General features: G+C 42.7%; 1 protein-coding gene across 2 annotated transcripts; it reads right to left on the reverse strand.

Annotated features, from left to right (window-relative positions):
- Positions 1–13,428: 13,428 nt before the first annotated feature.
- On the reverse strand, positions 13,429–44,737 carry LOC130355994 (uncharacterized). Of its 2 annotated transcripts, XM_056556964.1 has the most exons (3): positions 44,623–44,737; positions 13,867–14,914; positions 13,429–13,544 (listed from the first exon to the last, which is right to left on the reverse strand). In XM_056556964.1, exons 2-3 carry the CDS (start codon positions 14,885–14,887, stop codon positions 13,495–13,497), a joined length of 1,071 nt encoding a protein of 356 aa, XP_056412939.1. In that variant the 5' UTR covers positions 14,888–14,914; positions 44,623–44,737; the 3' UTR covers positions 13,429–13,494. The 2 variants fall into 2 exon arrangements, with proteins under 2 accessions (XP_056412939.1, XP_056412938.1); XM_056556963.1 differs by lacking the exon at positions 44,623–44,737 and having other exon boundaries at positions 13,867–14,915.
- Between the last annotated feature and the right edge of the window lie 27,352 nt (positions 44,738–72,089).

Below are 72,089 nucleotides of genomic sequence, written 5' to 3' on the forward strand. Positions count from 1 at the left end.
TCATCTTCTGACCTCTATAACTTTTTTATTTTTCCGTGTATGGGGTGGTATGAGGGCTCATTTTTTGCGCCGTGATCTGAAGTTTTTAACGGTACCATTTTTGCATTGATAGGACTTATTGATCACTTTTTATTCATTTTTAAATGATATAAAAAGTGACCAAAAATGCACTATTTTGGACTTTGGAATTTTTTTGCGCGCACGCCATTGACCGAGCGGTTTAATTAATGATATATTTTTATAATTCGGACATTTCCGCACGCGGTGATACCACATATGTTTATTTTTATTTTTATTTACACTGTGTTTTTTTTTTTATTGGAAAAGGGGGGTGATTCAAACTTTTAATAGGGGAGGAGTTAAATGATCTTTATTCACTTTTTTTTTTCACTTTTTTTTTGCAGTGTTATAGGTCCCATAGGGACCTATAACACTGCACACACTGATCTTCTATGTTGATCACTGGTTTCTCATAAGAAACCAGTGATCAACGATTCTGCCGGATGACTGTTCATGCCTGGATCTCAGGCACTGAGCAGTCATTCGGCGATCGGACAGCGAGGAGGCAGGAAGGGGCCCTCCCGCTGTCCTGTCAGCTGTTCGGGATGCCGCGATTAGCCGCGGCTATCCCGAACAGCCCGACTGAGCTAGCCGGGAACTTTCAATTTCACTTTTAGCCGCGCAGCTCAGCTTTGAGCGCGCGGCTAAAGGGTTAATAGCGCGCGGCGCCGCGATCGGCGCTGCCCGCTATTAGAGGCGGGTCCCGGCTTCACTATGATGCCGGGCCCGCCATGATATGACGCGGGGTTACTGTGTAACCCCGCGTTATATCAGAAGAGCAGGACCAAGGACGTACCGGTACGTCCTTGGTCCTTAAGGGGTTAAAAAAAGAGAATGCAGGAACATATCAGGCATGCTGCAGGTCCTTTGATACCTATTATGTCTAATGTCTCAAAACATTTTTTTCTTAAACATAATTCAGACATATCGTCCTTGCGTTTTTATGGCATTGAAAAAATCAAAAGAAGTAAAAGAGGAGGTGATCTTATACGCATTCTTCATAATAGAGATATTATGTGGATTTAATTGTTGAATTGCCCATATCCGCATGGTCTGAATAACAAGACGGACTTAATACTACATTACTAAAAAGTCCATCACTGGTTTTGTTTCTCATAGCTGTTATATAGTCCCATTGGATTGATGCATGTATTTTCCTGGTTTTACTTGTGTTGGATTGCACACTGACATAAGATGCCCCTCCCCTTCCTAATGGAAGGGATGGCCTTGTAGTATATAAGGCATTCTCATTTGAGTATTGGCAAGCTATGATTAAGGGTATAGCAACCTGAAACGCGTCAGCCTTGTTTGGGACTGTTTTTCCACGTGCAATTTTTCTACTTTTGTATATGTCCGTGTCTTTCTGCCACCATGAAGGTTTTTAACGAGGATTCGTGAATAAAGTTTTAAAGATTTCATTCAGCCGTGCTGGCCTTTTTCTACTTTTTTCTGCTTTGGTTGGAGGTAGCCGTGCACGCCCCAGGTGAGCTGAGACTCTTTTTCTCTTTCATTGATATTTGTAAATTACTTCTATTAAAAAATCATAATCCTTCCTGTACTTATTAGCTGCTGAATACTACAGAGTAAAATCTTTGCTTTTTGGAATGCTCTCTGATGACATCATGAGCACAGTTCTCTCTGCTGACGTTATTATAATAATAATAATAACACTTTATTTATTGTTAGCCTTAGTGGGATTTGAACCAAGCAAAGCAGCAGTGCTAACCACTGAGCCACCATGCTGCCCTTACCATACATCTGCTGTGCATGGTTGCTAAAATGGACAGAGCTGTCAGCAGAGAGCACTGTGCTCGTAATGTCATCAGTGTTCCAAAAAGAAAGGAATTTTCTCTGTAGCATTCAGCAGCTAATAAGTACTGGAAGGATTAAGATTTTTTAATAGAAGTAATTTACAAATATGTTTAACTTTCTGCCACCAGTTTATTTAAAAGAAAAAAGGTTTTCACCGCAGTACCCCTTTAAGGTGAAAATGGGCTGGGTCCTTAAGGGGTTAAAGATGAAGCCTGCCGAACAGAAATCTTCTAAAAAAAAAAAAAACACATACAAGTTATATAATGGCTGGAAATAATAATGCTTCTCATGTACACACACAGGGTAGCTTATCCTGAATCACCTAAAATGACAGGTATGCTTTAATGTTTAAAATATTAATATATATGGAGATTAATAGAAGGTAGAAAAACTCCAAACACAACCACTAACTATGATAGCTTCTGATATAGCAAATTGGCCATTGAGCTTCTTGTAAGGCTGTGTGAACATAGCCTCAGAAGGACTGATTTATAGTGTTGGCATAGGCCATATTCGAATTCGCGAATATTCGCGAATATATGGACGAATATTCGTCATATATTCGCGAATATTCGCATATTCGTAATATTCTCGTTTTATTTTCGCATATGCAAATATTCGCGTATACGAAAATAACATATGCGAAAATTTGCATATACAAAATTAGCATAAGAAAAAATTCGCAGATACGAAAATTAGCATATGCTAATTTCCGCATATGCTAATTTTCGCATATGCGAAAATTCGCACACCAGTCTCACACAGTAGTATTAGAGCCTTCTTTACACCACACAAGCTGGAAGCAGAGAAGGGTGATCACTGTGATGTGTACTGTGAAAAAAAACAAAAAAAAAAAACGAATATTCGTAATTACGAACATATAGCGCTATATTTGCGAATATTCGCGAATTCGCAAATATTCGCAAATATGCGATATTCGCGAATAAAATTCGTATTGCGAATATTCGCGAGCAACACTACTGATTTAGAAGAAGAGAAGAGCTTAAATGCTATTTATTAGGGTTTTTTTTCCTATGGAAATGTGTGGAGAATGTAATCTTTTCATTGGATTTGTAATCAACAAGCGTTTTACGGAGTCACACTGCTCACAAAACATTATGTTATAAAGAGTCTTTTAAAGGCCTGAACTCAGAAACTAATAGGTCAGACTAAATATGGGAAATTTTCACTGCAGCTGCGATTTGAGTACATTTGTTAGCGTCACATGCTTTTATTTACCTTTCCGCTTTATTTGGTGACCACCTGGGGTAAATGCGAATGGGAAAGCTTTGCTGAGTATTTTTTTTTCTTTCTGAAAACCACAGTACCAAATCTGCAGCATCCAGATGATCATCCTGAACTTAGGAGCTTGCTTGCTGTTCTCCCTAACAAGTACGACCTGGTAGACTTGGCTACCAATTTAAAGAGATCCTGGAGATCAGAGGTGTCACAGTTGCAAACTAAAGTTTCTGCCCTGGAACTTTCTCAATCTTTTCTGCAGGATTAGAACATATATGATCTGGAAAACAGGTGGTAAAAAATGTCATGCTACTTTCCATGGATGGCGAAAAAGCTTTTAACCAAGTGGATAGGGGATTCATATCTGCAACGGTTGAACAGATTGAGATGGGCCCTTTGATGTCCCATAGGATTGTGGCCTTGTCCTCCAAACCATGGGCCCAATTGTGAATAAATGGGACCCTGTCTAGACCATTCTTCATAAGAAAAGGCATTTGTCAGCAGTGAACCTTGTCCCCCATGTTGTGTATACTCTGCATAGAACATCTTATAATGGGCATTTAAAACAACCCTGAAATCCTGGGTCTCACTTTTCCCTTTGCTTCCCTGAAATGTTTAGCTTTGCTGACAACTTGCTGGCATATGTGTCCTCCGCTAGTGTATCTCTTCCCACTCTATTTTCTTCTTATGCCTGCTACAGCAATTTAAAAATGAATGTTCATAAGAGTGGTGCCCTTAAGGAGGCAGTGTCATTGTAAAAATAAACACTTTATATTGTGCTTGCTAAATGACAACATGACTTTTCTAAATGGTTTTCAAAACTGGTACTCTGTACAAGAGATCTGTGCTGTGCAGGCTCCTCTTTAGGCCCGCTCCTAACAGACTGCTCTTCATTGTGTTATTGTCCCTGATTGGCTGAGACCACACACATCTCCCTCACCTATATTCACTGCTTCCTAACCATGTGACCTGCTAAGCTCCTATGACCTTGCCAAAGGACACAAAAAAGATTTTTATATTTAGATATAGTAAATATTCATAAAATTAATGTCTTTCCTATACTCTTTCTTTCAACTTTGCAGGTCTTTCAGTCCTGCTCTTTTTTTTCCGAACTTTATTCTTTCATCTCATCTTTTGTCTGGCCCAGTAAGCTTCCGAGGGTGGCTAGAGATTACTTTCTTAAGTGGAAAACTCCAGTCTGAGTCTTCTTGATTGTTCCTTCTATTATTTGGCATTTTTCCTGACCTGATTTTTAGAGAGATTTAACTGTTGGGATACCAAGAAATAGCTAATCCTTGAGTCCCACTTGACCAAGACCTCTCAGTCTACCTTGGTTCCCCCAAATTGCCCTTTCTGAGGTTATCCCCATTTCGCCTCCTTTCTCCTCAACCCTACATGTTGTGTCTAGGGCCTATTTGTCTAGCTTTCACTAATTAACTAGTGACAGCCCATTGTCTCCTATATTCTGTAATCAGTCGTTCCCTCTGAGATACTGTGCACTAGAGAAACCGGGAATGGCCCCTTTCACTATTTACCATGTCATGAAATCCTTTTTTTTTTTTTTTTTTTTGCTATATGAGGACCTGGTACCCCAGCCTGTCCAGACTGCCTCTCATTATTTTGCATATGATCAGTTAACACACAGTGAAGACACAGGCATAGTGCATAGTGAGACCTTTAACCTCCTTTAACTTGCTCTGTTTGACGAAGACCCTCCCTTTAAAAAGGTGTCTTTGATTTAGAATCTCTTGCTAGATTTGATATCCATGATAGTACTTCCTTTCCTAGGTAAATGAGAAAAGGAGTTGGGACATACTTATTCTCTGCATGATTGGTCCAAAGTGGTTCCCTGGGAACATTCAAGAGAATAACTATAAAATGCTGTCCTGGAGATACAGGGTCTCGTCTTTTCTACAGGAAATGTTGAAAAAGTGATTGATTTTACCCATTAGGTTACAGGGACTGTGCAATGATCCTGTGCCCTTACTCCCATCCCTCTTTTCAGAGAGTGAATTGGCTGTATCTCAATCACTATATAGATTTTTTGTTTTGGCTGCCAGATTTGTCATTCTATGTAGGTAGAGAAACCCAGGCCCCTCATCGGTGACTGAGTGGCTTACAGAAATACATCAAATCCACTGGATGGAAGAACTTCTTGAGGTGAAAACGCCCCATGCTAGTATACAGGCAATTTTGGTTGCTTTATGGATAGAATTTCTGTCTACTGATGCCTATAAGTGAATGCATATTATTTGATCTCATTATCAGTCCCTTTTATAAGGGGTAGGTTTTCTCTGCTGTTCTTCCCTTTTGGTGCCTGCTTTCACCATGAGTCTCCCGAAGGTTTTGTTTTTCTTGTCCATATAGTTCTCTATGTACCTATTTTGTTGCGGACCATATATAGGGGTTAATTATGACCAGATATAGGGGTTAATAATTAAGTCACAGATATTGCCCTAGATTTCAGTTTTGCAATACATGAAATCAGAAACCAAATTCTACAACAAACATGGGAATGCTGCAGTCTCAGAAGTCTGTAGCATGCCTAGAACTTGCTTCAAATGTTTTACGCCGTATGTTAATGGCTTTGATAACGTTTTTCCCACAGAGCAAAGATAGTAAATTCAGGTGTGTACCAAATACACTTAGAGTGCATTCAAAAATATTTCAGACCTTTTTACTTTTTTGACATTTCACAAAAAAATAAATAAATAAATAAAAAAGAGTACTAAGTACTTAGTACTAAGTCCAAGCTTCTTTGGCAGGGGGTAGAGTTTGGGGGTCATAGTCTTTCTGCTTATAGATAACCATAACACAGGCCTATTTTAGTGTCTTTATTACCTCCAATGGTTTTGCAGAACATGATGTGTTGCTAAAATGTGACAGTATTGGATCCCTTTGTAAACAGTCTTAGTGCCTGATCTATTCTGCAGTTATTACATCACACCTGCAATTGGGACTTTGCAGTTAAGGCAAGGTAGAAATAGAATTATTATTTACTTGGTAAACATGGCATCTTGAAAAGAAAAAAAAAAAAGTTATTCTCCTAGCTTTTTAGAGAGTGATGTAAACCCTCAGTAAATGGTAAATACGTGGGTGATTTGGATAAGACAAAAACAATGCCAGTCCTCCTGTGACTGCTGCATTTAACCAATCTTTCTAACACCTTGAACATTATACCATTTCTCATCTCAATAACAAGTGCATCTGAGCGTGCTCAACTCCTTCCTTAGAAAAAAAAAAGGTTTTCCTCCCAGCAGGATTGAACTCCGTAGGCACTGAATGTTGTGTTATTTGTTACAGAATGAGCTTGAGGCTCCGTGAGTATTAACACAAATAATAGATATATGAGATGAGACTACACATTAGGGAGAGAAAGAGAAAAAGGAAGCAGGCCAGGCTATATACTGGTGTACAAAGGCTGATAATGGTAAAAAGGTAGAAAGTGCACTGTGAGCACAGCTATTTGAAATAAACTAAAAGAAGCATAATAAAAAATAAATAAATCTAAAGATTCAGTAAATATGAAAGATTAAAGTGAATCTGTCAACAGCATCACTCACACTAGCTTACAGGTATATGCTTGCAGTGCAGGTGATGCTCATGACAACAGTACTTACCCTTTCCAGACCCGTGCAGAATCAAGTCACAGCTAAAACTCATAACCAATTGTTGTCTCTACTCCACCACCTAGAGATCAATTCAGTTTTTCTCTAGAGTGAGTTGAAGTCTAGCCCTGGACTTGGTCAGAAGAACATGTCTGGTCCTTTCATACCTCATACTCCTAAGGAAACTGATATATGTGAGCCTAGGTATAGCTAAAGTCAGGCATACCTCCCTCAAATAGATCATAATGTTCACTAGTCCTGTCTACAATAAAAGTTAAGCCTACTTTCTTTTAGTGTTGCTCGCGAATATTCGCAATTCGAATATTATTCGCGAATATCGCATATTCGCGAATTCGCGAATTTCGCGAATATAGCGCTATATATTCGTAATTACGAATATTCGTTTTTTTTTTTTTTTTTTTTTTTTTTTTCTTCACAGTACACATCACAGTGATCTCCCCTCTCTGCTTCCAGCTTGTGTGGTGTAAAGAAGGCTGTAACTGTGTGAGACTGGCGCGTGAAAATTCGCATGTGCGAAAATTAGCATATGCGAATTATCGCGAATGATAATTTTCCCATATGTTGATTTTCGCATACGCGAATTTTCGCATATGTGAATTTTCGCATATGTGAATTTTCGCATATGTGGATTTTCGCATATGCGAAAATAAAACGGCCATATAACAAATATGCGAATATTCGCGAATATATGACGAATATTCGTCCATATATTCGCGAATATTCGCGAATTCGAATATGGCCTATGCCGCTCAACACTACTTTCTTTCCCTCACATCCCATTGCAATTATTAATCTGCTTTTTAGTATCATTTTTCAAGGGTGTTTTAGACAACTTGCACAAGGACTTCACTGGATCTAATTTCCCCTCAGGTCAGACCAGTGCCTCATCTGTTAAGTCAAGGGAACTTTACTTGGATGCGTCTTTTGGAGTAGGAGTGGAGTTCTACAGTTCCTATTGCCTGGATCCCTCAGTGAGAATCCTTGTCCCATTAGCGCAAGTAGTTCTGACATGAAACCAGTGAATCAGAGGGTCACCTACATTTGTCTACATATGTCTTAGAAATTCTCAAGTTCAAGGGAAGAATTACCAAAGTAAAATTCATGCCAAAAAAACATTGTCTGCATAAGTTGCATTTACCTAAAGGGGGAGTGACTACATTCTACACCTTCTGAAACGAAAGTTGTACTCAAAGAGTAGGGTCACCCTGGCTATCAGAGTCTTTTTCTTGGCCTTTGTGTAAGTAAACAGCTTTATTTGAAATAGGACATTGTTGGGTTCACAAAGGAACTCTGGGTTACACCACACAAGCCATAGGACTACTACCTTCATCATACTAACCCACTACATTTTTAAACTATGTCACCGCATATATGTGTTCAATTTAGGATTGGTCATTCATATTGACTGCATCATCATAGCATTTTAAACAATAAAATATGCTAGTGGATATCTGGCTGATATCAAGATAAAGCTTGTACTGTCATAAATATCCAAATTCCAATATGAACATAAGGAGCCATGTAAGGGCCATGTCCTAAAAGGTTAATGCAGTGTCCAATAAGTGTTTCTCCCTAGGGTCCTGCCAAGGCAAGAAGAAAGAGAAATTTCTGAACAAAAGGAGAAGCATATTCAGTCTAAATCTTCAGCACAGAATCTTATTCTTTATGCTGAATCAGCATTTTTTTTAATTTTTTTTATTTGAGCTCCAGGTGAATAAAAGGCAGCAGACCTGGGTTAAGAGCTGTGAGTTAGGAGAGCAAGGGGACGAGGTAGGGCACATTTCTAAATAAGTCAACGAATTCCACATTTGTGAAGAAAGTAATGAATATATTTAGCAGCAGAAGCTGCACACAGTAAGTTTGTACAATAATCAGCACTTTCCATGTGCAGCTGCCTAGCCTGGAAGAGCAGCTGTAAAGCTTTTTCTTATCCGACGCTGATGCTTAGTGTTATCTGCATATTCCTTCTTTCCAGGGTTCAGTGTCCTCCTGCCTGTGAAGGGAAGGATGTCCTGGATGCCATCCAGCAGTATCAGTTTGCCTTTCGATGTGGTAAGTGCTGCTGTTGCTGCCAAATACAGAAGAATGGAGGTGAATAAAAAAAATTCCTAGTATGGCTGCATTTTTAATACTAATAATTTTACTTTAAAACCATACGCAATAGAACATTTAGAAGCCCTGTCAAGGTACTGTATGTGATAGTGATGGAAAGGGTTTCCTGTTTGGGACCCATTTCTATTGGCCAGAGAGGAGAATCACAGGAAAGGGCATTCAGAGTATGATTACATATTGTTTATTCAGTTTCCTAAAGTTTATGGAAAATATCTGCAATATGGAGACAACATTTTTATATTAGAGCGAAATTCAGAAAACAAAAACATAACATTTTTGCTACAAGACATAATGCTCCTTTTTCTTCTGCATTCTGCAGATATTGCGACAGATGTCACAAGAGAACAGAAGTTAGAGAAGAGGTACAGCATGGCACAGATACGTGTGTGTAACACAAAAATGTCTGTTTGGCCAAATGGTAAGAACCTCTACATTTCTCTATAGTAGTATTTCAATGTAAAACATGTTATATTTCACATATTTCTTAGTGCCAGCAGTGTACTGCTGTCATTCTCTGGTTTGCACAGATATGTGTGTGTACATGAATAATGTCATCATATACAGTGGAAACACCAAAAAAGGGGAGGAGATATGCTCATAAATGTATAGGGTCCTGTGGTAAATGCTCTAAATATGAAACCAAAAGAAAAAGAAACCACTTGAGAACGGACCATGTATAAACTAAAATGAGTTTTATTGAGAATAATATCAAGACATATAATGATTACACACACAGCATGGACAAACAAAAAGTGGGAACCAGGGAGCAGGGGGAGATAAAAAGAAAGTAACAATAGTATATATAGTGTCCAAGTGTGCTGAACAATTTAAAGTGCCAGCAACGTGCCATGAGTAAATAGGACCAATATCTTAAAAACGCACACAAAACGGATCACAGAGAAAACCAGATATAATAGTGACATAAAACAGTGAGACTCCCTCTGCTCCCCAGTTACCCACCAGACCTCCAACGCGTTTCACCCAACGGGGCTTTATCCAGGAGTGGTGGGCAACTGGGGTGGGGTACCTTATATATGCACAGCCGACCAATCGCAATGGTTACACAAGAAAAGATAATTACCTAAACGCCAGTATGCACTCCGGCGCCATTACTGTCCTCGACTGCCGCTACACTGCACCACTTCCGGGTATGATGTTTAGAATGTAAAAATGTAAAAAAAGAGCTACGGCAAAATGGCCGTCCCTAGACCCTAGAGGCCAAAAATGCTTGGGACTACTAAAAAATGGCCGCCGCGCATGGGCAGTTTATGAAGTGCTATGTTAGCACAATAGACATCAGAAGTATGGCCACATACATACAAACAGGTAGGCTACATAAAAATGGAGGTCCTGCATGAGAAAAGTGATATACTAGATGTCTGAGTTTTATATATAAATAAATAATTATAGCAGCGGTAATTGTAAGGAGGACATAAAGTGCAGAAGTGCATATAGTAGGCATGGAATACATACAAAGAAATGACTAATATATATATAAAAAACCACATAGGAACAATATAGGAATTTCATGATAACAAATATGTAAGGTAAAATACGGGAATTTATTAACAAAATAAAAAATGTAATAAATAAGATATGAAAATAAGATATAAAATGTGCAACAAGGGATAAAATATACATATATTAAGAAATATATATGCAAAAACTATTTTATATATAATATAATAATGGGCAGTGAAAGTGCTGCAAAATGGATATGCGATACAGTGTAATAAAAAATGGGAAAGAAAAAACATATATATGTACATGTAAGTATGTAGGTGCAAACACATCACCTACATATGTGTAGAAAATCGTTGAAGGTCTTAAAGCGTGAGAACTGTGTGAGCACATATGTGTGAAAGAGTGATAAATTGCGTAGTGCAATTAATAAATATTGTGAAATAATATATAAATAGATGCATACTGCAAAATTACATATAATGAAAAAATGTAATAGGATGACACCAATACTTGCAAAAGTAAAGGGAAGGTATAGACCACATGATAGTGCAAGTAGTAAAAATGAAATGAAGTGAAATACAGTTAAGAATGAGACAAATGTGTGAGTGTGCATAAAAACCAGTGTATCACTGAAAAATATATAAAAGAAACTGTATCAATTCATAACACTAAAAAAAGCCACAGTTTAGCAAAAGGAGGACAAAAAATACATATGAAAAAATATATACAAATAAATATGAATAAATGAATAACATGAAACAGAACGAATAAATAAATAAGGTGCAAGTGCGAGAAAAATGGGGGGCCCCCCAGTGCAGAAGTGAATGAAAAAAGTAAAATGAAGATTAAACATATACTATGTCCACAAATGGACAAAACCAGGTCCATTTAACGTATTATCCCGTATTATAGTTCCTATATAATTACAACTGAACATATATATGTTGAAGTTGTTGTGAAGAAATCCTATAAAGGGGATGCTTAGTAATCAAGAAGGGGTGTGTCGTAGTTGTTGGTCAGACGGCCTGCAAAACAAAGAAGAAGCAAAGAAGAATGGAGAAATAGGAAAAACCAATTCGTACCAAATGGAGAAAACATATAATAGTGAGTATGGCATAAACACACCATATAGCAGTAGGAAGACATGAAAACCACCCAAGTGACCTGTTAAAAAATGAGAATAAAATAAAATGAAGGGCAAGACAGCCCGACCCACCAAATAAGCCAAACTCAGAATGTGTATAATACTGTAAGAAACATGTGTGTACACATATACACACACACATATGTGTATATATATAATAATAGTTAATCAAACCATGACAACAGTCATACATAGACAGAATCCCCAGCAAAATGGAACCGTATAAAAGTGCCAACTAAGGTTCCCAGAGGCTAACATAACAGAAAGAAGCATTGTTAAAGTACTTACCAGGTGGCAAACCAATAAGAAGCCATATCACAGGAAAGGGGCAAAGCTGTTGTACTCATTTAGTCCATATGGGGACCTTGCTCGCAACTTCTCAATCCACATCGTTTCTTTTTTGGCTAGAGCCCTTTTCCAGTGTCCACCCCTTGTGTCAAAATACACACGATCAATGCCGCGTACCTGTAACAAAGAGGAATCACACCCATGAGCAATCTTAAAATGTCTCGGTAGAGTCTTTAGGGTGTCTATGTCATCAACATCTTTGGCCTCAAGTATGTCTAACACATGTTCACGGACCCGTCTGCGGAATTCCCGTGTGGTTAAACCCACATAAATCTTTCCGCACGGGCACGAGGCCAAATAGACAACACCCTTGGTGGCACAATCAATTCGATGTGTAATCCGATATTCTTTACTGTTGTCAGAATTAGCAAAGGTCTCAGATTTCACAATATTTTTACAAGCAACACAATGGCCACATGTGTACGTGCCCCACTTCGGGCCTTTAGACCCAAAGGCATTAGATGGAGTGGTCCCCCTGTGATAACTATGTACCAGCAGATCCTTTAGGTTTTTTGATCGCCGATAAGTCAGCGAAGGTTTGTCCGGGAGATGACTCGCAAGTATTGGATCAGATAATAATATAGGCCAATACTTGCCTAAAATTTGATGTACTTCTGATGTCCTAGAGTGATGGTCCACAATAAGTCTAATCATGTTCTCATTGTCCGGGTGCGCTATGTTCTTCTTTTTGCCCTGTAAGAGAACGTCTCGTGAGGACATTTTTGCACGTTTATACGCACGTTTAAGACACTGGCCACTATACCCCCGTTCTTGAAAACGTACCTGTAGATCTTTGGCTTGTTTTTCAAAGTTAGAATCGTTTGAGCATATTCTCCGAGCCCGTATATACTGTCCCACCGGAATGTTATTTATCAGGTGACGAGGATGTGCTGATGATGCATGAAGGACCATATTTGCCGCAGTTTGCTTCCTAAAAAGGTCAGTCGTAATAAAACCCTGTTCGTCCACATCAATTTTTATGTCCAAAAAATCAATGTAGGGCTTACCAATGGAGTATGTTAATTTGATATTGATGGAATTGCAGTTAAGTCGTGCGATGAATTCTTCCAATTCTATTGACGTACCCTGCCAGATGATAAGAATATCGTCAATATAGCGCCCCCAAAATTGCACCTTCTCGATGCCAAGTACGGGGTTGGTAAGAAAGATACCCCTCTCCCACAGCCCCAGGAAAAGATTGGCATATGAGGGCGCACAAGACGCCCCCATTGCCGTTCCCTGGAGCTGCAGGTAGAGGGTCTCCCTGAAGATAAAGAAATTGTGTGACAGTATGAACAGTAGAGCCTCTTCCAAGAAAGTACATAGATTTTTAGGCAGAGTACTAGAAGCCAAAAAGAAGCTTGCTGCTTCAATTCCATCCAGATGTCTAATGGACGTATAAAGGGACTCCACGTCACACGTAACGAGGAGCATATTTTCATCCAATTGTATATGATTAATTTTCCGTAGGACATCATTGGTATCTTTCAAATAAGACGGCAAGTTCTCAACTAATGGAGAAAGAAAAAAAATCAATATATTTGCACAATGGCTCACTCAGATTATTGCACCCTGACACAATCGGTCGGCCAGGGGGACATTTGGCATTTTTGTGGACCTTGGGCAACAAATAAATTGATGCTACCGTAGGGTCCTTTGGCATCAGAGAATCACGTTGTTTCTCAGTCAGGACACCCGTGTCAACGGCTTGTTGTAGTAGTCTGGACAATTCCTCCCTGAAAGATAAAGTGGGATTGTAGGTAAGTCGCTTGTAGCATTCCTCTTGGCGTAGTTGACGCATCATTTCTCTCTCATACATGGACTTAGGCCACAAAACCACATTTCCCCCTTTATCTGAGGGATTTATGACATCCTCTTTGAGCCCTTGTAGCTCCTTCAACGCTAATCTCTGTGGCCTAGTCAGGTTGTCATAATGCCTGGTCTCTGGGATATCCGCAATATGCTTAGAGACCAATTTCACAAAGAGGTCAATTTCTGGGAACATAGATAATGATGGAAACTTCTGAGATTTAGGTAGGAGACTTGTAGGAAACCTACCTTCCTGTGATGTGGCAGTCTCCATCTCCTGTTCCTGGAGTAAATCCATTAGGGTCTGAGTAACTTGCTGATCAGCAGTACAGGTCAAGTCAAATGATGTTGAAGCGGTGGTCTGTGGGCGTGCATTGTCAAAGATTTTCTTGAAAGTGAGTTTGCGTGCAAAGAGGTGCAAATCTTTTACTGTCGAGAAATTGTCAAACTTACTAGTGGGGCAAAATGATAGGCCCAAATTCAACACTTCACATTGTGCTTCAGTAAGTATATGGGTTGACAAATTTATAATTTTATTTGGACTCACCTGGTTGTCATTCTTGTTGGTATTTCCACGTTTTTTTGTCGGAGCCCTCCGGTTGCTGTCATACTCCATTTTTCGCTTCCTGTCCCGAGCCTCACGGGGGTAATAATATCTCTGAGAGGTTGAGACGGATGAACCTGCACTTGTGGAAGCAACTGATGACATGGAAGCCGTGCGAATTAATGTAGGTAACGGTTGTTGACGCCATCTATAAATCCTACTGGATAACGCATCCTGTTGATCTCGATGATATTTTCTAGATTTAATCGTTTGAATTTCGTTCTCCCAAGTTGTGAAGTTGCCATCCAATTCCTTGTTGAATGAGTCAATCTCATTCTGGGGCCAATCTCTAATCAGGGTAGACTGCAAAACGCCAATTTCCTCCTCAATTTTTTCTAGAGTCTGTGTGTTAAGTCCCACTAAAAGTTCAAGGAACTTTCTAGAGCAAATATTGCAAGCGTCCTCCCATTGTTCCTTAAATCCACTGTCATCAATGGGATAGGACGGAAAAACCTGGACTCGTAGGCCCCTGGGGATAAGGTTGCCAGCAAGGTATTTCTGCAAAAACATACGGTTCCACCATACCTTGGTCCGTCTATGTAATAAGTTACGTAAGTTTCTTTTTTGATCACTTCTGAGAATGGAGTCCACGCCGGTTGTAGACTGAGTGCCAAATAAGTCTTGGGCCTTGGCTAGCCATGTTGCATCTCGACTTTTATAGTCCATGTGGAAGAGCACTATCCCCTTAAGAATCTGTTTGAACACAGAAAAAAACTAAATAAGTCAAAACACCAAAAAAGGGGGAGGAGATATGCTCATAAATGTATAGGGTCCTGTGGTAAATGCTCTAAATATGAAACCAAAAGAAAAAGAAACCACTTGAGAACGGACCATGTATAAACTAAAATGAGTTTTATTGAGAATAATATCAAGACATATAATGATTACACACACAGCATGGACAAACAAAAAGTGGGAACCAGGGAGCAGGGGGAGATAAAAAGAAAGTAACAATAGTATATATAGTGTCCAAGTGTGCTGAACAATTTAAAGTGCCAGCAACGTGGATTTCTTCACAACAACTTCAACATATATATGTTCAGTTGTAATTATATAGGAATTATAATACGGGATAATACGTTAAATGGACCTGGTTATGTCCATTTGTGGACATAGTATATGTTTAATCTTCATTTTACTTTTTTCATTCACTTCTGCACTGGGGGGCCCCCCATTTTTCTCGCACTTGCACCTTATTTATTTATTCGTTCTGTTTCATGTTATTCATTTATTCATATTTATTTGTATATATTTTTTCATATGTATTTTTTGTCCTCCTTTTGCTAAACTGTGGCTTTTTTTAGTGTTATGAATTGATACAGTTTCTTTTATATATTTTTCAGTGATACACTGGTTTTTATGCACACTCACACATTTGTCTCATTCTTAACTGTATTTCACTTCATTTCATTTTTACTACTTGCACTATCATGTGGTCTATACCTTCCCTTTACTTTTGCAAGTATTGGTGTCATCCTATTACATTTTTTCATTATATGTAATTTTGCAGTATGCATCCATTTATATATTATTTCACAATATTTATTAATTGCACTACGCAATTTATCACTCTTTCACACATATGTGCTCACACAGTTCTCACGCTTTAAGACCTTCAACGATTTTCTACACATATGTAGGTGATGTGTTTGCACCTTCATACTTACATGTACATATATGTGTTTTTTCTTTCCCATTTTTTATTACACTGTATCGCATATCCATTTTGCAGCACTTTCACTGCCCATTATTATATTATATATAAAATAGTTTTTGCATATATATTTCTTAATATATGTATATTTTATCCCTTGTTGCACATTTTATATCTTATTTTCATATCTTATTTATTACATTTTTTATTTTGTTAATAAATTCCCGTATTTTACCTTACATATTTGTTATCATGAAATTCCTATATTGTTCCTATGTGGTTTTTTATATATATATTAGTCATTTCTTTGTATGTATTCCATGCCTACTATATGCACTTCTGCACTTTATGTCCTCCTTACAATTACCGCTGCTATAATTATTTATTTATATATAAAACTCAGACATCTAGTATATCACTTTTCTCATGCAGGACCTCCATTTTTATGTAGCCTACCTGTTTGTATGTATGTGGCCATACTTCTGATGTCTATTGTGCTAACATAGCACTTCATAAACTGCCCATGCGCGGCGGCCATTTTTTAGTAGTCCCAAGCATTTTTGGCCTCTAGGGTCTAGGGACGGCCATTTTGCCGTAGCTCTTTTTTTACATTTTTACATTCTAAACATCATACCCGGAAGTGGTGCAGTGTAGCGGCAGTCGAGGACAGTAATGGTGCCGGAGTGCATACTGGCGTTTAGGTAATTATCTTTTCTTGTGTAACCATTGCGATTGGTCGGCTGTGCATATATAAGGTACCCCACCCCAGTTGCCCACCACTCCTGGATAAAGCCCCGTTGGGTGAAACGCGTTGGAGGTCTGGTGGGTAACTGGGGAGCGGAGGGAGTCTCACTGTTTTATGTCACTATTATATCTGGTTTTCTCTGTGATCCGTTTTGTGTGCGTTTTTAAGATATTGGTCCTATTTACTCATGGCACGTTGCTGGCACTTTAAATTGTTCAGCACACTTGGACACTATATATACTATTGTTACTTTCTTTTTATCTCCCCCTGCTCCCTGGTTCCCACTTTTTGTTTGTCCATGCTGTGTGTGTAATCATTATATGTCTTGATATTATTCTCAATAAAACTCATTTTAGTTTATACATGGTCCATTCTCAAGTGGTTTCTTTTTCTTTTGGTTTCATCATATACAGTGGGTAAAATAAGTATTGAACATATCACCATTTTCTCACTAAATATATTTCCAAAAGTGCTATTGACATAAAATGTGTACTGGATATTGGTAACAACCCAAAACATTTTGGTTTGTTTAACAATGTGAAATGACACAGGGTAAAATTATTGAACACGCTTACTGATATTTATTTAATACTTTGTAAAAATGTCTTTGTTGTGTCATACTTATTGTAGGCCCCAAAAATGAATCACTATGTTTAATAGAATAATAACATGATGTGTCCACCATGTTGCATGTTCTAAATAGACCACAGTTTATACTAAAGTTTCATCTCTACAAAAGTGCCAGTCTGGGAGATGAATACTTCTTTTCTCCTTAGATATTTATAGCTGTTGAGATAAGACAGATAAGAGGGCTAGTTAGCCAGTTTTGTGAATGTTATTCTGACTAACAATGAATTACCCATTTAACTAGACACACAGAAAGATTCACACATCTGTGTGAAAGAGACCTCCATGGTATTCTTATCTCTCCATTAAATTTGGATGTCTAGGTAGGCTCCAAGATGTCTATGAGAATCCAGGTTTTAATTACTTATATATGTCAAATATAAACCCTGAATTTATAATTATGGCTCCAATACGTCAAGTGTGGAATGTGGGTTTGAGACCAGTTATTGACAGTTAACCCTTAATGGTAATGATGCTAATTGCTTATGCAATAGCACCCCCTAGGGTATGGGTAGTTAACATTACACCGATAGGAAAGGCATTATGGGTATTATAGGGATATCATAGTCATTACTAGTGTTGAGCGGCATAGGCCATATTCGAATTCGCGAATATTTGCGAATATATGGACGAATATTCGTCATATTCGCGAATATTCGCATATTCGTAATGTTCTCGTTTTATTTTCGCATATGCGAATATTCGCGTGTGCGAAAATTAACATATGCGAAAATTTGCATATACAAAAATTAATATAAGCTAAAATTCGCATATGCGAAAATTATCATATGCGAAAATTCGCACACCAGTCTCACACAGTAGTATTAGAGCCTTCTTACACCACATAAGCTGGAAGCAGAGAGGGATGATCACTGTGATGTGTACTGTGAAAAAAAAAAAAAAAAAAACGAATATTCGTAATTACGAATATATAGCGCTATAGTCGCGAATATTTGCGAATTCGCGAATATGCGATATTCGCGAATAAAATTCGAATTGCGAATATTCGCGAGCAACACTAGTCATTACCATATGTACATGCCCACGTGTTTCTAAGAGCCGAAGCAAGGTTCTTACATAGACTTGGTAAGAGACATAAAATTGGAATTCCATCTAATTAAGACCAATTTGGATAATGTGGATGGAATTATTTCATTTAGATTGGCGAATAAACTAATTAAATAAAATAATTAGTTATCTTGAGATTATAGTTTTAGGATATTGTGAGACTTCATTCTAACTGCAGAAGAATCGAGGCTCATAATCTATCAAAGCATTAAAGCACTGCTTATACATATTGATATAATTCCTACTGCCCCCACAGGAAACTTGTTTCAAGTTCTTCCTCCTAAAATATAGTCTATATCATAGACTGTATCATTTAATTGTCTTAATAATCTTACACAAGTCATGTTTAGAAAATAGTCCACAATGGGTTGGAAGTATATCAAAGTTCTTCCATGTTTATATCCTTAGATGGATTTGCCCATTCATAGAATCATGTGATTTGCAGTTGGTTAGTAGGGGGCGGGGAGTGTATTTAGCATTCCATATTGATGTATCTATGATTAGATATTGCTTATCTTGATATCATAAGGTTTCCTCTGAACACAGTGATATGTAACCTTTTTCATATATCATATTTCTAACCAAGTAGCCTTTGTTTTATTGTAACAAGTAACTTACTACTCACATGTATTGTTCAACTATATGTAGTCAATTAACAAGCTTATAATGTTTACTAATATGTCTAATTGATATTCATTTGCATATATCATTGTGTTTATTACTCATTTATGTTTCTAATTAGAGATGAGCGAATCGAAGTTGACGAACCCGAATTCGTTACGAATTTCATGAAAAATTTGATTCGCAATGAATACGAATATCGCCGCGATTCTATTGCGCGAATCGCTTCATTAAACTCCATTTTACAGCGTTCCAGGCTATTGGGGACCTAAAATGGCGGATCCACATGTGAGTACATGGGGCAGGGGATTATGGGATGGCGGGAAACAGCGGCGGGAATGAAGGTAGGCGGGCTGACCCTGAATCACATGTGAGGTGCAGTCTATCAGTGTTCACTGACCCCTGTGATGTCACAGCCCCTATATAATTGGCGGCCATCTTGCCTCTCTTCATTTAATCTATGCACTCAGATGGAGAGGACGGGACTGCGTGTGTGTGTGAATAGCTCATACCACAGCGTTAAACTGCAACTGCTAGTCACATCAGCATTAGGGAAAGGCAGGAGTGCAGAGTGCTGTGCTGTTACACTGAGAAGGATAATTGATTGCTAAACCTCCTATTCACGTTATTGAGCATTGCAGCAGAGAGGGGCAGATAGCTGTCAGCTGCCTCATACAGATCTCCAAGCTGCCTGAACTTTCTGAAGCATCTTATCTCCTCATTGTTCAGTCCAATTGAGTTTATTTTTGTTTGCTCCACAAAACTTCTGCTGCTCAGAATTGTGTGACAGAGTGCAATTTAGGATTTAATCCCTGGATTTTTTTTTTGTGGTGCTGCACTGTTGGGTCCTGCTGCTGTTCAGAAATATGTGATTGTTCAGTGGATTGTAGTGCATTTGCACCATTTTGTACCTGTTAATCTGTCAAGGGGCTGGCTACATACTGTGCAAGTCCAAACAATACTATTCACCGGCTGTTTTTTTTTTAACAGTTTTTTCTGCATATAGTTACGCATATATAACTGGCCACATCAGTGCATACCGGATAGGTACATGCAAGTATTGTACCATTTAGTACCTGTTAAGGTGTCAAGGTGCTCCATACCGTCAAAGTCCAAACAATAGTATCCACCGGCTGGTGTTTTACAAAAATACAGAGTTTTTTCTGCTAATAGGCCCTCATCAGTGCATACCACATACGTACATCCAAGTATTGTACCATTTAGTACCTGTTAAGCTGTCAAGGTGCTCCATTCCGTCAAAGTCCAAACAATAGTATCCACTGGCTGGTGTTTTACAAAAATACAGAGTTTTTTTCTGCTAATAGTTAGGCATATTACTGCCCTCATCAGTGCATACCGCATATGTACATCCAAGTATTGTACCATCTAGTACCTGTTAATCTGTCAAGAGCCTACATACTGTTCAAGGTGCTGTTCTAGACAAATACTGTTTAAAGAGTAGTGTAGCGTATTGTAATACCCTCATAAACGCACTAAGTATGTCAGGCAGAGAAGTGCCAGGATGTGCACAGAGGAGTGGCAGAGGCCTAAATACTTCAGGCAGAGTTGGCAGCAGACTTGGAGCGAGTGGCAGCAGGAGTCGCAGTGAGATGCCTGAGCTCCCGTTATCAGCCAGCGGTCGTGTCTCCACCAGCAACCCATCTGCCGTCGTCGATTGGTTAACACGCTCATCCACATCATCACAATTGACATCTGACAGCCCCAGTCAACAGTCGGTGGGTTCCTCAGACACAACCCTCAGTTGGCATGGCCCGGGAGCAGTCCGTGTCCTCCCATTGCCTTTGTCCTATGCTGTTCCCTCTCCTAAAAAAGTATCTTATGCTGTGGGTTCAGCTCCACTATTTACTGAGGACGATCCAATAGAGGACAGTCAGCAGCTACTGGACAGCCAAGAAGGGGAGGAGACATGCGACGCTTGCTCCGCTAGGCGGCCAAGTAGTGATGCAGAGAGTGACGTGGGAGGCGGTGTTGCAAGTGTTCAGGGTCCTGAAGCAGACACTGTTGGGGAACATGAGGAGGACATCAGTGACGTGCACACACCTGTTGATGATGATTAAGCCGATCGCAATTGGGAGCCGGGTGCAGAAGGGGCTTCATCATCATCAGGACAAGAGAGTTGCAGGTTGCCCTTGAGGCAGCAAGGCGGTAGCACGGTTGGCAGTCAGCGTGGTGGCAGGAGCGGAAATTCAGGAGCCAAACGTGCTTGGGGGAGACCACCTGCTTCGCAGCAGCCTACCTTTCCATTAGGTAGTGGAACAGGGGTTCCTGGAGACGGCGCCAGTAGCATTAAATTAGTGCGGACTACGGGTGGGAAAATCAGCTACTTGGCGGTGTGGAAGTTTTTCATAAGGCATCCGGAGGAGGTTCACGTAGCCACGTGCAAGATCTGTCGGCAGAAGGTGAAGCGTGGCCAGGGTCCCAATGTTGGCACCATGGCCCTGCGTCAACACATGCTTCGCCACCATAAAGCGGCCTGGGAGAACCGTGGCTCCGATATAGTGGTCCAGCCTGCTGCATCACCTAGTGACCATCCGCTCCCTCCTACATCCAGCCAAGGCTCCACCACCTCAGCCGAAGGGAGCTGTGTTTCAAACCCTCCTTCTGTCGCTCCTGCTTCTCCCACTTTTAGCCATCGGCAAAGCCATGTCCAAGAGACAACAGTATGCGCCCATTCATCCAACGGCGCAGAAGTTGAATGTTCTCCTGTCCAAGTTGCTGGTGTTGCAGTCCCTCCCTTTTCAAGTGGTGGACTCTGCGCCTTTCAGATAATTGATGGCTTGTGCCATCAGGTGGAGAGTCCCAAGCCGTCATTTCTTTGCGAAGAAGGCAGTACCAGCCCTGCATAAGTTTGTACAAGAGAATGTGGGCCAGTCCTTGAGCCTGTCGGTGTGTTCAAAAGTGCACCGCAGCGCCGACGTGTGGAGCTGTAACTACGGTCAGGGACAATACTTGTCTTTTATGGCTCACTGGGTAAATGTTGTTCCTGCACAGCCACAACAGCAACTTGGACAGGTCACACCGCTTTCTCCTCCACGCTCTCGCTCCCAGGCAGTTGGTCCTTTTACAGTGTGTGACACTGCCTCCTCATGCTCCACCGTGTCCTCGGTCTCCACTGCACGTCCAAATCTCGGTGGCCATTCATCGTACCATGTGTGTAGGGTACGGCGGTGTCAAGCTGTTCTTCACATGGTTTGCCTTGGCGAACGGAGTCACACAGGGGAGGAACTGCTAAAGTTAATTCGTAAAGAAACCCGAGTATGGCTAACACCACGAAATCTGGAAACGGGAACCATGGTGACAGACAACGGGAAGAACATTGTGTCCGCGCTGCGACAAGGAAGTGTGAAACATGTGCCCTGCATGGCACACGTGTTGAATCTGGTTGTCAAGCACTTCCTCAAGTCTTCACCCCATTTGCAAAACATCCTGAAAATGGCAAGGAAATTGTGCATGCACTTCAGCCACTCGTACACCGCCAAGCACACCTTCCTTGAGCTGCAGCGTCAGAACGGTATCCCACAACATAGTCTTATTTGTGACATTGCCACACGTTGGAATTCCACCCTCCATATGTTGGACAGACTATACGAACAAAGAAAAGCCATCACTGATTTCTTGATGATTCAAGCAGATAGGAGTACTCCCCTGTGTAACTTCAATGTGAACCAGTGGCAGCTCAAACGTGACACCTGCCGTTTGCTGAGGCCCTTTGAGGAAGCCACATTATTTGTGAGTCACAAGGATTACGCCATGAACGACGTAATTCCACTCCTACATTTCCCACAACAAATTATTTAAACCATGGCTGGTCACGGCAATGGAGACGTTGCGCCTACATCTCAAGGCTACATGAGCCCTGTGGGGGCTGAACTGGAGGAGGATGATGATGAGGGGCAGAGCGGAGCACAGTTTAGATTGGATGAGATGGCCGGTGTTTCTAGTCTTCGGACAGGAGAGGAGAAGCAGGAGCAGCCAGAGGAGCTGGAGGGTTATGAGGAAGTTGAGACAGATGACTCAGACACACCGTGGCAGTAGGCAGTGGAGATGGAGGCAAGTAGTCCCTCCGAGTCACTGGTGCAAATGGCACGATGCATGCTCAGTTGATTGCGTAGTGACCCCCAAATTGTCAAAATTCGTCAGCGGGATGACTTCTGGATCTCCACCTTATTAGACCCTCGCTACCGTCTCAAAATGGGGGCCTTTTTTACAGCCACTGAGAGGGAGGACAAACTGACCTACTACAGAGACATTCTACATGTAGTCAGTTGGCTGATGCCTATCAACCATATGGTCCATCCACTCGCAGGTCTCGGGGGGCCCTCTGCGCTCACCTTCCACTGCCATGGTTGCTGGGGAGGGGAGGGGTGGGAGGAGCAGTACCAGCTCAATCAGCAGCAGCCTGAGCCTACAGTCGCTGATGAGTAGCTTTCTTCACCCGAATAGTGAAGCAACTCATCAGCAGCAGGTAAACATGGAGCAGGACCTGAACCAGCAGGTGGTGGCATACCTTGACATGGCCATGCCAACAACCATTGAAGATCCGCTGGACTTCTGGGCAGCCAAACTTGATTTATGGCCACAACTTGCAGAGTTTGCCCTGGAAAAGCTGTCCTGCCTGGCCAGTAGTGTGCCATCAGAGCGGGTGTTTAGTGCGGCCGGGGCCATAGTCACCCCTAGGCGAACTCGTCTGTCCACCAAAAATGTGGAGAGACTGACGTTTGTCAAGATTAATCAGGGATGGATCAGCCAGGATTTCCAGCCACCAATGCCAGATGCCTCAGAGTCGATTGACCAAGCTGCTACACCAACATTTCCCAATTATGGTTGGTTATGAAACCCTCTTGGGTTATCAATTAGGGTTATGGAACCCTCTTTGGTACTGTGATTGCCTGCTCCTGGCTCATCCTGTGTCTTTCAGGAACTACTTGCCTCACTGATGCTTCTTGCCTTGGGCCTTTAATTTTTGGATGTTTAGCAGTAACTAAATACATGCTTAATGCAAATTTCAACATTCATCTTTAAATGTAAGGGGTTGGTTAGGAAACCCTCTTGGGTACTGCGATTGCCTGCTCCTGGCTCATCCTGTGTCTTTCAGGAACTACTTGCCTCACTGATGCTTCTGGCCTTGGGCCTTTAATTTTTGGATGTTTAGCAGTAGCTAAATATATTCTTAATGCAAATGTCAACATTGATCTTTAAATGTAAGGGGATATGAAACCCTCTTGGGTACTGCAAATGATTGCTCCATACTCATTCTGTGTCTTTCAGGAACTACTTGCCTCCCTGCCCTCAGGCCTTGGGCCTTCAATTTTTGGATATTTAGCAGTAGCTAAATACATGCTTAATGCAAATTTCAACATTGACTTTTAAATGTAAGGGGATGGTTATGAAACCCTCTTGGGTACTGCTAATGACTGCTCCTGACTCATTCTGTGTCTTTCGGGAACTACTTGCCTCCCTGATGCCTCAGGCCTTGGGCCTTCAATTTTTGGATGTTTTGCAGTAGCTAAATACATGCTTAATGCAAATTTCAACATTGATCTTTAAATGTAAGGGGTTGGTTATGAAACCCTCTTGGGTACTGCGAATGACTGCTCCTGACTCATTCTGTGTCTTTCAGGAAATAATTGCCTCCCTGATGCCTCAGGCCTTGGGCCTTGAATTTTTGGAAGTTTAGCAGTAGCTAATACATGCTTAATGCTAATTTCAACAATGATCTTTAAATTCTCGGCGCTCTGCTTGGGCCTTCTCCTACCCCGCCTGGGCCGATCCGAGGACCTCACTAAACCATCCAATTGGTAGTAGAGACATGCGGTGTGTACAAAGGGCAGGGACTTAATGAACCTGAGCTTATGACCGGCGCTTAGTTTTGATTCTTTTTCCTGGCAAATAATTGCAATCCCTGATCCCTATCGCAAAGGGGGTTCAGCGGGTTACTCGCACCTGTCGGTGAAAGATAAACACACGCTGGTCCGTTCAGTGTAGCGCGCGTGCAGCCCCGGACATCTGAGGGCATAACACACCTGTTATTGCTCAATCTCGCGAGTGATTGTGCAATGTAAGGGGTTATTAAAGCCTCTTGGGTATTGCTGATGCATACTCCTGACTGCTCCTGTGTCTTTCAGGAAGTACTTGACTTCCTGATGCTTCTGGGCTTGGGCCTTTAATTTTCGGATTTTTGAAATACATACATACATGCTTAATTAAAATTTCAACATTTATGGTGCAATGTATGGGGTTATTAAACACTCTAGGGTAGTGTTTTTTTCAAATTTTCTGATAATCATCACAGTAATAAACTAGAATTTTCCACAATAATAACCATTACACCATTGAATGATTGTTGCGTGTGATTTTTTAAGTAAAATTTTCAATAAAAATACGCAGAGGGATGAACTCTGCTTCTTTATTTCATAAAAAATTATTTTATAGAAGAATGTCTTTTGGTGGTCCTTTGTCCTGCATTATAGAGTCTTCTGGACTCTTGGATATGAGCTTGTTCTTAAACAAAGTTACAAAAAACAAAAATGGCAGGTCAGGGCTATAGAGACGTTGCGCCTACATCTTACGGCCACATGAGCCCTGTGGGTGCTTGTAAGATCAGGTCCTTTGTACCCACACCGCTGGGTCCGGGACACAAATTTTGATTTAAATTTCAAATAAAAAAATCAAACATTTCAATGGTCTCCTCATGCTGCAGCCAACTCCAGGCTGCGTCATTCTGGTAATATATAAAGAGCACTCGCTGTCCTAAATTTCGTTAAAATTTTTCGTCAAAAATGTTTGTCTTTTTTATTAGGGATTGTGAAGCTTTGGTGAGTACTCATGCATCAGCCAAGTCCAGCCTGTGTCATTCAGGCAATATATGGTTTACTGATGGCGCTGCTGGGCCTGGGTCTGGGAATTTCAAATTATCTCATAGGTAGCACCTGCTATCCATAAGTCTTCTTTATAAATTTCTACAATTGTTGTGTTTTTTTTTGAGGGATTGTGAAGCCCTAGTGCGTACTCATGCATCAGCCAACTCCAGGCTGTGTCATTCATGCCACATATAGGTAGCACCCGCTGTCCTAAATATTCTTAAAATTATTTTAAAAATGGTTGTTTTTTCTTTGGGATTCTGAAGCCCTGGTGTGTTCTCAATGATGCTTCCTGCTACACTCTGTAAAAGCCCATTGGTCCTGCGACAGTGTGCTACTCTGCCTCCACATCCTCCTCTGTTTCTTAAACCTCCACTGCCCGGACAAGTCTCAGTGGCCCTTCCATGTGTGCAGGTCACGGCGGTGTCACGCTGTTCTTCACATGGTTTGCCTTGGCGAGAAGTCTTGGAAACAATGGCCAATCAGGGCAATGGAGACGTTTCACCTAAATCTCACGGCCACATGAGCCCTGTGGGGGGTTGTTGGATTTAGTCCTTCGTACCCACACGCTGGGGTACTTTTAAATTTCAAATAAAAAAATGATGGCGCTGCTGGGCCTGGGTCTGTTAATTTCAAATTTTCTCATGGGTAGCACCCGCTATCCAAAATCTTTTTCAAAAATTTCTAAAGTTGTGGTGATTTTTGCGGGGGACTGTGAAGCCCTGGTGTGAACTTGTGAATCAGCCAACTCCAGGCTGTGTCATTCAGGCAATATATGGGTTACTGATGCCGCTGTGGGGCCTGGGTCTGTTAATTTTAAATTTTCTCATAGGTAGCACCCGCTATGCAAAATCTTTTTCAAAAATTTCTAAAATTGTGGTGTTTTTTGGGATGGATTGCCAAGCCCTGGTGTGTACTCGTGCATCAGCCAACTCCAGGCTGTGTCATTCAGGCAATATATGGGTTGCTGATGCCGCTGTGGGGCCTGGGTCTGGTAATTTCAAATTTTCTCATAGGTAGCACCCGCTATCCAAAATCTTTTTCAAAAATTTCTAAAATTGTGGTGTTTTCTTGGAGGGATTGTGAAGCCCTGGTGTGTACTCGTGCAGCAGCCAACTCCAGGCTGTGTCATTCAGGCAATATATGGGTTACTGATGCCGCTGTGGAGCCTGGATCAGGTAGTTTCAAATTTTCTCATAGGTAGCACCCGCTATCCAAAATCTTCGGTTTAAATTTCTTAATTCATCTTTTAATCTTAGGGATTGTGAAGGCCTAGTGCCTATTCATGCTGCTGGCAACTCCGGGCTGTGCCATTCATCCACTATATAGTCTCCTCATGCTGCCAACACCTCCATGCTGTGTCATTCAGCCACTATTTGGTGTCCTCATGCTTCAGCCTCATCCAAGCTGTGTCATTCAGCCACTATATGGTGTCCTCATGCTGACAACATGTCCATGCTGTGTCATTCAGCCACTATATGGTGTCCTCATGGTGCCAACATTTCCATGTTGTGTCATTAAGGCACTATATGGTCTCCTCATGCTGACAACACCTCCATGCTGTGTCATTCTGCCACTATATGGTGTCCTCATGCTTCAGCTTCATCCAAGCTGTGTCATTCAGCCACTATATGGTGTCCTCATGCTGCCAACACCTCCACACTGTGCCATTCAGCCACTAAATGGTGTCCTCATGTTGCCAACACCTCCATTCTGTGTCATTCAGACACTATATGGTGTCCTCATGCTTCAGCCTCATCCAAGCTGTGTCATTCAGCCACTATATGGCATCCTCGTGCTGCCAACACCTCCACACTGTGCCATTCAGTCACTATATGGTGTCCTCATGCTGCCAACACCTCCATTCTGTGTCATTCAGACACTATATGTGTCCTCATGCTTCAGCCTCATCCAAGCTGTGTTATTCAGCCACTATATGGTGTCCTCATGCTGCCAACACCTCCATTCTGTGTCATTGAGCCACTATATGGTGTGCTCATGCTTCAGCCTCATCCAAGCTGTGTCATTCAGCCACTATACGGTGTCCTCATGCTGCCAATACCTCCACACTGTGCCATTCAGCTGCTATATGGTGTCATTCAGGCAATATATGGGTTGCTGATGCCGCTGTGGGGCCTGGATCTGGTCATTTCAAATTTTCTCATAGGTAGCACCCGCTATCCAAAATCTTCAGTTTATATTTCTTAATTCATCTTTTAATCTTAGGGATTGTGAAGGCCTAGTGCCTACTCATGCTGCTGGCAACTCCGGGCTATGCCATTCATCCACTATATGGTGTCCTCATGCTGACAACATGTCCATGCTGTGTCATTCAGCCACTGTATGGTGTCCTCATGCTGCCAACATGTCCATGCTGTGTCATTAAGCCACTATATGATCTCCTCATGCTGACAACACCTCCATGCTGTGTCATTCTGCCACTATATGTGTCCTCATGCTTCAGCTTCATCCAAGCTGTGTCATTCAGCCACTATATGGTGTCCTCATGCTGCCAACACCTCCACACTGTGCCATTCAGCCACTATATGGTGTCCTCATGCTGCCAACACCTCCATTCTGTGTCATTCAGCCACTATATGGTGTCCTCATGCTTCGGCCTCATCCAAGCTGTGTCATTCAGCCACTAAATGGTGTCCTCATGCTGCCAACACCTCCACATTGTGCCATTCAGCCACTATATGGTGTCCTCATGCTGCCAACACCTCCATTCTTTGTCATTGAGCCACTATATGGTGTCCTCATGCTTCAGCCTCATCCAAGCTGTGTCATTCAGCCACTATATGGTGTCCTCATGCTGCCAACACCTCCACACTGTGCCATTCAGCCACTATATGGTGTCCTCATGCTGCAGACACCTCCATTCTGTGTCATTCAGCCACTATATGGTGTCCTCATGCTGCCAACACCTCCATTCTGTGTCATTGAGCCACTATATGGTGTCCTTATGCTTCAGCCTCATCCAAGCGGTTTTATTCAGCCACTATATCGTGTCCTCCACACTGTCATTCAGTCACTATATGGTCTCCTGACACTGATGCCACCACCAGGCTCTGTCATTGTGCTGCTGTGCGGCAATGATTCTGAAAGCGATGCCGGTAATCTGCATGTTATTCTGAATAACAGTATTATTTTAGTGACTCAGCACACTCCATATGCGTTTTAGAACACAGCAAAGTGTTCTATACCCCTATAGAGGCTGTATGTAGGCTAGAAATAGCCTTTTTTAATATAGATTCGCCGCGGAAAAATTTGGATTGGAACAAACTTTTCCGGAAAATTCGACGAATTGGCCGAATCGAATTTTTGAAACGTTCGCTCATCTCTATTTATAATCTTATAACCAATAAATCTGCATACCAATCTGCACCCGCTATCCAAAATCTTTTTCAAAAATTTCAAAAATTGTGTTTTTTTTGGAGGGATTGTGAAGCCCTGGTGTGTACTTGTGCATCAGCCAACTCCAGGCTTTGTCATTCAGGCAATATATGGGTTACTGATGCCGCTGTGGGGCCTGGGTCTGGTAATTTCAAATTTTCTCATAGGTAGCACCCGCTATCCAAAATCTTCGGTTTAAATTTCTTAATTCATCTTTTAATCTTAGGGATTGTGAAGGCCTAGTGCCTACTCATGCTGCTGGCAACTCCGGGCTGGGCCATTCATCCACTATATGGTCTCCTCATGCTGCCAACACCTACATGCTGTGTCATTCAGCCACTAAATGGTGTCCTCACGCTTCAGCCTCATCCAAGCTGTGTCATTCAGCCACTATATGGTGACCTCATGCTGCCAACATGTCCATGCTGTGTCATTAAGCCACTATATGGTCTCCTCATGCTGACAACACCTCCATGCTGTGTCATTCTGCCACTATATGGTGTCCTCATGCTTCCTCTGTGCTCTCTCCTGTCTGATAGGATTCCTTTGTTCTCCCCTATCTGATAGTCCTCTTTTGTGTTCTCTCCTGTGTGATAGCACTCCTCTGTGCTATCTCCTGTCTGATAGCACTCCTCTGTGCTCTTTCCTGTCTGATAGTACTCCTCTGTGCTCTCTCCTGTCTGATAGTACTCCTCTGTGCTCTCTCCTGTCTGATAGTAATGCTCTGTGCTCCCTTCTGTCTGATAGGACTCCTCTGTGCTCTCTCCTGTCTGATAGTACTCCTCTGTGTTCTCACCTGTCTGATAGTACAGGAGAGAGCACAGAGGAGTGCTATCCCACCCTAATTTGCTAGATGTTGTGCTTCAGCTTGGACAAAGCCATGATTTTATAAGCCATGATCCTTCGCCAGGCGGGCAAGTAGTGATGAGGGGAGTGACGTGGGAGGTAGTGTTGCAAGCATTCAGGCTCCTGAAGCACACACTGTTGAGGAACCTGAGGAGGACATCAGTGACGTGCAGACACAACTCGATGATGATGAAGCCGATCACACTTGGGAGTCGGGTGCAGAAGGTGCTTCATCATCATCAGGAGAAGTGGGTGGCAGGTTGCCCGTGAGGCAGCAGCTGAGCTAGTAAGGTGGTAGCATGTTTGGGAGTCAGCATGGTGGCAGCAGTGGGAAGTCTGGAGCCAAAAGTGCCCAGGGTAGACCACCTGCTTCACGGCAGCCTACCTTCCCAGGAAGTAGTGGAACAGGGGTCCCTGGAGTTAGCGGCATTAGCAGTCAGTCAATGTAGACTGTTGGGGGTAAAATCAGCTACTCTGCAGTGTGGCAGCTTTTCATCAAGTATCTGGAGGATTTTAGCATGGCCACATGCAATCTAAAAAATAAATGTAATCTTTTAAATTGTGAGGCCCTTTTGTCTCGACATTCTGTCACCATATGGTCTCCTCTTGCTGCTGCGACCTCCAGGCTTGGTAATTCTGCCACATTTTGGTCTCCTCATGCTGTGCCAGGCTGTGCCATTGTGCCGCCATGCGGTCTCCTCATGCTGCTGGCACATTACATAAGCATTTTTATGTTAATCTATTTAAAATCTTCAATTTCAATTTTAAAATATATATTTCATCTTTTCAATTATAAGGCCCTATGGTCTCCTCATGCTGCTGGCACATTACATAAAATGTTTTTTGTTAACCTATTTAAAATCTTCAATTTAAATTATAAAATATATCTTTATTTTTTTCAATTGTGAGGCCCTATGGTCTCCTCTTGCTGCTGCCAACTCCAGACTTGGTCATTCTGACACTTTATAGTCTCCTTATGCTCCTGCCACCTCCAGGCTGTGTCATTGCGTCACCATGGGGTCTCCTCATGCTGCCGGCACATTACATACATTTTTTTAATAATAAATAATTTTAATTAATTTTAATTAATAATTTTAATTAAAATGCCCCTCCAGCATATCATATGTGCAGGGCACGGCAGTGTCATGCTGCTCTTCTCATGGTTTGCCATGGCAAACAAAGTTAGACAGGGAAGGAACTGATAAAAATCATTCATCAAGAAATCGAATCATGGCTTACTCCACGAAAACTGGAAATGGGAACCATGGTGACCGACAACGGGAAGAACATGTTGTCTGTGCTACTTCAAGGAAGCCTGAGCCATGCGCCTTGTATGGCACACGTGTTCAATCTGGTTGTCAAGTGATTCTTTAAGTGTTACCCCCATCTGCAAGACATCCTATTAATGGGAAGAAAACTATACATGCACTTCATCCACTCGTACACCGCAAAGCACACCCTCCTTAAGCTGCAGCGGCAGAACAGCATCCTCCAACATAATATGATTTGCAACGTTTCCACACGTTGGAATTCCACCCTGCATATGTTGGACCAACTTTACAAACAGAGAAAACCCATCACTGATTGGTAGCTGGTAGCGGAGGCAGGTGGTGGATCCTCTGTGCCAGAAAGCTGATGACGTGGGCCGTGCGGGAACAGACCAGGGGAACGGAGTCTAAGGGATTACTGGTTTTCACCAGAGCCTGCCGCAAAGCGGGATGGACTTGCTGCGGCAGGTAACCCCCAGGTCGTTCCACCCAGTAGCGACTCAACCTCTCTGGCAGCTGAGATAGGCACGGTACAGAAGGGTCAGGCAGTGGCGAGGTCCGAAGTAGCAAAAGGTCAGGGCAGGCGGCAACGGTTCTCAGGCGGTAGCCAATAGCAACGGGTTCAGCAACAGGCAGGGAATACACAAAAAACGCTTTCTCTTGGGCACTATGGCAACAAAGATCCGGCAAGGGCAGGAAGGGGCTGGACAGCTAAATAGTGGCCCTTAATTAACAATTTGGGCCAGGCACCAATCATTGGTGTGCTGGCCCTTTAAACTTAAGAAGCCCGGCGCGCGCACGCCCTAGAGAGCGGGACCGCACGCGCAGGGACAGGGCAGCGCCGGAGGGAGGCGCTGCAAGTACGGGAGCGTGGTAAGGGGTATGGGATGCGGTGCGTGCGGGAGTGTCTCACCACGCGAACTGCATCCCCACCAGACGGGGAGACAGCGGTGCGCTCCCGGTCAGCACATCTGACCGGGGCAACCGCAGCGGGAAAAGGCTGTGAGCGCTCCGTTCCCAGAGCACGGACCGGAGCGCTCAGCCTTACAGGGACTCCCCTGTCTAACTTCAATGTCAACCAGTGGCAGCTCATACATGACACCTGGCGTTTGCTCAGGCCCTTTGAGGAAGCCATATTATTAGTCAGTCGCCAAGACTACGGGATGAACTACATCATTCCACTGCTTCATATTGTACAACACGTGTAGGAAACGATGACTGGTCAGGGCACTGGAGACGTGGCGCCTACATCTCGAGGCCCCATGAGCCCTGTGGGGGCCGAACTGGAGGAGGAGGGGGACAGTGGAGCACAGGCAAGGTTTTGCGAAAATGGGTGGTTTTTATAGTCATCTGAAAAGAGAGGAGGAGCAGGAGCAGGCTGTGGAGCTACAGGGTGATGAGGAAGACGAGACAGAGGACCCAGACAAACCGTTGCCATGTGGTCTCCTCATGCTGCTCGCACATTAATTAAAATGTTTTATGTTAATCTATTTTAATTCTTCTTCTGTTATATTGGGTTTTGTGGTCATACAGTATTAGTTCAATGTAAACGCTTCGAGCACCTGGGACATTAAACTTGTGAAACTAATCAAAATCTTAATTTTAAATAAAAAAATAATCGATGTCATCTTTTCAAGACTGACACCCTATGGTTGTCGACATCATACATTACTTATGGAATTACCACAAGAATCCAATGAAACAGGTTGGAGCGATAACAATGAACTATAACTGATTAAATTAAACATTCACACTTTCACAGTCAGGGGGGCGCTGAGAGGCAGGGGCTGGAACAGGTGGTAGTGTTAAGGTTGGCTGCTGGTTAGGCCTTGAAATGTGAGTGACTGCCACTGTTCAAATTAGTATACTGCGTGTCGACACAAGAAATAAACACCAGACAAAAAGTTGGTATAAATCTCCTTCTCAGCAGAAGTTTAGCTCACACTGGCTAAGGAGCTGTCCCAAGGAGTTCTGTTTATTATACAGGAATACATTTTTTTTACAGTTGACAAAAAGGGGAGGTTAGTCATCACATCAAAATCATCGTGTTATATTTTGATTGGTTGTTTAAGTATGTGCATCTGTATAATACGTAAACTTTACTTCTAAGCACCCAGTCGCTTCTCAATCATAGGTCACCTTGCTGCAACCCCCCTATTCCAACAGAAAACTCCAGATGTATCCGTCACTCTGCACAGTCTGCACATATTTCTCAGATGTTTTGTCTCCAACTTTTTTATCTTGCGCCTTTGGGCGTCGTCCCAAGGTCTTCATCTAAATTACAGGCAAATAGCAAGCTGATATGTCTCATAAGGATAATAATATTTTTCTTCAGCACTTGATTAACATTAGCATATATATCTATTTTTAAGATATATATATTGATCAGTAATCAAAATCATAATGGTCATCCTTATCAGTAGCTCGCCTGGCTGAGGACCGCCAGCTCGATTTTAAGACACAAGTACAAGCTTTTTCACTGCAGCCACTTCTAGCTTTATGCGCCCAATTATCCAACGGCACAGAAGTTAAATGTGCTCCTGTCCAAGTTGCTGGTACTGCAGTCCCTCCCTTTTCAAGTGGACACTCAGAGCATGGGGGTGCGCTGAGAGGCAGGGGCTAGGATAGGCCTTGCGGCGGCCCATCACCTCAATTTTAAGATACAACTAGGAGCTTTTCCATAGTTTACAATGCAGCAATCATACACTATTGGAGCTGGAATTACCGCGGCTGCTTGCATCAGACTTGCCCTCCAATGGGTCCTCAATAGAGGTGAGCGAATCAAATTGGACAAATCAAATTTTAAAAAATTCACTCTTCTCTAGTCGTTGTCATTTATTACCTCTGGAATTACCACAAGAATCCAATGAAACAGGTTGGAGCAATAACAATGAACCATAAGTGATTAAATGAAACATTCGCAGTTCCACACAGAGTAAGCCAGTCGAGGCGGGGGGCACTGAAAGGCCGGGGCTGGACCGCCATCTCGATGCTCACCAGAATGGGTCCTCAAAAAAGGATTTAAATTTTTTTTAAATAAATTAAAATTGAATAAAATAAAAATTACATAAAAATATCTCTTTAATCTCTTCAATTGTGATGCTATATGGTCTCCTGACCCTGCTGCCACATCCAGACGCTCTGCGTCAGTGATACTAATAGTGATGCCTCTAATCTGCATGTTATACTGAATAACAGTATTATTTCACTAACCTAGCACACTCCCTATGCATGTTACAGCAAGGCAAAGTGTTCTACACCACTACTGAGGCTCTCTGTAGGCCAGAAATAGTCGTTTTTAATAGTGATTCGCTGCAAATAAATTCAAACCAAAACAAATTTTTTGCGAAAATTTGGAGAATTGGCTGAATCGAATTTTTCCAAAAATTCGCTCTTCTCTAGATGTGAGGACAGGATGTGAGGTTGGGATATGAGCTGGGGATATAAGGTCAGAATGTGAGGTCGGGATGTGAGGACAAAAGGTTCCTTCTTTGTTGCTTTTCCTCCCCCACAAGGATTAGGTAGGAAAAAATAGGCAGCACCGGGTACTAATAATAAATAAAACATGAATAAAGTTATTTTACAAATATATATATGTATCACCATCCTCAACATGCAGTTGTTACGGAGCTGGATGTGGATCCTCTAACCTGTGTGGCGGATGACTCGGACGGTATCAGGGAGCGGAGTCTAAGGTGCCGCTGGTCTTCACCAGAGCCTGCCGCAAGGCAGGATGGGCTTACTGCAGCAGGCAACACCCAGGTCGCTACCCCCGACACGGCTTGACCCCATAGGTAGCTGGGCAAGGCGAGGTACCAAAGGATAAGGCAGTAGCGTAGTCAAACGTAGCAGAAGGTCAAGGCAGGTGGCAAAGGTGCAAAGTCAAATAACGTAGCGGGAAGATCTGGATACTTGGGTAAGACAAACTGGCAATATGGGATGCTTAATCTCAGGCTAGGGGCACTGAAGATCCGGCAGGGAAGTGTAGGAGGTGCAGGGACTTTATAATGTAGTGTCAGGTGCAACAACTAATTATGGGCGCACTGGCCTTTTAAACTTCAGAGCTCCTGCGAGTGCGCGCGATGCGAATCCCAGCCCGCTGGCAGACGGGGGCACAGGGACACCGCGCTCACGGCCGGAGCTTGCAGCCGGAGCGCCGAGTGTAACAGTACCCCCCCCCCCTTTGGTCTCCCCCTCCTCTTGTGGTTCAGAAATTTTTTGAGAAGGTCCTTATCCAAGATATTGTGACGTGGTTACCAAGTCCTCTCCTTCGGACCGACTCACACCCCAAACCACAAGAAAGAAATGTTTTCCTCTGACCAGCTTGGAGTCTAAGATTTCCTTAACAGCAAAAACATCAGAGGTACCAGAGATGGAGGAAGGCGAGATGTCCTTTTGAGAAAAACTATTGTAGATGACAGACTTCAAGAGGGAGAAATGGAAGGAATTCGGGATCCAGAGAGAGGAGGGCAGAGGGAGGGAATAAGCCACGGGATTAAGTAGTTTTTTGACTTTATAGGGACCCAAAAAGCTTGGACCCAGTTTGGAGGAAACCTTAAAGTGGATATTTTGGAGGATAACCACACTTTCTTCCCCAGGAGAGAACTTGGGAGGAGGGCGTCTTTTCCTATCCGCTTGCGACTTCATACGGTTCCTTGCATGAAGAAGGGAGTGACGAGTCTTCTGCCAGATGGAGGCAAAATTCCACACCAGTTCGTCAGCCATAGGTACTCCGAAAGAAGAAGAAGACAAGGGAAGAGGAGGACGAGGATGAAGTCCATAGACCACAAAGAAGGGTGAAGTCCCAGTGGATTCTGAATCCCTATGGTTGTAAGAAAATTCGGCCCAGGGTAGTAAATCGGACCAGTCGTCTTGGCGGGCAGAGACAAAATGGTGAAGATAGTCCCCCAGGACCTCTTTCACCCTTTCGTTTTGACCATTGGATTGAGGGTGGTAAGCCGAGGAGAAGTCCAATTTAAGTTAGAGACGAGAGCAGAGGGCCCTCCAGAACTTGGAGATGAACTGGACTCCCCGGTCGGAGACAATATGAGTAGGCAATCCATGTAGACGGAAGATATGACCAAGGAATAGCTTAGCAAGCTGTGTTGCAGATGGTAAACCTGGCAAGGGCACAAAATGATCCATTTTAGAAAATCGGTCCTCAACAACCCAGATGACCATATTGCCACCAGAAGATGGAAGGTCAGTAATAAAGGCTATTGCTGTGTCGGTCCAGGGCAGCTTAGGAACTGGCAAAGGATGTTGTAGATCAGCAGGCTTGGCACGAGGGGACTTGTTCCGGGCACAGACTTAACAGGAACAAACAATGTCAATGACATCTTGTTTTAGAGTTGGCTACCAATACTGTCGGGAGATGAGTTGCAAGGACTTACGAACACCGGCATGACCGGCCAACAGAGAGGAATGACCCCATTTCAAGACTGGAAGTCTTAGGCAGGTAGAAATGTAGGTCTTCGCAGGAGGCAGGTGCTGAAGAGTTGCTGGTGCTCCGGAAATGAGACGATCAGGAGGAACAATACGTTGAGGGTGAGATTCTTTTTTTTTTTTTCAAAGTTTATTGAAAAATTTTCAAAAGTACAAGTAACTTCAAGGATATATGATGTATCATGACAGATAAGGCATGTGAGGCAAATATTCAGAATACAATTCAGAAACAGAAAACATGAAACAAGTCATGAAATGGCTTAATGATCTAAGCTCGGTTGAGTCCCGGATTGCAAGGCTGGATCAGAAAATTGAACAAAGGGCATAGTCCCTCCACAAAGAGGGTGAGATTCTTTGTCTTGTACTTCAGAAGATCTAGATAGTGTGTCAGCCCGAAGATTCTTCTCTGCTGGACGGAAGTGAATAAAAAAGTCAAATCTGGAGAAGAACAGAGACCAGCGAGCCTGTTGAGGCTTGAGATGATGGGCAGTCTGTAGATATAGCAAGTTCTTGTGGTCAGTATAAATAGTAAGTGGATGTACAGAGCCCTCCAAGAGATGACACCATTCTTCCAAGGCCAACTTAATAGCCAAGAGCTCACGATCTCCAACTGTATAATTTCTCTCCGCAGGAGAGAAAGTCTTAGAGAAGAAACCGCAGGTTACAGTTCTTCCTTTGGAGGATTTTTGTGTCAAAACTGCACCTGCAACAACTGAAGAAGCATCCACTTCCAAAATAAATATCTTGCCTGGATCTGATCTTGATAATACAGGAGCAGAAGCGAAGGCGGATTTTAACTGTTTGAACGCTTCTTCTGCCTCAGGAGTCCAGACCTTCAGATTAGCAGTTTTCTTGGTAAGAGAGACGATGGGGGGCAACTAAGGTGGAGTAGTGTGTAATAAATTGCCGATAATAATTGACAAAGCCAAGGAATAGAGATGTCGTGAATTGTTCGCCGGCGAACAGTTCCCGGCGAACTTAGCATGTTCGCGTTCGCATGGCCGGGCGAACATATGTGAAGTTTGATTTGCCCCCTATACTTTAACATTGCGGTAAATTTTGACCCTGTGAGTCAGATTCAGCAGACACATTACAGCCAATCAGCAGCAGTCCCTCCCTTCCAGACCCTCCTACCTCCTGCACGGATGCCATTTCACCTTCATTCGGCATGCTGCAGGCTTAGAAAGTGGAGGGACAGAGAAGCTGCTCTTGCTGTAATAGGGAAAGCGATAGCTAGGTTGCTGCTAGGTGGTATATTCAGGGTCCACTTTACTCCTAAAGAACTAGTCTAACATCTGCTTTAAGGAGAGCACCCAAAAAAGGGCTCAAATATCAGTCGGTGTGTCTTGCAACAGCTGGAGGCACCCTGGTTTGGAGGGGACCGATGGTTAAAAGGGTTACTCCAGTGTAAAACTTAAGTTCCTTCAAGCAACTAACTACAGTATTAAAAGGGCTATAAGTTCAGTCCATGTGTCTTGCAACAGCTGGAGACACCCTGGTTGGGGACCTCTGCTTAAAAGGGGAACTCCGCTGGCAACCTTTTTTGCTCATTGTCACACTAGTGCAAATCACATTTGGTGTGACAGTTGTTCAAATAAAAAAAAATACCTTTTTTGGCTGTGAAATAAAACCAGTGCTGCCTAAAGGGGGGCTCTAACTATGTGCTGCCTAATATGGGGGAATCTATGAGCTGCCTAAAGGGGAGATCTAAATAGGTGCTGCCTAAAGGGGGCTCTATATGCTGCCTAATGGGAGGCCCTAACTATGTGCTGCCTAATATGTGGGAATATATGTGCTGCCTAAAGGGGGGCTCTAACTATGTGCTGCCTAACATGGGGGAATATATGTGCTACCTAAAGAGGGATCTAACTATGTGATGCCTAAAGGGGGATCTAACTATGTGCTGCCTAAAGGGGGCTCTATGTGCTGCCTAAAGGGAGGCTCTACCTATGTGCTGCCTAAAGGGGGGCTCTAACTATGTGCTTCCTAATATGGGGGAATCTATGTGCTGCCTAAAGGGGGGATCTAAGTATGTGATGCCTAAAGGGAGGCTCTATGTGCTGCCTAAAGGGGGCTAAAGCACGCTATTCCAAAGAATTTAGGAATAATACCAGACTCTGCATCGACTATTTAATTTTCCATGGGAGTTTTGCCATGGATCCCTCTCCAGCACGCCACAGTCCAGGTATTAGTCCCCTTGAAATTACTTTTAAATCACTATTGTGGCCAGAAAGAGACCCTGTGGGTTTTAAAATTCGCCTGCCCGTTGAAGTCAATGGCGATTCGCCCGGTTCGCCAGTTTGCGAACATTTGCGGAAGTCCGCGTTCGCGAACCGAAAATGTTATGTTCGCGACATCACTACCAAGGAAGCGTTGAATCGCTTTCAAGCCAGAAGGTCGAGGCCAGTCCATTACATGCGGACAACTTGTTAGGATCTATTTGTAGACTTTGACTGGTAACAATATACCCAGAAATGGAAGGCTGGTCTTTTCAAAAGTACATTTTTCAAGTTTTGCATACAGATGATTGTCTCAGAGACGCTGTAAAACTTGGCAGAGGTGAGAACGATGAGTGTGGAGATTGGGCGAGAAGATGAGAATGTCATCCAAATAGACAACAACACAGGAGTATAGGAGGACACGAAAAATGTCATTGATAAACTCCTGGAAGACTGCTGGAACATTACAGAGTCCAAATGGCATCAACAGAAACTCGAAATGTCCGTCAAGTGTATTAAATGCAGTCTTCCACTCGTCCCCTTCTCGTATACAAATCAAATTATAGGCCCCACGAAGGTCTAGTTTAGAGAAGATCCTGGCACCCCGCAGACGATCAAATAATTCAGAGATTAAAGGAAGGGGGTAGCGGTTCTTTATTGTAATTTTATTATTGTAATTTTTATTTAAGACCCGTCTTTCTTTTCCATGAAGAAGAACCCGGCTCCAGCAGGGGAAGAGGACTTCCTGATGAAACCCTTCTGAAGATTCTCCTGGATGTAATTAGACATAGTCTAAGTTTCAGGGACCGACGAAGGGTAGATTCTGCCCCAGGGAGGTGTGGAGCCTGGCAGTAAGTCAATAGGACAGTCATAGAGACAATGTGGTGGTTGGACTTCAGCTTGTTTTTTACTGAAGACATCAGCAAAGTCCTGAAGGAACGAAGGCAAAATGGGCAGAGGACAAGAACATGATTCCAACTTAGCCAAATGTATTTGAATACAGTGGTTGATGCAATGCGGTCCCCAAAAAAGAACTTCTCCAGTTTTCCAATCCAACTGCGGGGCATGGAGTCGCAACCATGGTAGGCCAATCAGGAGAGGAGAAGTACAATGAGGAAGTACATAAAAAGTCAATTTTGCCTTATGCAACCTGCATAGACAACAGTTCAGTGTGGTATAGTACAGTATAGTATAGTATAGTACAGTACAGTACAGTCTTTCTCTATTGACTGTAGAGATATACAAGGGCTTTAACAGGCGAGATACAGGAAGATGATACCTATGTACTAGGGAGCCATCAATAAAATTTCCTGAACCAGAGTCTAAGAAGGCAAGAACAGAGACAATCTCTTTGGAGGGTAGAAAAAGCTGGACCGTCAAATTTAATCATGGAGAGGTGGTCTTCACACCTAGGGAGGCCTCTCCCACAAACCCTAGGTGTGAGCGTTTCCCTGTGGCTGTGGACATATAGGACAATCTTTTAGGAAGTGATCCGCACTGACACAGTAAAGGCATAGATTCTCAGTTCGTCGGTGAGTTCTTTCCTGCAGGGTCAGGCAAGACCGATCCACCTGCATAGCCTCCACTGCAAGGTAGGCAACGTAGAAGATTGTGGTGGTTGCTGGAAGACAGGTGCCAGACAAGGAAAGCGTTGAGGTCGTGCAGACTCCCTTTCTTGGCGAAGTTCCTCACGTCGCTCAGAGAAACGAATATCAATCCGGGATGCCAAGTGTATAAGTTCATTCAAGTTAGATGGCAATTCCCGGGCAGCAAGGGCATCCTTGATATGACTAGATGGTCCTCTTTTGAAGGTGGCGCAAAGAGCTTCATTGTTCCATGATAACTCTGATGCCAGAGTACAAAACTGAATGGCATACTCGCCCACAGAGGAGTTGCCCTGTGAAAGATTCCGCAATGCCGTTTCAGTGGAGGAGGCTCGGGCTGGTTCCTCAAAGACACCTCGAAATTCTGTCAGGAAAGCCTGGAGATTGGTTGTGAGAACATCACTGTGATCCTAAAGCGGAGTGGCCCAGGCCAAAGCCCTTCCAGTTAAGAGACTGATAACGAAGGCCACCTTTGCTCGTTCCGTAGGGAACTGTTTCGCCATGAGTTCAATGTGCATGGAGCACTGCATCACGAAACCATGACGGGACTTGGGATCCCCCTCATATTTCTCAGGAAGAGACAAGCAGAGTTTTATTCCGGAGGAGACTGCAGCAACAATAACGTAGCGGGAAGGTCATGATACATGGGTAAGGCAAACAGGCAATATGGAATGCTTAATCTCAAGCTAGGGGCACTGAAGATCCTGCAGGGTTGTGTGGGACGTGCAGGGACTTTATAATGTAGTGTCAGGTGCAACAACTAATTATTGGCACACTGACACTTTAATTTTCAAAGCTCCGGAGACGCACGAGCCAGAGGGAGCTGAGACACAGAGGAGAAGGCGGCAGCGGAGCGTGGTGAGTGACGAGCTGGGATTCGCATGTGGGGGCGTCCCGCGATGCGAATCCCAGCCCCGAAGGCAGACGGGGACACAGGGACATCGCGCTCCTGGCCATAGCGCAGAGTGTAATAGCAGTTGTACATATTCTCACTATGTACCTTATTTTGCATGTGTCTGGCCTTAGAAGGTAGACTTTATAATTAGAGCTAGAGTCCTCAAAGAGTAAGTTATCTTTGCTGAACAGAGTTTGATTCTGTGGACTGGTTGAGATAGTTTTTTTTTCCCCAGCTTAGTCATAACCGAAGATTTTAGAAGGAACAATGCATCCAGATTACCACTAGCACCTGTAGAAGTGCATGGATGATGTAGTGTGGTCTTAATGTAGCAGGACAGGAAAGATTAATCCCGTGCATTTTAGGACAAATAAAACCTGATTTTATTTAAGGTTAGACATGTAGCACAAATCATACATAGGATCTAATTACAAGACGTTTTAGGCCAGGTTGGCCCTTAGTCATGGCTTACTTACTTCCTGCAAAATCCAAATGTACCTGAATTTGCCACCACTAGCCCATAACTTGTGAAGATGCCTGGTTGAGGTAAAACATGTTAGAGGGTATTTTGTCAATTTTTTTACATTTGCTGTCTAACAGGCCCTCATGGTATGGTGGTGGGGGAGACTAGAGCTACCACTTACTCACTTTTAGGTTCCTGCTATTATTTGTAAATGGTGACATAAACTAACTCTTGTATTGCAGTTAAATGAGATATCCTAGGATCAGCAGTTTTTTTTTATAGAACTCATACTAAAGTAGTAGTTTTTGAGACAAGCTGAGACATCGTTGATTTTACTTCACTTGATTTAATTACATGTGTATGGCCAGGATAAGAGGAAGAGGCTCATAGTCTTACCTGGATCAGTGTGAATTGGCATTGTTGTTGTGGGGGAAAAACTTTAAAAAAAAATGTTTTTTTAGAAAGTGAACAGAGAGTCATAGAGAAAAACTAGGTTTCGAGAACTAAAGGCATTACCTGTTAAGATGATGGAAGAAGCAAGACTACACGGTTAAGATGAGAAGCTTACACTCTGCACTTTAGTCGTACAAAAGGAATTGTCGTTCTGTAAAATGTTACTGCATAATTATGAGCAGTTAGGAATTTTACCCAGGAAACTAAAAGAAACTGTATAAAATATTCTTTAAGAGATAAAAACATGGAATGCATTCCTTACGGCTTACATTTGACTCATAATTATGATATCCCTTTAAACACAATTCCTCTTTCCATCAAACTCCTCTCTTTTCTTTTACTTGCTTTTCCCTTACTTTTCTTCACATAAAAAGTCATTGCAGCTGAGGCCAGAAATCTGCATTTAAATGGGGATATTTAAAGGATAAGCGCGTGTGCATGTTAGGGAGGGGGGAGGAAGAGCTATTTCAGAAGTCATAAGAATTAGGAGAAAACACAGTCGCAAAGAATCTGGCTCGTGTATTTCTTGTCCCTTTTGTTCTTCACCTCTACTTCGTTTTATGTTTTATGGTACATACAAGTCACAATTGGATTTATTATGTATTATATATGAATATATCAAATTGTATGATCACAGATTATGTAGGATAACTAGATAGCTTTTAATTGTGATACTGTTCATAGTTGTAGAGTGCCCTGTCCTTGGAGTTGCACATTGGACCAAATATCTTAAAAAAAAGGTCAAGGGCCCCTTCAACACATATAGAACATCAGTATTGAACACTCATTGATGTAAAAACTATGAACCCACATAGAAATGTTGGACTGCTACAAAACTGGGAATGCAGCCTTGTCTCAGGCAGATATGTAAATCTTCACAGGTGTGGTCCGATTATATACTGGGTCTTGCCACAAGAGGGTGTAACAGTGCTTTCCCTTCTATCCTATAAAAAGGTCTCTCAGAGGCTACTTTTGGGTAGTGTGCCTCATGGTGAGAGATCATTGTCTGCTAGACATGCCTCTGCATCACACTTAAAGTCATTAAGCCCACCTGAAGGACTTTGAGAAATGGGTGCATCAATGGACTGAGATAATCAGGATGATCATTTAACCAATGATAGAGACACTAACAGCTCAGCGATGTGTGCAGGACACCCTGCAGCCACATGCATTGCCTCTCATTGGAGCACTTTCAACTGACAATTTTCAGAAGAATAAAGCACACTCACACAGCAAGTGTTTCCTTGGAATTACAACACTACCTTGACCTGTCCAGTCACCAAATTTATTGCCAATTGAACATTTATGGCAAGCCAGCTTTCTCAACAAACAGATATGTAGGATCTACATGCCCAGCTTCTAGGGACAAATGTTCCACTGCATGTCATACAGAAACTGTGTCTCCATGCCAAACTATAGCTTATCTTGCATCCTGGCAGGGTACTAGAGCTTTCCAACAGGGTACTAGAGCTTCCGTTCAATTGTATATTTGTACACAATAAACATATACTTACATCATCATTACATTCAAACAAATAAAGATTTATTAAATTCCAACCACTCCATCAACTCCATTTTTGTGTCTTACTTTGTTGTCAATAAGTGTAAATAGATATATTATAACAATTGAAAATATTTTTATAATTTGTTACTTTATAAAAAAAAATATAGCTCAGTACAATCTGTCATTGTATAACATTGGGGAGGGGGGGGGGGTCTGGTACTGATTTTGCATTTGGACCAAGGACCTTAAAGTTATGCCTCTGCCCATGACAGTGCTTGAAAGGTTTATAGCCGAAGGCTTTTAGACCTACAAAACACCCTTGAGCTGCATTTCTATTTCACCTTGACAGACACAACTAAAGCTATGTATCTCATGTGCAAAACTATATATATTGCATATTTGTATATATTTTTTATATAATTATATTGTAAAAGTGAATCACATGGCTACATTGTCATGCCAACTTGGCATAGTTAAAGTTCACATACTTGCGAAGCAACATTTCTCATACTTAAATTGTCCTAGTTCCTTAAAAGCAGTGAGAAAAGGGATAAATATTTTGGTACATGTGCTTGAAGCCCATCTTTAGGAAGTTTTAAGGAAATAAATGATGGAATGTTAGACATGGCTTTCTTGACAGAACAGAGTTATAGCATGGTAGCGCAGGCTGTTTCTAAGTGGCATTGTGCGGCTGTCTTTGTGTTCTACTTACCAACTCTGACTCATCTTAGAACAGCTGCTTAGGAAGAGAAAATCAAGGGAGCAATATAAACAGGAGAAATTACACAAACCAATTACAGAGAGATTAGTGCTGAGTGAACCATTTTGACAAGCTCGGAATTCATAAAAAAATATTACCATTTTGTGGTTCATAAATAAACCCATTGACCAAACCAAGGTGCAGCCAAGGATTTGGATGACATGATTCAAGGTTAATGAAATGCTGGTAAATAACAGTATTATAAAGTGAGCAAACGTGCGGAGGGCCAATAAGGAAACCATTTATAATCAAACAGAAGTAGGTAATAGCCTGGAAAAGTTGGAAAACCTGAATACTGTAGTGTAGAGGCTTTGGGAATTCTCCTGGTTTGTATTGTTTTTAGGTATTTTTTTATGTTGTGTAATCTCATTCACAGCCTTTTACTCTTGAGCACTTCCTGAATTAAAGAGGTATTCCAACTTAAATTAACTTGTGCCTTATCCACATAAAAGGTGATAAGTGTGGGATTGGAGGGTAGTTCATTTGACTTAAATGAAGCTGTAGCAAGCATGGCAACTTGCCAGTCCAGGGGCATCATTCTGGACAAAATGTGGTTCTTAGCAGTCCAACCCCCGCCATCTCAAACTTATTCCATACTCCCTATTTTTTTGGCATCACCGAAAATAGAAAGGCCGGAAAGGGAATGAAAATCTAGAAAAATCCAGGCCCGAAAACAGACTTTACTAAAGTCATTAGCAGCTTTCATCTGGGGGGGGGGGGGGAGGGTTAACTATTCTTGGATTCCTCATATGTCTTCCAGCTTTCCCTGGATGAGATAGGCACTTCCTGAATCCTGCTAGCTACATATGACAGGTACTTTGGGAAAATAGAAAATGATGCTTTTTGGGAACTAATATTTGTAAAGATCTTACCGTAAAGGCTGAGTAGTTGTGGTGGATCCGCTGGCCTGTGTGAACTTTAATTGAATTGTACCAGGGAGTGGAGTCTAAGGTGCCGCTGGTTTTCATCAGAGCCCGCCACAAAAGGGGAGGTCGCTACCCCTGGCACAATCTGTCCACACAGGTTGCCCAGGTGATGCTTGACACAGTAGAAGGCAGAGTCAGATGAGGCAAGGATCAGAAGGCAGGCAGCAAGGTAGCATTGTCAGGTCAAAGACACAAGGTTAGGAAGCAGGCGGCAAAGGAGCAAGGTCAGATCACAAGCGGGAGGTCAGAAACACAATATTGAACACACCACAGCAACACTTTCTCTTAGGCACAAGGCATGAAGATACGGCCCCACACTAGGTAGGTGCTGGACTAATATAGGGTCCGCCCAGCAGGACATCAATTAAGGGTGTACTGGCCGTTCAAATTTAGCAGTGCCGGCATGCGAGCACCGGTGAGGCAAAACAGCAGAGAGGCCGGGGACGGAGGAAGGTAATGCCCGGGGCTCGCATGTGGGGGTGCTCCACATAAGCGAGTCCCGGAGCCAACAGTATAGACAGAAGGGGTGCGCTCACGGCTGAATAACCCTGCCGGAGCATTGCTTCTGGTAAAGCCCAGGACACATGTGCGTCTATTTTTTGGCATCAACGAAAATAGAATGGCCGGAGAGGGAATGAAAATCTATAAAAATCCAGGCCCGAAAACAGACTTTACTAAAGTCATTAGCAGCCATTATCTGGGGGGGGGGGGGGGGGGAATTAACTATTCTTGGATTCCTCATATATCATCCAGCGTTCCCTGGATGAGATAGGCACTTCCTGAAACCTGCTAGCTACCTATGACAGATACTTTGGGAAAATAGAAAATGTTGCTTTTTGGGGACCAATATTTGTAAAGATCTTACTGTAAAGGCTGAGTAGTTATAGTGGATCCGCTGGCCTGTGTGAACTTTAATTGAATCGTACCAGGGAGCGGAGTCTAAGGTGCCGCTGGTTTTCACCAGAGCCCACCACAAAGAGGGATGGACTTCCGCCCAGGTCGCTACCCCTGGCACAATCTGTCCACACAGGTTGCCCAGGTGATGCTTGGCACAATAGAAGGCGGAGTCAGATGAGGCATGGATCAGAAGGCAGGCAGCAAGGTAGCATAGTCAGGTCACAGGCAATAAGTCAGGAGGCAAGCGGCAAGGAAGCATAGTCAGGTCACAGGCACAAGGTTAGGAGGCAGGCGGCAAAGGAGCAAGGTCAGGTCACAAGCGAGAGGTCAGAAACACATTATTGAACACATCACAGCAACGCTGTCTCTTAGGCACAAGGCATGAAGATACGGCACCACAATAGGTAGGTGCTGGACTAATATAGGGTCCTCCCAGCAGGACATCAATTAAGGATGTACTGGCCGTTCAAATTTAGCAGTGCGTGCACCGGTGAGGCAAGACAGCAGAGAGGCCGGGGACGGAGGAAGGTAATGCCCGGGCCTCGCATGCGGGGGTGCTCCACATAGCGAGTCCCGGAGCCAACAGTATAGACAGAAGGGGTGCGCTCACGGCCGGATAACACTGCCGGAGCGTTGTTTCTGGTAACGCCCAGGACACGTGTGCATACCGGAGCCAGGGAAGTTAGAGAGGGGGGAACGCTCACGGCCAGAATGAATGGCCAGGGCATTGCCCCTGACTTTACCCCCCCTTGGGTCTCCCCCTCTTCCTGGGTCCAAGAAAATCCTGTACCAGGCTACGATCAACAATATTCTCCTCTGGTTCCCAAGATCTTTCCCAAAGCCCTTCCAGTCAACGAGAAAATAACATTTACCTCTCACAGTTTTCATGATGAGGATCTCTTTTACCTCAAAAATGTCCAAAGAACCAGAGACAGGAGTGGGAGCAATGACCTTTTGAGAAAATTGATTTATGACCAGGGGTTTGAGTAAAGAGACATGAAAAGAATTTGGAGTGCGAAGGGAGGAGGGTAACCGTAATTTGTAAGAGACAGGATAGATTTTTTGAAGAACCACAAATGGACCCAGGTAACGAGGCCCTGACTTATAACTGTGAACCTTAAAGCGTATATACTTAGAGGAAAGCCAGATTTTGTCGCCTGGAGAAAAGGATGGTGGAGGTCTTCTTTTCTTGTCCACTTGAGACTTCATTTGAGAGGAGGCGGACAGTAACAAGTGTCGATTCCTTTGGAGACAAAATTTCTGATTAGTGAATCAATGGCCGGCACTCCAGAGGAATCTGGTAGAGGAAGAGGTGGATGAGAATGAAGACCATAGACAACAAAAAAGGGAGAAGTCTTGGTGGACACAGAGTCTCTATGATTGTATGAAAACTCTGCCCAAGGCAGAAGATCAACCCAATTGTCCTGCTGAGCTGAAACAAAATGTTGCAAGTAGCCTTCCAAGACCTGATTAACTCTCTCCAATTGCCCATTGGATTGAGGGTGGTAGGCGGAAGAAAAGTCCAGATTAATTTTTTTTAAACGAGAACAAAGGGCACGCCAGAATTTGGAGACAAATTGCACCCCCCGATCTGAGACAATATGGGAAGTGGGGTAATGAAGACGAAAAATTTGCTGGAGGAAATGTTTGGCCAACTGAGGAGCAGAAGGAAGTCTGGGCAAAGGAATAAAATGTGCCATCTTGCAGAATCAATCAACGACCACCCAGATGACGGTATTGTTACTGGAAGGAGAAAGATCGGTGATGAAATCCATTGGTATATGAATCCATGGAGTTTTTGGGATAGGCAAGGGCAGAAGAAGTCCAACTGGTTTTAACCGGGGAGTCTTGTCTCGAGCACAGATGGTACAGGAACTGATGAAGTCTGTGACGTCCTGTTTGAGATGCGGCCACCAATAGTGTCTGGAGATTAACAGAAAATACTTCTTGATCCCAGAGTAACCAGCCAACAATGAGGAGTGTCCCCAACTGAGGATCTGGCGTCTAAGACAAGGAGGCATGAACATCTTCCCAGGAGGGACTTGAAGAAGAGAAGTTGGACCGCAGTAATAAGACACTGAGGAGGAATGATATGACATGGAGTGAAATCTTGACCAACAACAGAAAGAGCATTGGCTCTAATATTTTTCTCTGCAGGATGGAAATGAATGAAGAAATTGAACATGGAGAAAAAGAGCGACCATCTTGCTTGACAGGGATTGAGATGTTGAGCAGATTGTAGATATTAAAGGTTTTTTGGGATCTTTTAAGATGCTGACAGGATGAGTAGAGCCCTCTAATCCAAGCTGTCTTTTGTTGGCCTTACAGGCAACCTGTTTCACCAGCTGAGGGGATTTTGCTAGTTGCAGCTCACACTGCCAGAGAGTGCTGTATGTGGAGTTCTTCCCCGTGTTTGCTCCAAGTTTGGAAGCTGGTGAACAGTCTGCCTGGAGGCCTGGAAAATACTTGCTTGATGCCGCATGGCATGGACTCAGGTGTGAACAAACACCTAAGGATTACAGGTGGACTTTTGTTAGGTTTTCTTTGGTTCTGCATTTAAAGACTGTTTGCTGTGTGCCAAGTGTGAATGAAACACTGAACTTTGATTTAGTTAAGTAAGTTAAGTTAAGTACTGTTTCCTTGCCTCTATACTGCAACCGCACCTATTTGCAAGAGCGAGTCATCACTATACATATATATATATATATATATATATATATATATATATATATATATTCTCAGAATCAGGATATAGCACCAGTCACGAGGTCCGGTTCAGTTGCAGGCTTAAAACTTTATTGCACCAAAACACACAATATGCAACGTTTCGGCTAATAAGCCTTGCTAAAGCATGCTTGAGAAAGGCTTGTTAGCCGAAACGTTGCACATTGTGTGCTTTGGTACAATAAAGTTTTAAGCCTTCAACTGAACTGGACCTCTTGACTGGTGCTGTACCCTGATTCTGGGACTATGGTTTGAACCCAGCACTGGCAAGCTGGTGGATATCGTGCACTGCACTGGAGGCAATTCTGTGCTGATTCCTCTACATTTGGATTATCTACCTATATAAAATTGTACATGCCTTTACATATATTTGCACTTATTTGTACCCAAGTTTGTATGATTGTATGTGTCTTTGAATGTGTTTTGCCATTTTATGTGGTCTATTTTGTTACAGCAGTTGTACTGTATGTTTTCTCAGCATGTTTGAGTGCAAGCTTTATCTTATCGACATTTCCTCTTCCCAGGACCTGCATTTTTAGGTAGATTATTCATTAAATTTTAATAGCTCTTGTCTGTGAAAACCTGCAATAAACAGTTATTGTGGGATGAATCCTTTTGGGAACAAAACTCACCTCAAATCCATCATTACATGTAATTTCCTTTGATGTCTTATGTTGTCTTTTTACCATCTCTATTTGTGCAATGACAAGAGATAGAGAAATTTCAGACTTATGAAATAATCCTACTACAAGGGTTTGAGCAAAAAAATGTCTGTATAGAAAACAATATTCTTTTTTGACAAATCATGAGTCTAGCATTGTGCCATTTTAAATTTGGGCCTAAATGTCTGAATGGGGATGCAGTTTTTGCAGTTTGCCCAGGTAGTAGCTGTGCAATAGGAGACAAAGCTTTCTGCTCCATATCCATAGCACCCACCTCCAGTGCACAACCCTTCACCTGAGATTCTATGACACTTGGTCTCGCACTGACATGGGTGCTGTGGAGACACGGAGCCGGTGCACAGTGCTGCTCATCTGGAAGCTTCCCCCAGAGGTAATTAACTTGAAACTCCGCGTTTGGGACACCAGTGTGTACATGACCAATTATGGTGCACTGATCTCCTCTTGGGAACAGGCAGTTTGTCTTTCTCTTATTACCGCCACCTTCCACATATTTTATTTTGTTTCATTTTTATTAAATTAAACAACAAACACATGCAAATTATATAAATCTTACAGTTCAAATCAAGCAATGTGTGAAGTGACAAATTAAACAGGGCGGCACGCAGGCCGCGAAAAAATAACAGTTCAGGGACTGGAAATAGGCACTTATTATAGGGGCATAAGGAAAATTGAGAGCTTGTACTCACAGGGTTGAAGGCAGGAATAGGGGGGGGGATGTTGGAGTGGAAAAGGGAGTAGAGTGGGGAAGGAGGAGAAAGAGAACACTGGGGTACATCCACAGCAAAAATAACCTTCCACATTTTACACCAATATTTATAGGGGCACCTCCCCTTTGAAAAAGGCACACAAACTAGTGCCTTAATAAGCTAGGAGTCTTATTGTCCAGATCAGGTCATTCCCTTGGAGGAACCTTCCCCAGTACCATGAAAACTACTAATAGACAGTGGTTACTGAAATGAATTCAGACTTTGCATAGAGTCATCTTGGGGGACATTTATAAAAGTGTTTACCCATTTTTTCTTATTTTTGTCGCTAAAAAGTCGCAGTTGCGACTACGTGTTTTTCTTTGCGACAATCGTTCTTCAGAGCGAGAAAAGCAAAAATCTTGATTTCAATTTTTGTAAGCAACTCTCACAAATCAGCTTACGGTAGTTAGAGATTTATAAAATGCGAATGTCGCAAAAAAGTTTCAGTAAAGTAAAAGTTTGCTTACATTTACTCCAGGAAAATCCTGGCTTACTAAAATACCTCACCTACTTTTGCTTACCTGTGGCAGATTTCAAGATTTTGCTTACGTGTAACAAATTTATTAAGGCCGTGCAACATAATAATAAATTTGTCGCATGTAAGCAAAACGCCAGTCGAAAAAAAAATAACTAAAAACATGAGGACTAAAGCAAGGTTTTATAAATGTCCCCCCTTGCCATTACAGTGACAGGAAGCAAAAAATAAAAAATAAAAATGAGCATATCACTGTTATATCGTAAAACAAGTGCAACATAAGTGGAATAGACGTGATAGTTATATTGGCACTGTCATTAAAACTAAGTTTTGCTATTGCACTCCCTATGGTAATTAACCCCTTAACGACGCAGGACGTATATTTACGTCCTGCGCCGGCTCCCGCGATATGAAGCGGGATCGCGCCGCGATCCCGCATCATATCGCGTCGGTCCCAGCGCTAATCAACGGCCGGGACCCGCGGCTAATACCACACATCGCCGATCGCGGCGATGTGCGGTATTAACCCTTTAGAAGCGGCGGTCAAAGCTGACCGCCGCTTCTAAAGTGAAAGTGAAAGTGACCCGGCTGCTCAGTCGGGCTGTTCGGGACCGCCGCGGTGAAATCGCGGCGTCCCGAACAGCTGATCGGACACCGGGAGGGCTCTTACCTGCCTCCCCGGTGTCCGATCGACGAATGACTGCTCCGTGCCTGAAATCCAGGCAGGAGCAGTCAAGCGCCGATAATGCTGATCACAGGCGTGTTAATGCACGCCAGTGATCAGCATTAGAGATCAGTGTGTGCAGTGTTATAGGTCCCTATGGGACCTATAACACTGCAAAAAAAATGTAAAAAAAAAGTGTTAATAAAGGTCATTTAACCCCTTCCCTAATAAAAGTTTGAATCACCCCCCTTTTCCCATAAAAAAAATAAAACAGTGTAAAAAAAATAAAAAATAAACATATGTGGTATCGCCGCGTGCGTAAATGTCCGAACTATAAAAATATATCATTAATTAAGCCGTACGGTCAATGGCGTACGCGCAAAAAAATTCCAAAGTCCAAAAAAGCGTATTTTGGTCACTTTTTATATAATTAAAAAATGAATAAAAAGTGATCAAAAAGTCCGATCAAAACAAAAATCATACCGATAAAAACTTCAGATCACGGCGCAAAAAATGAGTCCTCATACCACCCCATACATGGAAAAATAAAAAAGTTATAGGGGTCAGAAGATGACATTTTTAAACGTATAAATTTTCCTGCATGTAGTTATGATTTTTTCCAGAAGTGCGACAAAATCAAACCTATATAAGTAGGGTATCATTTTAACCGTATGGACCTACAGAATAATGATAAGGTGTAATTTTTACCGAAATATGCACTGCGTAGAAACGAAAGCCCCCAAAAGTTACAAAATGGCGTTTTTTTTTTCGATTTTGTCGCACAATGATTTTTTTTTCCGTTTCGCCGTGCATTTTTGGGTAAAATGACTAATGTCACTGCAAAGTAGAATTGGCGACGCAAAAAATAAGCCATAATATGGATTTTTAGGTGGAAAATTGAAAGGGTTATGATTTTTAAAAGGTAAGGAGGAAAAAACGAAAGTGCAAAAACGGAAAAACCCTGAGTCCTTAAGGGGTTAAAAATCTTTCTAATGTACTTTGTTTAAAAAAATTAAGTTTTCTATGTTATATTTTTGTTTAAAAAAGTTGCCACTAGGTGTCTCTCTACTTATCCGGAGCACATTTCCCCCCATTTCTTGCACATATTTTGGACTCTTGCTGGCCTGGCAGAAGTCCAAAATCAGGAAATGCAGTCTGGAGTGTTTAGGGAGGTGTGTGCAGCCTTAGCCAATCATAGCTCATCTCGCACTGAACTGTTCTGGGCTGTGTGTAGTAGAGTAAGGGAGGAAGTTCTCCCCTGTATGGCTTCAGATGATGTCACACCTGCTGGGGAACGCCCCTTCCTAGCCTGTGAATCTGACTGACACTGAGCAGAAAACACAGAGCAAATATTAAAATTAAAGGCAGGGGTGGTTTATCATTATTGGGGCAGTGAACTGGAAGGATTATAAAATTTAATCATGACAGGTATTTTTTTATGTTTTTTATAATGAAATGCAGATCTCTTGTGCCTTGCCACTCAAATGCGCACAAGGCCAAAGTTTGTCATAGACTTGCTAAAAGGCACATACTAATATTTCCTAAGAGCACATATGAGGTCTTTGTAGTGACCCAGTTGGTTATTGCAAAGGATATTATCATCGTTCCTGTCTTAGTAAAAGATGAGTAATCCTTCATCTGTGGTCATTATTAGAGATGAGCGAATTGAATCTGACGAAGTCGAATTCGTTCTGAATTTCATGAAAAATTTGATTAGGACCGAATCCTTCAAATAGATTCGAAATAACGAATGTCTTCATTAGCAACACCCGCTGCGATCATCCTGTATAATGTATGCGGTGTCCCGATACCGTATTACATACCGTACCTAGTGTAGAGGTCCCCAAAGTCAGAGTAACTACGCTCAGGTAGGGTCCCTCAGGTGGGACAGCCCCTAGTCGCTGCTCCTTAAGTCTAATTCTCTAATGTTAATACGTGTATATATTTAATAATAGTGTATATCTAATATAATGTAAAGTATTTACCATGTTTAGCGTCGAAGGACCTTCGGTCATGTGACCATGTTAATATCCTCTATGGTATGTTGGAGGACCTTTAGAGGTCCTTGGGTCATGTGTTGCCCACAAGTCCTTCTAATGGTGATTGACACAAGTATGAACCAATTAGCACTAGTCCATCCCCTGCCCATATAAGGGAGCTGTAGCCAATTATAGCTTTCTTGGGTTTCTGCTCTCATGGATGCCGGACTAGCAGGACGGATCTGTGCAACTTGCAGAGACATGCTAGGCCTGAAAAACCTACTGGCTTCAGCTGAATTAAAACTACCCCCGCTAATGCTAGCGTGACTACTGGACCGCAACTAAATCCCCTAAATCCAGTGGAACAGCTCCTAATACTTAAAGACTCTAAATTGCTAAAGTCCCAACCTTTGTCAATCTCCAAAGAAGTAGTTGTATGCATAGAGAATGCTCAGTTTATGAAGCTTGCAGAAAACCTTCAGTAAAAGTTATACCTGTTTCAGAAAACTCCGATTGTGGACATTCTATTATTATCTACCTTGCTATTGCTCTTGGGAAGGGTGGCGGTAGGACAAGCATTACTGAGGAGCCCACACCCTGGCGTCACGAATAGCAAGGGTTAACAAGCACCCTTTAGTCACCGCACAGCTACACTCCCAATACCCTACATCCCCCAGGCTATCACATGTATAGATGTGAGCAGCTTTCTCCTGTGCTGGAATCTCTGCAATAGATAGGACAATCGCAGCGGGTGTCAGGAGTGACACTTGCTGTGATCTGTCCTCAACTGCAGCTACTACTGCTCCCAACATGGATCCCACTCTGCTCCATGCTGGGAGCTGTAGTACCTGCATTAATAGACATAGCGCAACGGGTTTCACTTCTGACACCCAATGCGATCGTCCTGTACAATGTATAGATGCGGGCAGCCAGCCACTCTTCTCTGGTCCGTCTGTAGTATGAGTATATGCCATATATACCTATTATTCATATTTCCTGCAGAGAGCTGTGAGCTGTGAATTCTATTCACATAACTGGCTGGAGTATAGTGCAGTGATGCCAGTGCAGGAGAAAGCGCTCCATCTCTGCAATAGATAGGATGATCGCATCAGGTGTCAGGAGTGACACCGGCTGTGATCTGTCTATTAGTACAGGTACTACTACTCCCATCATGAAACAGTCTGCTGCATGCTGGGAGTAGTAGTACTACCTAAAAAAGTTAAAAAAAATTAGAAAAAAGTGAAATACACATACATACACACACATTATTAAACACAATATTAAAAAACATTACTAATAAATAAAAATTCATTGTAAAAAATATGTTCTTTTTACATTTAAATGGACCCTTTCTACATTTTTAATACTGTTGGCTACATTTTTAGGTCCCTGCTCGCCCACATAAATTGATCCCTGTTTCAAAATGAACATTAACATTTGGTGGCTTTATAATTTGGTGTATATATAATTTTTTATACACCCAAGAATGGAGTCTGCATAAGGGTTTTCATAACAGAACATTATAACAGATGAATTTATAGTGTGAAAGGGGCCTAACACCTCTGCCTACCCGGTGCTATCAACACCAGAGCATGTTCCATGATGGGGGTTGTAGTACATGGGCTGAAAGATTGATTGCACCGGGTCTTACTTCTGAGACCCAATGTGATCAGAAGTTATTAAACAGAAACCTCCCGTTGAGCAGAAGGGCTCCGCTTTATACGGTGTATTTTTTCCTTCACTTTTAAATTCCCCGCCAGGAGCCCTGAATGGCCGCCACCGAGGATCTATTCAGGGCTCCGGGCGGGGTTTTTAAACTACTAATTTGACCCCCAAATGTATGCCCCATGCAGATTTAAATTAATTAATTTGCCCCAGTGTATTTATAGTAATTCATTGGTTCCAGTGTGTTTATAATAATTAATTGGCCCCAAGTGTGCTTACATAGATCTCCGTACATAGATGAGCAGCAGAGAAAAGACATGACCCAGCGGTGTGCTGATTGTGCTAGGAGCAAAGCAGCAGTGGGGACATGTCAGACAGCGGTGATAAATGAATTAAGCCTACATGCGGGACATGTCAGCTTAATTTATTCATTCACCGCCTCCAGTTCCCGACATGTCCCGCTCCTGCCCTGCTCCACGAAGATGAGGAGCAGGCAGTGGGAGGGGAAAAAGGGACACTGGGGGGGGGGAGGGGGATAAGGATAAGCACACTGGGGCCAATTAATTATTATAAACACACTGGGGCCAATGAATTATTATAAATATGCATGGGGGGCATACATTTGTGGGTCAAATTAGTAGTTTAAAAACTCTGCCAGGAGCCCTGAATGGCTCCTCGGTGGCAGCCATTCAGGGCTCCAGGCGGGGAATTTGGAAGTGAAAGTAAAAGTACACCGTACATCGCAAGGGAGTGGAACATGCCGCCCGCTACTCTGTTTAATAACTTCTGATAGCATCGGGACTCAGAAGTGAGACCCAGTGGGATCAATCCCTCAGCCCATGTACTACAACCCCCATCATGGAACAGAGTCTGTTCCATCATGGGGGTAGTAGTAGTACAAATACTAATGTAGCCTCCCCAGCCACCGGCAGACTCTCTCATCCGGGGAACTACTATTCCCATCGTGGAAACAAGTCGGGTTCATGATGGGAGTAGTAGTAGTCCCGGCTGCAGGAGTCTGTAGGCAGAGGTGTTAGCCCCTTTCATGCTATAAATGAATCCGTTGTAAATACCCATTATAATGTTCCGTTATGAAAACCCTTACGTAGATTCCATTCTTGGGTGTATAAAAAACGTATACAGCCACCAAAAAAAAAAGAAAAAATTTTTATGTTAAGGGATCAATTTATGTGGGCGGACAGGGATCTAAAAATGTAGCGGACAATAATAAAAATGTAGAAAGGGGCCATTTAAATGTAAAAACAATATATTTTTTATAATTAATATTTTTATTAGTAATGTATTTTAACCCCTTAAGGACCACATGTTTTTCCGTTTTTGCACTTTCGTTTTTCCCCCCTCACCTTTTTAACATCATAACCCTTTCAATTTTGCACCTAAAATCCATATGATTGCTTACTTTTTTGCGCCACCAATTCTACTTTGCAGTGACATCAGTCATTTTACCCAAAAATCTATGCCAAAACGGAAAAAAAATCATTTTTCGACGAAATTGAAGAAAAAAATGCCATTTTGTTACTTTTGGGGCTTCTGTTTCTACGCAGTAAATTTTTTTGTAAAAATTAAACTATATCTTTATTCTGTAGGTCCATACGATTAAAATGATACACTACTTATATAGGTTTGATTTTGTTGTAACTACAATCATAACTACCTGCAGGAAAGTATATACGTTTAACCTTTTCAGGACGTCGGGCGTATGCATACGCCCTGCATCCCGAGTCCTTAAGGACGTGGGGGCGTATGCATAAGCCCGTGGGAATTCTGGTCCTCGCCGCTAGCCGGTTGGGGACTGGACCAGGATGCCTGCTGAAATCATTCAGCAGGCATCCCGGCACATCGCCCAGGGGGGTCCTGAGACCCCCCCATGTCGGTGATCGCAGAAAATCGCATGTCAATTCAGACATGCGATTTTCTGCTATTCCGGGCTGATCGGGTCTCTGGTGACCCGATCACCCCGAAAATAGGGATGATCGGAGCTGTCAGTGACAGTCCCGATCATCCTGAGAGCTAGGAGCGAGGTTGCAATGCTGCGATCTCCTCCTATCCCCTGCCATTGGTCAGAACTGATTCTGACATATGGCAGCGCAGAACAGTGGCAACTCCCCCGTTCTGTCCACCCCTGGATGTCGTGGGGAACATGGGGAGAAGAAGGAGGCCTGTACCTGGGGGAGAAGATGCCTGGGGACCCCCAATCGTCACTGGAGTCAGGGACAGGTAGGGAAACCACGTGGGGGGGGGGGGGAATGAAAGTTAAAGTAAAATGATCTTTACTGTGGCAACCACTAGGAAGGCCAAACTGCAACTCCCAGCATGTTCAGACAGCCAAAGGCTGTCTGGGCATGCTGGAAATTGAAGTTTTGCAACATCTGGAGGGTCACAGTTTGGAGACCACTGTTACAGTGGTACCCAAACGGTAGTCCTCCAGATGTTGCCAAACTACAACTCTCAGCATGCCTAGACTGCCCAGGCATGCTGGGAGTTGTAGTTCTGTAACATCTGTCCCTTCAGATTTAGCAATTTACATGACATTTTTGAAAATTACTGCTCTGCTTTGAAGCCCTCAAATTTTTTCAAAAAGCAAAAATATGTCCATTTTATGATGCCAACATAAAGTGGACATATTGTATTTGTGAATAAAAATACAATTTATTGGGAATATCCATTTACCTTACAAGCAGAGAGCTTCAAAGTTAGAAAAATGCAAACACATTTTATATCGCTGGAGCTGGCCACGGACGTAAATTTACATCTGTGGTCGTTAAGGGCTTTATATTGTGTTTAATAAAGTGCGTATGTGTGTTTCACTTTTTTTCCTGTTTTATTTTTATTTTTTAGCTAGTACTACTACTTGCAGCATGGAACAAACTGTTCCATGATGGGAGCTCTAGTACCTATACTAATAGACAGATCACAGCCGGTGTCACTCCTGACACCCGATGCAATTGTACTTTCTATTGTAAAGATAGAGCGGCTTTTTCCTGCGCTCGCATCACTGCACTATACTCCGGCTGGCCAGTGATGTGAATAGAATTCACATCACTTATTCATATTTCCTGAAGAGAACTGTGATTGGCCAGATGGTTCCAGCCACTCACAGCTCTCTGCGGGAAATATGAATAATAGGTATATATACAACATATACTGATACTTCAGAGGGACCAGAGAAGAGTGACTGGCCGCCTGCATATATACATTATACAGGATGATCGCATCAGGTGTCAGAAGTAACAACCACTGCGATCTGTCAATTAATACAGGTACTACAGCTCCCAACATGCGGCAGAGTGTGCTCCATGTTGGGAGCATTAGTACCTTCAGTTAAGGACAGATCACAGCAGGTGTCACTCCTGACACCCGATGCGATTGTCCTATCTAGATGCGAGAAATCCGCCCACATCAATACATTATACAGGAAGATCGCAGCAGGTGTCAGGAGTGGCACAGGTACTACTACTCCCATCATGGAGTAGTACTTGCTAAAAATTGTAAAAAAAATAGAGACAAAAAGGGAAACACACACACAAACACACTTTATTAAACACATCATTAAAATACATTACTGATAAAAATTTGACGAGAATTAAGTTGGATTGAATCAATTTTTTTTTCATTCGGTGAATCGGCGGAATCAATTTTTTTCAAAAATTCATTCATCTCTAGTCATTATTGTCCCCAGCCCATGGCCCAGGAGAACTGTTGGCGAATCGGCCAAATTAAATTTTTCAAACATGTGCTCATCAGTAGTCATTATTGTCCCCAGCCCATGGCCCAAGAGAACTGTCTAAACATTGGAACATGGTGAACGCTACCCTGGCCTCACAAACTGTGCATCACTCCAGTAACACACCACACTTTCTTCACACCACTCTCATGGCCTTTATTACAAGATAAGCCATTATAACAGTCCTGGACCTGTTTAACCATGGACACCACTGACTTATAACTAGGTCCTTTGGGTTCCAGCATAATGTTCATATTCGAAAAGGTATAATCTAATTTTTTTTTACAGTTTTATCTGCTATCACCAAGACAGCTCAAAATAAGGATAAATGTGATCTAGTGGTGGGAAATGTAGACAAGGATGACTGGAAGGGTTCTCCACGTTACATAGAAGGAGCCATGAAGTTAGACACATTTGACTATGACCAGAGTAGCTACGTAATACCCTAGGTTGTGGGACATTTGTCCTAAAAATTACTTTGTGCCAGGAATATTTATTCCCCTAATTTGTCAATATCTGTATGTACAAGGATCTTGGGCTCAGGTAGCTCCTTTCCTCAATAACATTATGGGTTCCCCCTTTTTCCCCTGTTCTATAACCTCAGGAGTGTGTCTGCTTGGTGCCTTTGACTTTAATAGGTATTCTTCAAACAACCCTCTGCTTCCTCAAAAGGCAGTGCTCCATTAGGGTGCATTCACAACATGTTTTTGCAATACAGTTCCCGTATACGTTTTCAATGTGAAAACCATATGGAACCGTATTAAAAGCCATATGCCAAACAATGCATCCGGTTGCATCTGTTTTGCATCCTGTACGGTATTGTCGGTTTTTTTCCCGTACCTAAAACCATAGCCTACCACGGTTTTTTGGTCCGGGTGAAAAAACGTATTGAGCAGTATACCTTTTTTTTTAACATGGGAGTCAATGGGAACCATACAGAACCATACAGAACTGTATGTGCGTACGGTTCCATCCGGTTTTCACCATACGGTTTTTGACTTTGCACAGTTTTTTTCTTGGAATTTCAATCAAACAAGTGAAACGTTATTCATAATGGAGTGAAAAGTTAAAAACGTATACGTTTTTTTCTTTAAAAAAAGGATGCAACCGGACATAATTTTTTTAAACCTTATTCGGGTTAAACTTTGTACACACGTTTTGATACAGTTTAGTCAGGATTTGAGGAATCTGATTTTCATCAAAAACCTGATTCGGGAACTGTATTGAAAAAATGTGATGTGAATGCACCCTTACATGCATTGGGGTGTGCTGGGTAAATATGAAAGTCTTTGTCCTGCTAGATGAATTCTCCATACGTGTACGCCAGGTATCTATAAACCCCTTTACAGTTACCCATCCTATGATTTAATGTCTTACTCTGTGAGGTTCCCCTTGGCTATCCTTTTTCTCATCAGTAACTATCCACTGTGGTCCTCATATGGTACCTGGTTTCCCTATAACAACCCTTGGTAGTTTCACAACATTGTAAAAGTCTGCCTATAGCGAACCAGAACATTTACTTGTTCTGGGTTTATGTTTCTTTGTTATTCTTTGCTTTTTTTTCTCTTTTATTTATTATGCTCACCATTCTCCTTGTTACGTTTTACATTACATCTGCTACTATTCTTACAGTGTATTTTTATTGTATTTTAAGTCTCAATAAACATAAAAAATAAAATAAAAATGTCGTTAAATGTTAATATCCCACACTTGTGGCTTTTTATTTGCAATTAACGTCTGAGTATAAATAGTCAATGCGTTTGTTGGCTCCCACGTGGATGCACTGAGCAGGCTAGATACTGAGCCATGGGGAGCAGAAAAGAGCTGTTGAAATGCCTGCATAACAAGGTAATAGAGCTTTATAAATATGGAAAAATATACCCAAAGCCTTAGAAATGCCAGTCAGTACTGTCCAATTACTTATAAGGAAATAGGTAACACAGGGGTCATATGACATGAAGCCAAGGTCAGGTAGACCAAGAAAAATTTTAGCCATAACAGCATGAAGAATTGTTAGAGATTGAAAGAAAAACTCACAGGTAACCTCAGAAGAAATTCAAGCTGCTCTGGAAAAAGTTGACTATCCAGTGGATACAACAGAAAGCTGTGGAAGTTCTGGAGTGGCCATCAGAGTCTTGTAGCCGTAACAATACTGAGACAATAAGGAGATCTCCAAAGTGCGTACATGATTGGAGGCATTCTGCCCAGGCAAATTGGAAGCTATTTCACCTGCAAGTATTTGGGGCCTCATAGAAAACTACTACAAAAGACTGTGTGCTGTCAGTGATACTAAAGGGGGCAATTCACAGTATTAAGAATTAAGAGTAAGACTTTTGAACAGGGGTTATTTCATTTTATTTGTTTCCATGTTTTGTTTTACATTTGTGGCATTTTGCTACCATGTATGTTAATCCAATAAGATATAAAAGAAATGTGTTTGCCTTTTCACTCTTTAAAAACAGTACATATACTTCCAATTCTCCATGGGTATGCAAACTTTTGAGCACAACTGCAGTTTTTTTTTTTTTTTTACTATTTACATATTAATCTCAAGCATATTCTGGGCTACATCAAACCTTATTTTCATGGCATGATATTACCTGTATCACAAGGGAGAACATAATACTTGGTAAACAAAACAGATTCTAGTTCGTGTTTCGACATGCTCTGAAATAGACATTTCTCAAGCAGTAAAGGTTGAGCTTCTCCACTATCGTCAAATATTTTTTTCTAATCATATTTTTCTCCAATTGTTTGTTTTCCAATGTGTAAGATTGTTCTGTTATAAAATGTATAGAATAGACTTCATAATAGTGTAAAATCATATACCCTACCAAACCTTTTCATCACTTATTTATTTCTCTCTTTCTCTAATTTCAGGACAGGTTTTTACAGACTTGATATCACTAATGGAGTTAGTAGCACATTATTCTCGCCAATTTACAACTCTGTATACAGATGTAGTGCACACGCTTTCATCTCCTGAGGACCACATCACTTTGCCCTGCTTCAGTACATTATTTAGGTGCTCTAATATTTATTAGCAAGTAATGCCACTTGTCACTTGCTGATCATCCGCATGAGGAACTGAACACACTCCACCGAAAACTGTAGAAACACATGCCCCAATAGATATTTACTTGGAAAGAATAAGACGTATTACCTTACAGTGGAAAATGGTTTCTTATCACTGAATTTATAATCCTAACCAGCTGCAATCTACAAGTTTACATGTACCTTCGCAGATCCTGTCGCTTAGACATATGACCTCATTTCAATTTGGGTACCTGCTCTTTAGATTCTTGGTGTGGCAAATATGAAATAATAGGAAATATGGGGAATGGTGCAAATGCAATTGACCTTTTCCACAATACATTATGCTTTATTTTTTTGGAGGCAGTAGGCACCATTTGTCATGTGTAGGCTACATGACCTGGTGTGTATAGGTGTTATCAATTTATAAAGAGCAATGTGTAGTGAGAACAAAACAATAGGCTTACAGCATCTGACATCTAGAAAACTGAGCTTGAAAATTGCATAGAGACACTTATGTTGGCCATTTACAAAGATATTGGACACTCTGTTAATAGAGATGGTCAGAAGACATTGAACATACAATAAGAAACATGGACGTCATATCAAAATAGCACATAGACTGTCTCTCATTGACAAAAAGCTGATGCTCCATCCTACAAATTAATTCCAATTGTCATCATCATGACATCAACAATGGCTTAGGAGCAATTTTCTCCACTGCTATTTACCGCCCATAACCTTTCTGAACTCCTTGGCCCTTGGGTTGACAGATAGACAGCCAAGTGTTGAATTTTTTCTCGAAAATAGAACATTATGTTCCAGCTTTAGTGATTATTTGTAAATCAGATTACACCAGAGGCAGAAACTAACATTGTGGTAAAGTGTGAAATAACAGACAACAGAATGTGCAAAAAGCAAGAGACAAGGGATGAAACAAGCTGATTCTACAGCTGCTCGCAAAAGGGCAATCTGGATGAGACGTGCGGGTATTAACTGTTGTCACATTCTATAAATATATTTTTCTTTCAACTCAATGTCCATTAAAATCTCTCTGAACACCCCAAATCACCCTCATTAGGAATCCTGTTATTTTCCAGTTATGATAATAGAATCAGGAAAAAAATGCCTAGGCCTCCATCCAAGTAATGTCTCCCACACACATCTTGTCTTCTATCTCTACACCACAGCTGTGAGTTACCCTGGCTGGAATTATATTTTGGAGAATATTAACACTGATTACAGATTGAATAGCTTGTTCCGAGAAGCCTGTACCCGAGCTTTATCTGATAGTCATTGAAATTCATCTCAGGTGCTGCGTTCTATTTAAGAACAAAAAAAACACTTATCTTGTTCGTGTGTGTGTGTGGGTCCTTCTTTTTGTAACGTTCATGGCTTGATCTTCCCACTCTAAATCCTTTGAATCCCAGTGCATTGAGAATTTCACCACTAGCAACCTGAGTTGACAAAACATTGTTGATGTGTCAGCTCCAGAAACTATTAAATCTCCGTAACAGAGAGATAATGAATTTGCTAATTACACGTCCTCTCTCACCGTATTTCATCAGGAAAAGACAGAAGTGCTTCTGACTGAACTCCACCAAGCATCCCTCCAAATGTAGCACACGAGACTGCACTGGAAATAAGCTGCTGTATTTATCTTCCATTACCCAGGAGATTTTCTACACTGTAAAGCCAGTAAGTGGTGTGTGCATGCTGTTTATCAGAAAATTTTACAGTTTTGAGCCATGGACAGGTAGAACACATAAAAACTATGTCTTTCATCTGTATTTGCCATGAAACTGTGGAAATTTGCAGAAAATCACATGTGGTTTTCCAATGTAGATGTCAGCTGTGCAGCAAAATATTGCCCTATTTTTGTGCAAATCCAGCCATAGAGGGTATTCACATGATGTGGCTGGGGCATGGGTCTTGTCACATTGCTGAGATCTGCATGGCAAAACATTTACTGTTTTTTGCAAAATGTTGCTGCGTGGCACAGGTTAAGCTTGTTTACACCATGAAACTGTGGCAGATAATGGTAAGAGCTCTTATTTGTACAATAACCTCAGTACCCTTAAGGGGGTATTCCACTGCTCAGCGTTTGGAACAAACTGTTCTGAACGCTGGAGCCGGTGCCAGGAGCTTGATATCATGCCCCACCCCCTCAATGCAAATCTATGGGAGGGGGAGTTCACGCCCCTTCCCATAGACTTGCATTAAGGGGTGAGGTGTGACGTCATGAGGGGGCGGGGCTATTACATCACAAGCTTCCGGTGCCGGCTCCAGCGTTCGGAACAGTTTGTTCCAAATGCTGAGCAGCGGAGTAACCCTTTAAGGAGACAGCCCAGGGCATCCATACCATAGTGGCAGACCACGTGGCTTCTTTGGAGCCTTGGAGAGCAGAGGCTGAATCAAGTTGGTCCCATTCCTTTCTCTATTAGTAAAAGACTATGCAGAGGTGCTTTTTCAAGAAAACTACAATGTCAGCAAATATGAGGATGGGGGATATTGACTCTTAGGTAGCAAAGGGAAATGGACACCAGGTCTTTCTGTCCTGGGGACAAAATCTGATGCCCATTTTGATATTTTCTATGGGGCCCCTTTCTTCTATATATGCCAATAGATACAGCCAATTTTGGGAAAAATGCGGTTGCAGCTTTATAGTACTGGCCAATGAGAGATATTCCAGTCATCCCTTCATGAGGTATAAACGCATTTCCCCATCTGATGCCAAACACTGCCCTTATATAGAATTACCTTGAGTACCACGCACACACTTGTGTTAGTACCTTGATACTGACACCCTCCTTTAGGATGGAAGTCAGGATCACAACTCCTGATGACCCTAGCAGTGTATCCTGGCATTCAAGCAAGCCCACTTTTCCCACTTTTCCACAAAGAGTGTGGGGCACAGAAGAACACAGTACACACAAATGAGTTTATTTCTTCTCTGGCGCAAAAGCGCATAACAACATAAAATAGTAGAAAACAGCAAAATCACATGTGAACAGCACAGAACAGTATCATTGTAACACCATGAATACACATTTGTAAGGCACTCATGACAACCAGAACACCTTTCTCATAGGGACATGTAGTGGGACATTGCACTTCTTTAAACAAAGTACTGTACATCTTTGCAGCACTAGGGATCTTTATTCAATCACTTTTAGGTAAAAAAATAAATAAAACACAAACATGTATTTAATAAACATATATATATATATATATATATATATATATATATATATTTGCCACAACCTTATTTAATATCTACATATTTCTGATCGCCAACTTGTAACAACTTGTATGAAAAAGCTTTAGTATCTGTTCGCTCAGGGTATGTGGTAAAAATAAAAATAACAGTATATGGCAAATTGTATTTTTTTTCCTAAAATGTTGTCAGTATAAAAATAAATATAAGTAATATACAGCAGTCCTATTTATCTGAATGGAATGTGCAGAAACCTATGTGCTTGCCACTGAACCATCAAAATTTTTCCCGATCCTCAAGGGTTAAGACAACAGCACATCAAATGCAGAACGTGTCATAAAGATTGCTTTATCAAGAAAAGTATAATTGTTTTGGCAGATTTCATTCTGTTTTTCAGGTGCATCTTCCTCCGGAGCTGAATATACTATGATTATATATCACGTTTAGAGAATTTTTCCTTTATGATTAATGACCGTGATTTACGACACATTTAGGTTCCCTCAGTCTGCGCACACTGTCTAACTATCGGATCCCACCCACAGATGTTCTCATTGCCTAGGCTCTAAATTAATGTTCATATTGATACACTATTGGGAATTGCTAAACATTTCTATGTTGCATAGAATATTTCAAACTGAATTTGATGTTATTTTTCCTAAATGTTCTCGAAAATCCACTGGACAGGATATAAATGTAGACTAAAATTCCTAAGCAGCCTTAGCTGAATGGCAATTTTAAGGAGAATACCAATAGTCAGTGCCTTTAAAAGGCAGTGAATATTGTTTTTAAATCAATATCTCCATGTAATTGGACTGTGCTGGATGATTTCAAGGTGAAAATAAAGAGGCAATTTTAACAAAAGAATGTCGCTTTAGATGAGCTTGTACGACAGACCCAGCGGTATGTAATAAACAGAGCATCAAGCCGCACTGTAATTTTTATTTACTTTTCCACAAAGCTACAGAATGGATTCTGTAAAAGATATTTAAAGATCAGGTTTAACTATTGGCATTCAAAACATTTGTACCAAAGTCAACTATAGCATTGTTCCTATGGCAGAATATTTCCCTCATGCCCCTCATATATCAGACCAAGCTGATACTGAGGACAGGGACATTATTGTCCCTGGAATGAATGGTGTGGTCTTTGCCTGCAAGGCCACTGCTCCATAATGAGGCAAAGTAATGGGGTTGGGTTGTTGTGTGCAGACATAATGGGGCAAAATAATGGGGGGGGGGGGGGTTGGGGTGTGCATAGACATGATGAGGCAAATAAATGTTGGTTGATAAGGTCGATATGAATCATGTATGCATCATCACCCCCCCCCCCCCCATTACTGTGTTTAATGTCTGCATCATCACCCCCCCATTACTATGTCTAATGTCTGCATCACCACCCCCTATTACTATGCCTATGTCCCCATTACTATGTCTTATGTCTGCATCGTGATGTAGACATGAGGCACAGTAATGGTGGGGTTGAGGGGATAAGGATACTTGGGATGTTGACATTAGGCACAGTATATAAAATATGGGTAGAGGTCATGAGGCACAGTATATATTATATGTGGGCACTAGTGTACAATAATTTTTATGGGGCACAGTTAGTTTTGCATTTCTGAGGTATAATGTATATTATAAGTTAGAAAGTTTTTATGGGCTTTATGGGCTGATATTTTTATGCGCTACAGAATGTCATAGGGTAGAATGTGAGACAGTATTATATTCAGAGACCACAGTGTTTGGTAGTATTATATTCAGAGGGCAAAGTGTTTGGTAGTAATAAATTGAGGATGCATTGAGTGGTAGTATTATTTTCCGAGGCCACAGTGTGTGGTAGTATTATATTCAGGGGGCCCAGTGTGTGGTAGTATAATATTCAGGGGGCCCAATGTGTGGTATATCATATTCAGAGGCCGCAGTGTGTATAGTAGTATTATATTCAGAGGGCGCAGTGTGTGGCAGTATTATTTTCAGAGGCTATAGTGTGTGATATAATTAAATTCAGGGGGACCAGAGTGTGGTAGTATTATATTCAGAGGCTGCAGTGTGTAGTAGTATTAAGTTCAGAGGGCGTAGTGTGGCAGTATTATATTCAGATGGCGCAGTATGTGGCAGTATTTCATTTAGAGGACACAGTGTGTGGCAGGATTATTGTCACGATGCCGGCTGGCAGGTAGTGGACCCTCTGTGCCAGAGAGGGATTGGCGTGGACCGTGCTAGTGGACCGGTTCTAAGCCACTACTGGTTTTCACCAGAGCCCGCCGCAAAGCGGGATGGTCTTGCTGCGGCGGTAGTGACCAGGTCGTATCCACTAGCAACGGCTCACCTCTCTGGCTGCTGAAGATAGGCGCGGTACAAGGGAGTAGGCAGAAGCAAGGTCGGACGTAGCAGAAGGTCGGGGCAGGCAGCAAGGATCGTAGTCAGGGGCAACGGCAGAAGGTCTGGAAACACTGGCAAGGGACACACAAGGAACGCTTTCACTGGCACTAAGGCAACAAGATCCGGCAAGGGAGTGCAAGGGAAGTGAGGTAATATAGGGAGTGCACAGGTGATAACTCTAATTGGAACCACTGCGCCAATCAGCGGCGCAGTGGCCCTTTAAATCGCAGAGACCCGGCGCGCGCGCGCCCTAGGGAGCGGGGCCGCGCGCGCCGGGACAGAACAGACGGGGAGCGAGTCAGGTAGGAGAGCCGGGGTGCGCATCGCGAGCGGGCGCTACCCGCATCGCGAATCGCATCCCGGCTAGCAGCAGGATCGCAGCGCCCCGGGTCAGAGGACGTGACCGGGGCGCTGCAGCGGAGGAGGTGAAGCGAGCGCTCCGGGGAGGAGCGGGAACCCGGAGCGCTCGGCGTAACAGTACCCCCCCCCTTGGGTCTCCCCCTCTTCTTGGAGCCTGAGAACCTGAGGAGCAGACTTTTGTCAAGGATGTTGTCCTCAGGTTCCCAGGATCTCTCTTCAGGACCACAACCCTCCCAGTCTACTAAAAAAAAATTTTTTCCTCTGACCTTTTTGGCAGCCAAAATCTCCTTGACCGAGAAGACGTCCGAGGAGCCGGAAACAGGAGTGGGAGGAACAGATTTGGGAGAAAAACGGTTGAGGATGAGTGGTTTGAGAAGAGAGACGTGAAAGGCATTAGGGATACGAAGAGAAGGAGGAAGAAGAAGTTTATAAGAGACAGGATTAATTTGACACAGAATTTTGAAAGGACCAAGATAGCGTGGTCCCAACTTGTAGCTAGGGACACGGAAGCGGACATATTTAGCGGAGAGCCATACCTTGTCTCCAGGGGAAAAAACGGGGGGAGCTCTTCTTTTCTTATCCGCGAACCTCTTCATGCGTGAAGAAGCCTGTAAGAGAGAATTTTGGGTCTCTCTCCATATAATGGAAAGGTCACGAGAAATTTCATCCACAGCGGGCAGACCAGAGGGCAAGGGGGTAGGAAGGGGGGGAAGAGGGTGACGGCCGTACACCACGAAAAATGGGGATTTGGAGGAAGATTCAGAGACCCTGAAGTTATACGAGAATTCGGCCCATGGAAGGAGATCTGCCCAGTCATCCTGGCGGGAGGAAACAAAATGTCGCAAATAATCACCCAGGATCTGGTTAATTCTTTCTACTTGTCCATTGGACTGGGGATGATATGCAGAGGAAAAATTTAATTTAATCTTGAGTTGTTTACAGAGAGCTCTCCAGAATTTAGACACGAATTGGACCCCTCTATCCGAGACAATCTGCGTAGGCAACCCGTGAAGACGAAAAATGTGTACAAAAAATTGTTTAGCCAACTGAGGCGCAGAAGGAAGACCAGGAAGAGGAATGAAATGTGCCATTTTGGAGAATCGATCAACGACCACCCAAATAACGGTGTTGCCACGGGAAGGGGGTAAATCAGTAATAAAATCCATACCAATCAGAGACCAAGGCTGTTCGGGGACAGGCAGAGGATGAAGAAAACCAGCGGGCTTCTGGCGAGGAGTCTTATCCCGGGCACAGATAGTGCAGGCTCGCACAAAGTCCCCAACATCCGTCTCCAGAGTTGGCCACCAATAGAAGCGGGAGATGAGTTGCACAGATTTCTTGATGCCCGCATGACCTGCGAGATGGGAGGAGTGACCCCATTTGAGGATTCCGAGACGTTGGCGTGGAGAAACAAAGGTCTTTCCTGGAGGAGTCTGTCTGATGGAGGCAGGAGAAGTGGAGATCAGGCAGTCAGGTGGAATGATGTGTTGCGGAGGGAGATCAACTTCTGAGGCATCCGAGGAACGAGAGAGAGCATCGGCTCTAATGTTCTTATCGGCAGGACGAAAGTGAATCTCAAAATTAAATCGGGCAAAGAACAGAGACCACCGGGCCTGGCGAGGATTCAGCCGTTGGGCCGACTGGAGGTAGGAGAGGTTCTTGTGGTCGGTGTAGATAATAACAGGAAATCTTGATCCCTCCAGCAGATGCCTCCATTCCTCAAGTGCTAATTTAATGGCTAGAAGTTCTCGATCCCCGATGGAGTAGTTCCTCTCCGCTGGAGAGAAGGTCCTAGAGAAAAAACCACAAGTGACAGCATGCCCGGAAGGATTTTTTTGTAGAAGAACAGCTCCAGCTCCTACTGAGGAGGCATCAACCTCCAATAGGAAGGGTTTGGAAGGGTCAGGTCTGGAGAGCACGGGAGCCGAAGAAAAGGCAGACTTGAGTTGTTTAAAGGAGTCTTCTGCTTGAGGAGGCCAGGACTTGGGATCAGCATTTTTCTTGGTTAAAGCCACGATAGGAGCCACAATGGTAGAAAAATGTGGAATAAATTGCCTGTAATAATTGGCGAACCCCAAAAAGCGTTGGATAGCACGGAGTCCGGAGGGGCGTGGCCAATTTAAGACGGCAGAGAGTTTGTCTGGATCCATCTGTAGTCCCTGGCCAGAGACCAAATATCCTAGAAAAGGAAGAGATTGGCATTCAAACAGACATTTCTCAATTTTGGCATAGAGTTGGTTGTCACGAAGTCTCTGAAGAACCATACGGACATGCCGGCGGTGTTCCTCTAGATTGGCAGAAAAAATTAGGATATCGTCCAGATATACCACAACACAGGAGTATAATAGATCACGAAAAATTTCATTGACAAAGTCTTGGAAGACGGCAGGGGCATTGCACAGTCCAAAGGGCATGACCAGATACTCAAAGTGTCCATCTCTGGTGTTAAATGCCGTTTTCCACTCGTCCCCCTCTCTGATGCGGATGAGGTTATAGGCGCCTCTTAAGTCCAATTTAGTGAAGATGTGGGCACCTTGGAGGCGATCAAAGAGTTCAGAGATGAGGGGTAAGGGGTAGCGGTTCTTAACCGTGATTTTATTAAGACCGCGGTAGTCAATGCAAGGACGTAGGGAGCCATCTTTTTTGGAGACAAAGAAAAATCCGGCTCCGGCAGGAGAGGAGGATTTACGGATAAAGCCCCTTTTTAGATTCTCCTGGACGTATTCGGACATGGCAAGAGTCTCTGGGGCAGAGAGAGGATAAATTCTGCCCCGGGGTGGAGTAGTACCCGGGAGGAGGTCGATAGGGCAATCATAAGGCCTGTGAGGAGGTAGAGTCTCAGCTTGTTTTTTGCAGAAAACATCCGCGAAGTCCATATAGGCCTTGGGGAGACCGGTTACTGGAGGAACCACAGTGTTACGGCAAGGGTTACTGGGAACCGGTTTTAGACAGTTCTTGGAACAAGAGGACCCCCAACTCTTGATCTCCCCAGTGGACCAATCCAGGGTTGGGGAATGAAGTTGAAGCCAGGGAAGTCCAAGGAGAATCTCCGAGGTGCAATTGGGGAGGACCAAAAGTTCAATCCTCTCATGATGAGATCCGATGCTCATAAGAAGGGGCTCCGTGCGGAAACGTATGGTACAGTCCAATCTTTCATTATTTACACAATTGATGTAGAGGGGTCTGGCGAGACTGGTCACTGGGATGTTGAACCTGTTGACGAGAGAGGCCAAAATAAAATTTCCTGCAGAACCAGAGTCCAGGAAGGCCACTGTAGAGAAGGAGAAGGCAGAAGCAGACATCCGCACAGGCACAGTAAGACGTGGAGAAGCAGAGTAGACATCAAGGACTGTCTCACCTTTGTGCGGAGTCAGCGTACGTCTTTCCAGGCGGGGAGGACGGATAGGACAATCCCTCAGGAAGTGTTCGGTACTAGCACAGTACAGGCAGAGGTTCTCCATACGGCGTCGTGTCCTCTCTTGAGGTGTCAGGCGAGACCGGTCGACCTGCATAGCCTCCACGGCGGGAGGCACAGGAACAGATTGCAGGGGACCAGAGGAGAGAGGAGCCGAGGAGACGAAACGCCTCGTGCGAACAGAGTCCATATCTTGGCGGAGTTCCTGACGCCTTTCAGAAAAACGCATGTCAATGCGAGTGGCTAGGTGAATAAGTTCATGTAGATTAGCAGGAATTTCTCGTGCGGCCAGAACATCTTTAATGTTGCTGGATAGGCCTTTTTTGAAGGTCGCGCAGAGGGCCTCATTATTCCAGGACAATTCTGAAGCAAGTGTACGGAATTGTACGGCATACTCGCCAACGGAAGAATTACCCTGGACCAGGTTCAACAGGGCAGTCTCAGCAGAAGAGGCTCGGGCAGGTTCCTCAAAGACACTTCGGATTTCCGAGAAGAAGGAGTGTACTGAG

Source organism: Hyla sarda, chromosome 2, assembly GCF_029499605.1.
Source record: "Hyla sarda isolate aHylSar1 chromosome 2, aHylSar1.hap1, whole genome shotgun sequence".
In the NCBI taxonomy this organism is placed as follows: Eukaryota; Metazoa; Chordata; class Amphibia; order Anura; family Hylidae; genus Hyla; species Hyla sarda.

What these genes read in the sequence shown, in the direction of transcription:
- LOC130355994 (XM_056556964.1), bottom strand. Translation starts at nt 14,887, where the DNA reads ATGGACTATAAAAGTCGAGATGCAACATGGCTAGCCAAGGCCCAAGAC. An exon ending in GACTGCCACATCACAGGAAG is followed by an intron (nt 13,545 to 13,866) that starts GTAGGTTTCCTA and finishes TTTATCTTTCAG; the next exon opens with GGAGGAATTGTCCAGACTAC.